This window comes from Hakea prostrata, chromosome 7 (genome assembly GCF_041222555.1).
Source record: "Hakea prostrata isolate BN-2017 chromosome 7, UWA_Hpros_2, whole genome shotgun sequence".
Classification (NCBI taxonomy): Eukaryota; Viridiplantae; Streptophyta; class Magnoliopsida; order Proteales; family Proteaceae; genus Hakea; species Hakea prostrata.
The window spans coordinates 37149116-37221204 of record NC_142606.1 but is presented as its reverse complement, the minus strand read 5'-3'; the positions used below and the strand labels follow the sequence as shown (position 1 = coordinate 37221204).

Below are 72089 nucleotides of genomic sequence, written 5' to 3'. Positions count from 1 at the left end.
GATTTCACAAGATGGCTATAAATTTCATCCATATCTAGAACCTGGGGTGCTTCTTTATAGTTCCAAAATCTGAGGGCACCCTTAGTGGAGATCCCAAATATGGTGTGTAGGATAGGAATTGTGAGACAAATATCTTTCCCTTTGACATAGGAGGTAATGGTCAGATCCTCTTCCTCCCCTTGGTGTCTAAGGTTTGCATAGAAAGCGGTGACAAGCTGGGGGTTAGTAAGGTCATCAACTTTAAGGATAGGACCCCAACCCATATCTCTAAAGAGGGTCTGAATAGGGAATTGGACAAGTGTCACATCCACCTAGCTGGTATCCATTCACTTGAATACTCAGGGGAGTGATCCACAACCCAACAGATCAGGTCTCAAACAATCACCAACCATTCCACACAATAATCCAATCATGAGCAATAATAAATCAATGTCATGAATATTAATAAAGAAGTATTTCAAGTAACAAGGATCTTAGAAGAGTCTCAAAACCAAATCAGAGTGCAGGAGTGATGACATAACTAAAGTAAACAATTGTAAATGGGGGAGAAAAGTGTAACAACCCGCATAATTCTAACCTGGAATCTATATTGCATGTCCAAGTACCTGAAGATCCAGCCGAAATAAGTTGTGGACTATCCGGATTGAAGTCCATAATCCATACTCTAAGCCCATGGATCTAGATTCCGCAGATGAAAAACCTGCCATACTAGGAACCTGAAAGAGATCCAGTAAAAACCCTAATGAACTGGGGAACTGGATCTCTATTCAGAGTTAAGTAGAGATTGAAGATGTCCAGGATTAAGGTAAGAAGACCCCCACATGTTGGCTAGTGTTAGGTTAGTGTTGGGGATCAACCAGATGAGGAAAGCACCCAAGTATTGAAGAATACTAGGGAGCGGTTGCTTAAGGCAGTTGATTGACCCAACCAACCACCCCAAGTGACCGGCCAGGTCTGCTTACGTGAATTAAAACCTATTTTTCTCCGGCCTCTATATGTTATGGATATTTTATAATAGACCTACCCAGGTCGACCAAAGAAGAACCAAACTAATCAAACCGTGGTTGGACCACGAATAAAACAAAGGCACTAAGCAAGGTGTACAATTTGAGTCACATCCAACCTCCTTAAAGATAGGGATAAGGATTCCAATCAAGTCAGGTATTTTGTATTACTCTTAGAGTTCAGGTCGGACTCCACAACTACAATCCAAGTAATATTCTCTTGGCAGATAAGATTCCTCTCTCCAGGAAGTTAGCAACAATAATAGAGTTCTATTCGAACTCCATTACTGCATAGTTAAGGTAACCTCTCATAAGATCTATAAATACCCACATATTCATCATTATGAGATATGCACTCTTAAGTTATTCTAAGAACTTGGAGATTGAGAAGAGGAACTAATTTGTTCGCCGGAGAAGATACTCGACCACACCGGTCGAGCATGTTTTTGCAGGTTCGAGCGATCTAGGAGGGACTAAATTCTGCAACAACACTATAAATAACCAACCACGACTTATTCTCGTATTATTATATTTGTGGAGGTTGTTGTGGACGGTTAGGTGGTAGAGAACACGTGTTCGGAGGTGAAGAACGCTTTATTCGTGGAGAAGCTTTGATCCTAGATCTGTTAGTGAATCGGTTGGAGATAACATGATCTCACACTCTTTCTATCTACTTCTCCTCTTTAGTAGTGTGAATCCTTTCTTCCATAATTCTGTAGATGGTGAATTGTTATGCTTAATATCAAATGATCTCGATTAGATTATACCCAAAAACAGATTCTCATATCTGAATCAAGGGTTGATTTAATTGAAGGAGATGATGTGATTACTAAACCATTAGTCTTCGTGGGTTTTGATTTGTGAATGACTTTTAATCATGTTAAGAACGAATTTGGATGTAGATCACCCCAAAATCGGATTGAAGATGGGTGATCGAAAGTCGAAATTCCGAACTTGAGAATCTGTCTGTATGAGGGGCGGTTGATTGGCCCAACCAATAGTCATAAGTGACCAGTTGGGTCACAGAAGCTCAGTCAGTCTGATTTTTTTCTCTATTTTGACTTATGTTCTTAATGTATATTTATAACCCCATTATAGGTGATCTTTGAGGTTCTCTAGAATTGTTAGTTGTGAGGTTTGATTGCAATTTCAATATCTTTTACGCTTCAACAGGTAAGGTTACATTTCTAAATATATGCATTGACTTGTATTATGATGAGTTGTGTATAAATTCAAATGCATAAGTGATGGTATAACTTGTTGTTACAATTGTTTAGATGATTCATTGATTATAATATAATGTGAATGATGTTTTATTATACCAATTTATTATATAATGTTGGATGACCTATTATGTGATGACGAATGATAGGATGTTGTGACTATGATTGAGGGTATCCTTATTGGGTATCCATGGCTTGGGATATCAAGGACTGTGGTATGGGACACTGCTCTTTGATGTCCTAGCACTATTATGGTTGCTGGAATTACATACCTAAGAGGTCTAGTTGCATGGTTAGAAACCCTTACATGCTATTACCCTTCAGCAGGGGTATTAAAGCCAAATGACCCATGATAACAATGATGTGACTCTGTTTCATCCTATAGCGGTAGTCAATCCGTGCAGAGACTCAGTGGTCCACTGTTATTTATGCATTGGTAGGGTTGCATATGTTAGGGTTGGGCTCATGGGTGTCTAAGGAGTGGTTGGGAGTCGTGAGGAGACATAAGAGCATCCGCCGCAACAATATGTGGATGACCATAAGGTTAGATAATGGAGTCCAATAGAGGTAGCTAGTCCATGAGGATTCTCATTCCTAGGTGGAGAAGGATACTGAACCGAGTTGGTTGGTGCCATAGAGGAAGTATCTGGACCACATGTAGTATGTCACTGTATGACCTTGCATTGGATTAGAATCCCCAACATGTGCCAATACTCATGCCAATGGTTGTGTTGACAGTGTGTGGACCTGAACCCCAGCCATGGTTGTTGACGAGGACTATACCCCTCGCCCACAATCCAACAGAGGTAACTAATCTGTGAGGGATCAGAGTGACAAGACCTACCCAAAGGAGTGCTGGTGTTATATCTTAAAGCATGTATGCCATATTAGAAACTTGCATAGTTAGTTACTAGATGCATTCCATACTTTTGCATATCATCATTTACATATGTTACTTACCATAATATGATGTTGACATGTATATGAGGTATGTTTCCTTACTGAGTTCGCTAGAACTCATTCCTTTTGTGGATTATTGTTAAACTAAGCAGATGGTGATTTCGGACCGGAGAACTTTCGTAAGACTAGGATAACTCCTGTGAAGAAACTTTGGAGACGCCAGTGGGAGGTAGCGATGTATACCACGAAGTCACCTGTGGGTGCTTAGAGTGTGCTTACAGCTTCCACTAATGGCAAGAGGATTCAGGTGACTCACCATTTCGAGAAGTCGATGAAGGAATGTTGGATGACCCCATTCATTGAGAAGCTAAAAGAAAAGACCGCCTTCTATGAAAGAGAATAGAGAAACAATCAAACTTAATATTTATTTGCTTTTGCTAAAACTCTATTTTTGAACACAATTACTTTATTCTTTTCTTTGATTATTCCTCTTGAGACATTGGACTTATGCAATTGCCTTTTCTTTAATTATTTGAATTATTTTTGCTTTTGATTTATTACCATGTGTATTTATTGTCATTGATGGGTAAACCGTAGATCTTGTGATTGTGGATTGCACCCACAGGTTGTCAAGCAAGATCGACATCAGTAGGTGGAGTGTGACTGAAAGTATAATCAAAATTCCTAAGCCTTCTAATGTTTCGCCTTCTTCTCCAATCGTTTGTACACCTACAACTTAGGATCAATATCGAGCTCATAGTTCCATAAGCAAATGAGGCATCTACTATCATTGTTGATCGGAGCCATAATAGTGCTCCATACTGGTACTAGGATCATACCACGAGTTGTTACCAGTTCCCATTGCTTCCTCAGCTATATAATAAATAGGAAATATCTCCAAACCGGAGCTCGGGATCTCATCTTCACCTATATAGTCATCTAAAATAAGAAATTCCTTGAAGGGTAAGCTTAAAAGAACACAGCGAGTAGTTCACAAACAAATTACCAATATCACAGTCTAAATCAATACATTATATAGAGCAACATAACATGAAGTGGAATGCAACAATGCAACTATACTCTAATAGATGCTAGTCTCTGTATGGTAGACAAGCATTAAGATAGAACAGTAGCCTCCTCAAGGTAGGTCTCGTCACTCTGATCTCTCATGGGTTGGTTATCGGTTTTGAGGTCCCGGGTAAGGGGTCAAGGCATCCCTCTCAAAATATCACCATGGCTGGGGTTTAGGTCACCACTCTCTCACCACACCATTGGTATAAGTACTGTCACGTGTTAGGGTCATACCTATCCCAATGCAAGTCAACTACTTAGTCATATCAACCTAGGTTTAGATACCTCCCCTCATGCATCTTACACTCTAAGTTCAGTATCCTCCGCAACTAGAGTCAACGTATCCTATGGCTCCACCCAACTCGGACTATGCCTTCCCTTAACCCTATTGGTCATCCACATATAATGGACGGGAAGCTTTTATGTCCTCTCACAGGTTGGTTGCCGGTCTTGAGTGCCCACCACCCCCACACTACTGCCACAGGTCACTCGGCATCAATGCCCACGTCAATAGGGTGTGATATGACGGGGTACCTAACCAAACTCCTCTAGACTTCCAAGTTATGGCAATTAGTAATTGTGAAAAGTGTTAGGGGCATCAAAGGATGGTGTCTCATACCACCTCCGCTGATGTCCCAAGCCAGAAACACCCAAATAAGAATTCCCCAATCCTCAATCACAGCATAAATCACTTTCCACAAAGTAGTAAAAGGTTCAATCGCATTCCCAATTTTGTAAATCAATTTAAGTCCATAATGTCACATGTTGATCCTTACATCAGTATCAATAACAAACGACTTATATTCTGTAATTTTAGAACCATAAACATCATTCCTAAATCCTAAAATAGCAGCATGTGTAATAATAAACAAGTTTCATATCAACTAAGGAAGTAACAATAGTTATGTGCGAGTGAATATCCTCACCTTGCTTATGATTTGCAACTTGAAAAGTAAGTCAAAGAGTATGTTCATGCTTCCCAAAAAGTTCTATTAACACGTTGGTTCAAAGATAGAAATAACCCTAGAGGTCCTACATCGAAAAGGGAAACAAAAGACCAACATTGCAAAGGGTGGTTGTTGGAGTGGTTGCTTGGGGCAACCAAAGCAAAGCAGGGCTGGTTACCCTAGGTGACCAGGCCAATCAACCAACCTACGAGTATGGACAGAATTGACTCGGGTCATCAAAAGGCTTCCTGATTAGGTTCTAAACTACTCCAAAAATACTTAGAAAATTACGAATAATACTTGAACATAATTTATCATAGTTTAGACATCAAACAAGGCAAAAGGAATGAAAACCTAAAGAATCCTATATTAGGTCTTCTCCGTAATCGATCCGGAAGGTTCAAGGATAAGCTAGAGTGAATGGGAATTCACTCTATAATAAAAAGGGCTTCAAATTTTAAAATTTCCAATTTTGCCCTTTTTCTCTCGGAACCAAGCTGGTCGCCTTCGACAACCAGGCAGTCGACCAACCCCTGGAACTTTTGTTCTAGGAGCAAAATCAAGACCTTGAAAGCTCATGCGCTACCCCAGTTCCTATCTATACTATAGAAGGGGTTATCTAATTTTTAGATTTTTAGGACCTTTTACACGTGTCATCACCATATACTTGATCCATCTACCAAGTCCATCAACATTTGAGTTAGATCTCCTTCAGACTCTGACACAACTCCCAACTCAGCATTATCTTCATCTACTTCCATTGGTTCAGACTCCAACCCAATGGTCTCTACCTAGATGGCCCACAGTTGTTATCTTCCCGCACTCTAGGTTTTTGGACCTACAATAAGGATTTTTGGGTTAGAATCTTAGGGGATTTCACAACAGGGGCAACATGGTCAACGTTCTTATCTTGCCCAATATGCATCTTTACCGTTCAGGGATACAGTTGTTGGGTTTGGTCGTCCCAAAACCATTTATCTCTCCTTGGGGGTGAATCATCTGATGACTCAGCAAGAGGAGGAAGAGCCCTTGATAAAGAGCATGCGAGCTACCACCTCTAACATATGGATTTTTTACTCGAGGACCCATTATAACCTATCAAAACAAAGACCACACAAGATATAAGTAATTTGCAAAATACTTATATCATCTGGATAACCATAATAAAAATGGAACTCCTAATAGAAGATGTTTTAGAACTCTAATAGTAGGAGTGAGTCCTTAAAAGAACATGATACCAGGCCATGTCAAAGATGCAACATGATCATTTGATCATTAGAAAAGGTAAGAACTGATTCAGGCAAAGTCGGCCATGTCAAAGATGCAACATGATCATTCTGATCATTAGAAAAGGTAAGAACTGATTCGGGCAAAGTCTTCCAAGTAGCCAAGATTTTTAACAAAATGAAGTAACAACCAAAAGAAGGAACTATGTTTCCAAACAGAGAAAGGAAGAATGATTCAAGTAAAGGTTGCCCCAAAAGAAAATCAGAAATGGATAGCTAAGTCAAAATTTTGTTAGGTTCTAAAAACCAAGGAAAAATGCAGGTTCTAAATAGAGGTACCAAACTTAGCAGAAATGTCTACAAGATATGCACCAATTGTGCTGATAAGAAGATCCAAAACATAAAATCTTCAAGTATCTAGGGTCTAAAGGTTTTCAAATAAACATGAAAGGATCTTGTTCAAAAAGAAAGCTAACATTTGCAGATTTTAAAGAAAGATCAGAAATAAAATTTTGTTAAGGTTCAGAGCCACTGAAATTTAAAACTCATATGGAGTTCAATCCTATTTCAAATAGTGTGATTTTTTCCCTCAAGATTGACTCAAAAGAGCCAAAAACTAAATTAATTAATTAATTAATTAAAAAATAATAATAACAATAATATCAGGGTTTTGAACCAAAGGAATTTGGAAATAGAAAAGATCAGATTCAGTTGGAGATTTTATCAAATTCCAGAGTTCTGTTGAAACCAAATGCATTTGATGAGTTAAAAAAAAAAAAATTGGATTGCAGAGATATAATGCCTATGATTTTGCCAGAGATTCCATGTCTAGGCTTTAATCGTCAAATGCCCAAAATTGCAGGTTGAATCATGAAGAAAATGAAATTTTGTTTTGAGCAGTGTGCAGAACATTCAAAAAGGAAGAGAATCTTACTATTGCAAACATGTGAAGAGTTGAAACCAAGGAAGAATCTACTGCGATCGTCCACAAATTTGACCACGAACCAAGCGATTGAAGAGGATTTGGGGCGAAAAACACAGAGAGAGAAGAGAGGAGATTGAATGTAATGGAGATTGGGTTTAGTTTCGTTCGAAACTAGGTTTTAAAAACCGAAACGAAGCGCCGTCTAAAAGCAGATGGAGGTCCATCACTTAATTAGACGCACGACCTTTTCAAGTGATTTGCAAGGCATTTCGAAATAATCTTATACACCACCATGCACAGGTTGTAGGTCACAAGTGACCCAGTTCTAAGGGATTTTTTCGCTTTGGGATAAGGGTGAGAACATTCGATTCTAACTTCTTAACATGAACCCATTTTCAAGAAAATGAGCCACACTTTTGACTGTATTTGACAGAACAATATCTTCTATCTTCTGGTAGAATTTAGCATGCATCCCATAAATTTGCCACCCATTGCCTCAGTCACTAAGGTGTGGATGAAGGAGATGAAATCCTCATCTTCAATCAAATTGGAAGAAGAATAGATTGAAGTAGCACCTGATATGGGCGTTCAAGAATTTTTCATCGCCTATCTAGTTACCATCTTGATATCTCAGCCTTAGTGATACGATTAAAGTGTCTACGACAAGCTATACTTATATGGAAAAAATTTATGGTTCCTAGAGCTTTCCGCTCAATACACTTCCTCTAACAAATCTTTAAGCTTGGTCTACAATTCTTGTTTCTCCGGGTCTTTTGATTGAGATCATGCCTGGAGTTGCACCTTTGATAGTTCATCATTTAGCATTTTATCAATCTCCATAATAGAATTCTTGAAGGTCTTCCTGCTCCATCTATGTAGTTGGGAACTACAACGACCTATTTTCAGGTGAAGGACAAACAAGGGGGAACCAAAATTGTTAATATGCCATCCATGCTATACTAAGTCTTCTGATCACTGTCTATGTATATATGCCTTCTGCAGCTACAGTCGGCTCATCATATACAATCGTCACCTTCAGACTAGAAGGGAGATCTTGTGAAGAGAGAAACAAATCAATAATGTGTTGAGAAGAAGAAATGATATGTATATCAAAAGTTGAATTCCAAGAAAGGGCAATGCTGCCCAACCTACCACTCGACTCAACAGAATAACACTCAAAGGGCGGGGAATCCATGGTCGCCCAAAAAAAATGAAAGCATGATTGGCACTGATGAGGAAAGAATAAATAGACCAGAATCAGTTCGGTTTAAACCCAGTTCGGTCGAACAACTAGACCCAGTTCGGTCCTAACTTAGTTCGACTAGATCGGACCAAGTTAGACCGACCAAGTCAAGGTCGGTTGGATAAATATAAAGTTGAATAAAAAGGTAAATCTGAATAAGATTCTAGCCAAATAAACAGTATTCAACCAGGACTCTACTACTTGTGTTCGAGTAGGGCTCAAGGACTAAGAGTATAATCACAACCTAACGAGGGTTTGAGTCTCATTCAAACTCGTACATAGAAAATCTATAAAAAGGTAAAGGGGCACAAGAGAAAGGTACGCTGAATAGAACTATCACTATTCGTATTATTATTGTTCATTACTTTCTTGCCTTCCTTAGTCGGATTTCTAACTAGATCGTCGGAGGTGAAAACTCGACCTCCACGGTCGAGCTCATCTGTGCAGGTTTAACCGGCTGAAGGGACGAACAGGATTGTGCAGCAACAATTGGCGCCGTCTGTGGGAACTTGATCAAAAGGCTATTATGAAGACGAGATCAGGTTTGGTAATCGAAGAGGTGTCTGGTGGAGAAAAGGAGGTCGACCAGGTTGGGATGGAAAAAATTCCCGAACTCCAGATTCAGCAAGATTCTCCAATTCTCCCAGACACACCAGCAAATCCATATGCGACAACACATCAAATTGTCGAAGTTCAAAAGGAACAAGTTGAGATGAGAAAAGAAATCTCATCCTTAGGCGAGTTGATCAGGATGGCCATACAACACATAATTGCTCCAGAAGCAGATTCTCAGAAAAAACAAAAAAGTCTCGAGGGGAGCAGGCGTGACCGACCACCAGTGATCGACCAGATCCCTCAACAATCTCAAAAAGAGCTAGCGAAATCTCGAGCCTCGAAGGAGGATAATCCTCCAGTCGACAACGAAGAGGATCGAAAAAGCAGTACAGATCCAGCAAAGGCCTCAAAGGGCAAAAAAGATCATAATGGTTCAAAGAAGCGAGATGACGAGATGAATAAGCGCATCGCCGACCTTGACGAAACTGTCAAAAAAGCGTTAAAGCTCGGGAAGGAAGAGTTATACGCCGTCTTAAAGGAGGACCCTTTCATAAAAAGCGTCTCGGAGGCGGAGATGCCAATAGGTTTCAAATGTCCGACCTTCAAAGCGTACGATGGATCGAAGTGTCCTAAACACCACATCACCCATTATAAGTCTGTCATGTCTACTCAAAGACACAATGAAGCAGCCATGTGCCGTAGTTTCCCCGCATCATTGACCGGGGCTGCTTTAGATTGGTACCAAGCTCTACCTCGGGGCACAATAAAAAGTTTCGAACATCTAGGTCTGACTTTCTTATTGCGTTTCCAAAGCGGAGTAGAAACCAAAAAGAGAGAAGATACCTTGTTTGCTATAAAACAAGGGCGAACGGAGTCCATTAGAAATTTCCTTGAGAGATTCAATAAACTGACCATGCAGATTGAAAATCTGGATGAAAAGATAGCTTTTCACGCGTTGTACCAAGGGCTCAGCCATGAAGGCCTACTTGAAAGACTTTTGAATGACATGCCAGAAACATATAACGATCTCCGTGAACGATGCCACAAGCAAGCTGAGATATCAGAAACAATTGAATCTCGAAAGAAGGAGCATCCGACCATGGAGACACGAACATATAAAGAAAAATACCAACCTACCAGAAGGTCGACCATAGACCCGATCAGGGATGGTCGACCTGGACAGGAGAGATTACCGACTATGAGAAGATCGGAAATCCTGATGCAGATTAAAGATCGAGGAATTCTCCAACAACCCGAAAAGCTACATTCTCGACCAGGAAGTCGGGACAAAAGCAAATATTGCGATTTCCACAAAGATCACGGGCACTGGACAGATGACTGTCGACAACTGAAAGAGGAAATTGACAGAATCATCGATCAAGGTCGGCTTGTGAAGTACCTCAAACCTACCCAGCCTGATCAAAAGCAAGTAGAAGGGGGTAGGAAGAGGCATAGATCTCCAAGCGGAGAAGGACGCCAAAACAAATCCCGACCACGAGAGGGAGGAAACAATCAAAAACGACCACCAATATTTACTGTGTTCGGTGGCCCAACTGAGGAGTCCAGTAGACAAGCCAAAAGAAAAGCACGATATGTGGGGAATGCTGAGCTTGAGAAACCAGGTGAGAGAATCACTTCAGAACCAATCACCTTCTCAACTAAAGACAAGCAGGGGGTAAACACTCCCCACGACGATGCCCTTGTCATCAAAGTCATTACGCGCAGAACAGAGGTTCATAGAGTCCTGGTAGATACAGGGTCATCAGCAGATATCTTGTCCTTAGAAGCTTTCCACAAATTACAGCTAGACGAGAAGATGCTGATCCCTTGTGGGACACACTTATATGGTTTCACAGGAACCTCAACCCGGGCAGAGGGCACCATCAGATTAGATCTTCGTATAGGTGAACACCCCAGAGACAGGGTCATCCAAACAAATTTCATGGTCGTCCGAGATTCGTCAGCTTATAATATGATCTTGGGACGACCAACCCTTTGTACCCTGGAGGCGGTAGTATCGTCCTTACACATGAAGATGAAATTCCCAACAAAGAAGGGAATAGGAGAATGTTCTGCCGACCAAAAAGGTAGCAGGCAGAGCTACGCCAATTACATGAGAAAGTGAGTAAAAACAAGCTCTACCATGGCGGTTGAGGTCAGAGATGATCGTGATGAAGAAAACATGCAAAGAGCCGAACCAGTAGAAAAATTGGAAAAGATCATGCTAAATTCAAGGGAAGATCAGGGAACTATGATTGGAGCAGAACAACAAGAAGAATTCAAAAATAGCCTAACCAGCTTTTTGCAGAGAAATACAGACGTCTTTGCATGGTCGGCCGAAGACATGCCCGGAATAGACAGAAAAGTAGCCGAGCACAGATTAAATATTGACCCTCAGGCAATTCCAGTCATACAAAAAAGAAGAAATTTTTCTTTAGAAAAGCATGAGGCAATTCGAACAGAGGCTCAGAAGTTAAGACAGTCCGGATTCATTAAACCCATCGACCACCCAACCTGGTTGGCCAATGTGGTGATGGTAAAAAAGGCAACCGGAAAATGGAGAATGTGCACAGACTATACCGACCTCAACAAAGCCTGTCCAAAGGATTGTTATCCTCTACCAAGGATAGACTTGCTTATCGATGCAACAGCCGGGCATGAGATGCTCAGTTTCATGGACGCTTATTCAGGATACAACCAAATCTTGATGAACCCAGACGATCAGAAACACACAGCATTCATGACAGACAGGGATAGTTATTATTACAAAGTAATGCCCTTTGGTCTGAAAAATGCTGGGGCAACCTACCAGCGAGCGGTCAACAAAATTTTCGAACAACAGATAGGCAAGAATATGGAGGTATACGTTGATGACATGCTGATAAAAAGCACATCTCAATCCAACCATTTAAAGGACCTAGCAGAAATCTTTGAGGTACTCCGAGCATACAAGATGAAGCTCAATCCAGAAAAATGCGCTTTTGGAGTATCTTCAGGAAAATTTCTGGGGTTTATGGTATCCCGAAGAGGAATAGAAGCTAATCCAGAGAAGATAAAAGCCATACAAGAGATGAAACCACCAAAAAGCATCAAGGAAATACAAAGTCTCATTGGTCGGGTAGTAGCTTTAAACAGGTTCATAGCCCGGTCAGGAGAAAGATGTTCACCTTTCTTCCAAGCCTTAAAAAACATATCCAAAAAGGGAGTACCAGAATGGAGCGAGGAGTGTCAACAAGCTTTCGAACACCTAAAAGAAAAGCTAACTACTCCACCCCTGCTCGTACGACCGACCACAGGAAAGGAACTGATCGTCTACTTGGCAACTTCACCCCTGGCTGTTAGTGCGGTATTAATGCAAGATGAAGGAAAACAACAAAACCCGGTTTACTATGTGAGCCATGTGCTCCTTGATGCTGAAACAAGATATCCAGAAGTGGACAAGCAAGCTTTGGCCTTGGTCATAGCAGCTAGAAAACTGAGACCATATTTTCAGTCACATCCTATTGTAGTACTGACAAATTTTCCCTTGAAGAAAATACTGCACCGACCAGACTTGGCCGGAAGACTGGTATCCTGGGCAGTCGAGCTAAGTGAGCATCAAATAGAGTTCCGACCAAGACCAGCTATTAAAGCTCAGGTCCTAGCTGATTTCATCCTTGAAACTTCTGGACCAAAGCATGAGCAAGAAGAAGAGGCCACTCCCGAAAACATCAAAAAATGGATACTTTCAGTGGATGGTTCTAGCAGCGCACAGGGGAGTGGAGCGGGATTGCTCCTAATCAGCCCAGGAGGATTCCAAATCCGGTATGCCCTACGTTTCCAATTCAAGGCCTCAAACAATGAAGCAGAATATGAAGCACTGATAGCCGGTCTTCGCATAGCAAAAGCCCTCGACATTCAGAATATTGAAGTTAGAAGCGACTCACAACTAATTGTGAATCAAGTGAACGGGCTATATGAAGCAAAAGAAAAAAGGATGACTAAATATCTAACCATGGTCAACCAATACAGACAATTCTTCAAAAACATCCAAATCCAACAAGTCCCTAGAGCAGAAAATGAACAGGCAGATGCCTTATCTAGGTTGGCTACGGATGAGATGGAAGCAGACCCGGTTGTATATATGGAAGAGCTACAGTTTCCGAGCATCAATCTGACCGACCAGATGCACATTCAGACCGAGCACGGTTGGATGACTCCAATAATTAATTATCTTGAAGGTGATTTACTACCAGAAGATCCAAAAGAAGCTAGAACTGTAAAGTAGACAGCAGTTAGATACACTGTCAGAAATGACAAGTTGTACAAAAAGTCTCTCACCCGACCATTGTTACGATGTGTGGGGGCTCCAGAAGCAGCTGTTGTTTGCAAAATAAAATAACCGCAAGCGCACAGTATCGTGTAGCTAACGGGTCGATCTCAGGGAGATATGCCACCTAGAATTCAACTTCTTAATAGTAATGCGAGAGTGGAATGATTCAATTTTTGTTAACTAATTACTTAAACTAAACCAACGATCCTAATCCATACATCTAATGCAATCGAATTGAAACGAAAAAAATAAAGCAAACATAACTAATGCATAAATAAAAGACAGGGAAAAAAATGCAGATGCAACACCACCCGTCACCAGAAACAGAGGCACGACTGTAGGCTTGCTCCGGTTATGTGGTCTGAAATAATGAATGAACAGGCAGAAAGTAAATAACAAAAAGTAAATAACAAAGCAATAAAAGGAAAAGGAAGCCTTAACCAAAGAGAGGCACGATTGTAGGCATCTCTGATCAAGGATCCAGGGGAAGGGAGAACAGTAAATAATGCTGAAAGTAAATCCTAAATTAAGAATATTGAGGGGTAGATAGAAGCGGGAATGGAGGGGGGAGAGAAGACTATTGAAGAATCTTACTTACTTGCATCTTCTAAACAAAACTTGAATAAACAATTCGAATCTCAACCAACCCTAACAACCAGATCTAGAATAAACTAGATCTGCAATTGCTAGACCCAGAGAGAAAGCGAATCCTCTTGAAACTTGAACTTGAACTTGAACTTGAGATTGCATTGATAAAACTAAAGGAATTACACTTGCATAAAAGAAAAATTACACAACTTCAATCTTCCTAAACATTCAATCTAAAAACTAGAACTAGAGCCCACAAATCAATCAAAGAACTAGAGAAAACTAGAGCAAACTAAAGAGAATAGAAAGTGCAAAACTAAAGTAAAATTAAAGAAAAAGTAAAGTGTAACACTAAAGAGAAAATCAAGTGTGTTAGACCTAAGAGGGAGGTAATATTTATAGAAGAATGAGAATAATTTACAAACAAGGAAAAATAATGATAATAATAATAATAAGAGAAAAATAGAAAGAGAAAAAACAAATAAAGAAGGAGCAAAAAAAATTCGTTAGAAAGAAAGAGAGAAAGAAAGAGAGAGAGAGAGAGAGAGAGAGAGAGAGAGAGAGAGAGAGAGAGAGAGAGAGAGAATAAGTGGAGAAATAAAATAAAATAAAATAAAAACTTGCTTTTGAAGTTCACGTGGAGACAAGGTGGAAGAAAGAAAGAAAAGTGGAAGAAGGAAAGAGAAAGAAAATAAAATAAAACAAAAATATAGGTGGGTTGGTTATTAAGGAAATAAGAATGTAAACAAAATAGAAAGTGGGAAGAAAGAGAAAAAACTAATTAGAGAAATAAATAAAATCTAACAAAATAAAATATTCTAAAAAAAATAGAAAATCCTAGTCTTTGACTACTTGTGGGCCCATACAATTCTCAATTACAATAAACAAAAATAAAATAAAAATCCTAGTCTAATTTTACAAGATATTCTGGAGTTGGCCCATAATTACATCTCTAGCCCATCATGCTCCAAATCAGGCCCACTTTCGCACTTGAGAATTTGAACGGACTTCTTGATGTGTAAAACCGCATGTTTAATACCCAAAACTCCAGATATTCGCTAAAGTCCTAGAAATTCATAAAATCTGCGAAAACAACATAAAACCCAAGGTAGCTCCACTCAAAGTGTTAAAAATGCATGATTTATGCCCTAAGATTTCACACATAAATGTGCTCATCAGCTGTCATCCTAAAAGAAATTCATGAAGGAAACTGCGGAGGTCATATAGGAGCCAGAGCATTAGCAGACAAGGTAATAAGGCAAGGATACTATTAGCCCACACTACAACAAGATTCGAAGGCTCACGTCCGCAAATGTGACAAGTGCCACGCACACGCCAACATACCTCATGCTCCCACAATGCCTCTAACATCAACTCTTTCTCCGATTCCATTCGCTAGATGGGGGATAGACCTGGTAGGAAAACTACCAAAGGCCACAGGAAGCAGAGAGTACTTGGTGGTGGCAGTCGATTACTTTACTAAATGGGTGGAGGCTGAAGCACTGACATCCATCAATACCGATCAGATGAAAAAATTTGTCACGCATAATATCATGTATCGGTATGGTATCCCAAAAATCATAGTCACCGACCACGGTAAACAGTTCGAAAATGCTGAATTCGAACGATTCTGTAAAGAGCAAGGCATAGAGCACCGTTGGTCTTCTGTAGCATATCCACAGAGCAATGGTCAAGTGGAAGTGACTAATAGATCAATGTTGGAAGGATTAAAGAAAAGATTGGACCAGTCTAAAGGCAGATGGGTAGAGGAGCTACCTAAAGTTCTGTGGTCTTACCGAACTACTGCCAGGACGACCATCGGCGAATCTCCATTCCGACTAGCTTATGGAGTCGAAGCTCGGATCCCCGTAGAGGTTAAGGTTGGATCTATCAGAGAAGAAGAATTCAATGAAGAAGCTAACATCGAAGGAATGAGGGCCAACATAGACTTCATTGAGGAAATCAGAGATAAAGCACAATATCGATTGGAGGAATACCATAGACGCATTGCAACACATTACAATGCAAGGGTCAAAATGCGACAGTATCTTCCTGGAGATCTGGTCCTCCGCAAATCATCTGCCTCTGATCCTACAAATCAAGGAAAGCTTGCTCCTAACTGGGAAGGACCGTACATCGTAGTACAACAAGTTGCCCCAGGAGCATACAAGCTGCGCGATCCAGAGACCGGCCAACTCATACCTCGGACCTGGAATTCAAACAACTTGAGGAAGTACTATCAATAGTATAAAAGCCTCAACAAATTTTGGAATTTTCTTTCGGTTTTCGTCTTTAAATTGTTCAGACATTCACAATAGTTTGTGATTCAGACATTTTGAATTTTTTAATAAAGTTTTTGAAATTTCTACATATCATTACAGCTCAAGCTATAATACTTAGCCAAGATGATCATGGGAGTATTAACAAAAACTCATCAACCGACCTACTAAGGTCGGAACACCAAAAGCCCTAAGTCACTTAGGCACAAAAAGCCCTAAGTCACTTAGGCCACCGACCTACTAAGGTCGGAACACAAAAAGCCCTAAGCAACTTAGGCACAAAAAGCCCTAAGTCACTTAGGCACAAAAAGCCATAAGTCACTTAGGCACAAAAAGCCCTAAGTCACTTAGGCACAAAAAGCCCTAAGTCACTTAGGCCACCGACCTACTAAGGTCGGAACACAAAAAGCCCTAAGCAACTTAGGCACAAAAAGCCCTAAGTCACTTAGGCACAAAAAGCCCTAAGTCACTTAGGCACAAAAAGCCCTAAGCAACTTAGGCACAAAAAGCCCTAAGCAACTTAGGCACAAAAAGCCCTAAGTCACTTAGGCACAAAAAGCCCTAAGTCACTTAGGCCACCGACCTACTAAGGTCGGAACACAAAAAGCCCTAAGTCACTTAGGCACAACAAATCCCTAAGTCACTTAGGCACAAAAAGCCCTAAGTCACTTAGGCACAAAAAGCCCTAAGTCACTTAGGCCACCGACCTACTAAGGTCGGAACACAAAAAGCCCTAAGTCACTTAGGCACAACAAGCCCTAAGTCACTTAGGCCACCGACCTACTAAGGTCGGAACATCAAGAGGCCCTAAGCAACTAAGGCACGAAATTCCTAAGATACTTAGGCGACCGACCTACTAAGGTCGATAAGTAAAAGTTCCCCGAGCACAAGAAGATGACAAATCAAGTTTACAGAAAGAAAGGAATAACGATTGACCAAAAACATCTTTGGAGATTAAAATAAAATTTCATTCCATAACAAAAAGTTATCCATACACATTCCTTCAAAAAAAAGCTCAAGGATGATAATAAATCAAGTTTACAGAAAGACTAAGATTTAATATCTGGCTTCTTCAGACCGGACACTTTTTTCGATGTAGAGGTTCCCGAGCTACCAACCTCTGGCAAGGGATCCCAGTTGGAATCCAAAAACTCAGCCACTTCAACCGGTTGCGGCTTAGGAAACCTGCTCGGGAAGCACACCATGAAGGACGGGGGATCTTAAGGTCGTCAAAGATTCCAGGATCGATCAGCTCTTGAAAGCGTTCCAAATCCAAGTCTTTGAAAGCTGTAATGATACCCTGGTAGGCATGACGCCGAGCATAAATATACCCGGGTGCAGCTACTTTGGCCATAAACTTCTTGCAACTAGACGTCCTAACCCACCTCTTGATCACCTCATAGCGAAGCTCGTTGGGGATATCTTCAAAAACATAAGGAGCTTTCTCCTCAACTGCTTTCATCAGCTTTGCCACTTGGTGATCCGAGCTCTCCAACTTAGCTCGGAGGCTAGCAATCTCAGCGTCTTTCCCGACTAAGGAGCCTTGGGTTTCTTCCAGGCTAGTTTGAAGAGAAGTTTTTTCAAGTTCCATAGCCTCATTTCTCCCTTTCAGAGCAGCTACTTCACTTAGAAGGTCGGCCTCCCGAGCAATCAAAGAATCCTTGCTCGTCTTCAAAGATGATGCTTCTTTCTCCAGTTCCTTAACACGTTGCTCGGATTTCTGCAACGCAAAATAATCCTCCTAAGCTGAATGAATACTCTGACCCACGGATTGAGCCATAGCGCAAGCCATCCTATAAACCAAGAAAAAACTGGTTAAAGATACAATTACGAAAGGGACAGAAATTTCAAAAAGGGGCAGGAAGATCACTTACCTAACAGTAATGGCATGAGCTTTGAGATGACCAAAACTCTCCAGATAAGCCATATCGGCAGGGAGAAGCACTCTGGACATCCACTCATTAGCAACTCGGGAAATGACAGAGGAAGTTCCCTCAAATACCGAGGAGCTAGAATCCAACGACCAATCAGGTCGAAGAATATTGGATGACTGTGAAGCTCCAGCCCTCGACTTGGGAGTGTCTTTTAAAGACACCTCATCTCCCAAAAGGGGAGGAAGCTCGGAATCCGAAGACTTATCTGAGCTGGACGGTTTCTTCGAAGGGCGGGGAGGCAGGTCCCCAAGTTTCTCCTTTCGGACCCTGACTGCCTTTCCCTTTGGGGAAGAGGCAGGACCAGTTGAAGCTTTATCCGACTTGGTCGGATGTTTCACCTCCACTTGCTGCATAGTAGCAGCAACCTCCTCAAAGTCATCCTCTCCGAGCATCACTGCATCATTTTCCGAGTAAGTTAACTTGGAACAAAAATGATAAAGAAACAAATAGACAAAAAGAGAAAAACTCTTCTTACCAGTCAAGAACCCCCAGTAATGAAGGATATTCGGATATTCCGGACAATATCCATTCACAGCAAGCAAGTTCCGATCTTCAGTGGGGATCATCCGAATTCGATCCCTTGCTTCCTGTTCGGAATGAGATAAAGGCGGAATGGCATTTGAATCCTCCTTGGGATATTTGGGCCAGGAGGTCGGAAAGCTTGGGAAAGAGGCAGACCGAACAAAGAAGTAACGAGACCTCCAACCCTTAGTATTGGTTGGAAGAGTACCTGATCCTACAAAATTACCCTCCCACCCAGTTTGCAGAGAAGTTCGTTTGGAGAGGTAGAACCAACGACTTTGCTCTTGTTTTTTATACATAAAAAATTGAAGGAATAGAGGTAAGGTCGGAATGACACCGACCTCATTACAGAATCCCCAGAAACAAATTATGTTGCGCCAACTATTTGGCGCCAACATCCCTGGACAAATCCCAAAATGATTGAGCATATCAGAAAAAATGGGGTGCACGGGAAGTCTGAAACCACTGACAAAGGCATCTTCATAAACTGCAAACTCACCAGGAGAAGGTCGGTGAGCCCGATCATGGAAAGAAGGAACCCTCAGTATGAAGCTATCAGGAATGGAGTACCGAGCTCGGATGTCTTTCAAATCATCCTCGGTGAGCTCGGACGGATAAAAACTGGGACCCGAAGTACTGGGGTCGAAATCTATGTGTTCGGAGGTCCTAGGACGACTTCTCTCAAAAGCTAAGGCTGAAGAAGAAAGCTTAAGCAACCAACGTGTCCTGTTCGTACTGAACCGACTACGAATACTTAATGAACTTAGTTAAGCATCACTAAGTAAGTTGGGACGAGTACCAGGAGACAAGGTCGGATCAAGTTCAGTGTCACTCTCTGTGTCACTATACCCAGAAGAAGTAGCTCCACTGTTCCCAGAACGAACAGAAGAGCTCCCAGAAGAGGGGGGGATAGGGGAAGATCTAGAGGGCCTAGAAGCTTTCTTCTTAACACCCATCACAAACAAGGAATCTATACTAAGGCTAGAATTGCAGAAATGAAAGAATTGACAAGCAAAGTTCAAGGAAAATAAAAAGAACAGAAAGGGAAAGGCACGCTCAGAATGCAACCCTAAATGAAGAATAAAGTAGATAGAAATAACCAGAAAAGGCAGACGAACTTACTTGTGGCAAGAATAGAAGGAAGAACTCCTACGAAGGTCGAAAAAAGGCACTTCAGAGAAACTGCAACTTCCGTCTTCTCCACAGGTGCAACAAGGAAAATAGTAAAAAGTGAAAGAAGAAAACGAAGCTCAAACCTATATACTCCCAAACAAATCCAGATCTAACGGATGAAAATGGAGGAAGACAAAAAGTTTTTAATCTACTGACTTTAAAGCTGTCCATATCCAACGACCACGTATAAAGATTCTTCAAGAAGATTCCAATCCAACGCTGTCAATCTGGAACCAGAACGATTCGTCTTCTCAGACTTAAAAATCCCAAAAAGTCATTATGAAGGGTCATCATTTCCAGGCCACGTGTCATTAAAGAGAATACGTGCAGAAGAACGTGCGCAGTCATTTCACATTCTACGACGCAGCACCCTGTCAGATGACGTCAGCCATAAAACCTCCAACGCTAGGCTGTGAATACACACAAGTAACAGAGGTCGGAAGTATGAACGTGCTCGGTCACCAAATCTCTAAAGCCCGAGCAAGATAAAGCTCGGACTCCAGAGACTGGGGGGCTTATGATGAGGAAAGAATAAATAGACCAGAATCAGTTAGGTTTAAACCCAGTTCGGTCAGAACAACTAGACCAGTTCGGTCCTAACTTAGTCCGACCAGATCGGACCAAGTTAGACCGACCAAGTCAAGGTCGGTTGGATAAATATAAAGTTGAATAAAAAGGTAAATCTGAATAAGATTCTAGCCAAAGAAACAGTATTCAACCAGGACTCTACTACTTGTGTTCGAATAGGGCTCAAGGACTAAGAGTCTAATCACAACCTAACGAGGTTTTGAGTCTCATTCAAACTCGTACATAGAAAATCTATAAAAAGGTAAAGGAGCACAAGAGAAAGGTACGTTGAATAGAACTATCACTATTCGTATTATTATTGTTCATTACTTTCTTGCCTTCCTTAGTCGGATTTCTAACTAGATCGTCGGAGGTGAAAACTCGACCTCCACGGTCGAGCTCATCTGTGCAGGTTTAACCGGCTGAAGGGACGAATAGGATTGTGCAGCAACAGGCACAACCAAGGATCGCCCGACAAACGAACCATGATTGGCACGAGCACCAACCTAAGAAGTAATCAGGGCTGATGATCAAAGGTTGAATCATCCAATGGCTAGGAATCATGGTGAGTAGGCATAATCGTCTGAGACTTGCCCAACAGATATAAATGGTTATGTACGAAGCTGAAAAAGGTAAGACATATCATCATCTCACTCACTCACTCTCGTTTTTCTAATCATCCATCTCCCGTTTCATACTCTACAACTCTTGCAGACAGAATTCTCAACCCCATTGACCGTCAGAAGCGGCTCGCCGACCGTCCCAATCGACCCACACCACACCAGTGTTCCTATGTTTTGCAAGCGAGATATTCATCTCTAATCGAAGGATTCTGGTTCAGCACATCAACCAGGTGATTGAACCCTAGTGGAAGATTCAACAACGACAATTATAAAGTTATATAGACATTTTTTTGGCCTTACTCTTGCCTTAGACTCATAAATGTTAGTGCATTCACTTAAAATTTTCTCATTGAAGCTAAGGTGGCCTTGTGCTTCACACTTAGTAAGGTCACTAGTACAGGACATACTCAGTGCCAGAAGCTTCCGCACAAATTAGATTTCAAAAGAATAATTTTTCTGCCCAACTTTACTCAAGTGTTTATTCAATCAATATATAAACATGGAATGCCACTAAATTTGAAGTCAAGTCATGATCAGTCACCTTTATCAAGCTTCACATCTGGATTCTTCTCAAGCCATAAATGTTGTGTCTTCTTGATGTTCAACATTCTTATTATGATGAGAATTTCTCATATTTGCACCCAAAAAGAAAAAAGTATTTTTCATATAAAGAATAAAAAAATATGTATACATTTTCCTGAAACCAGTTACAACTTACAATACAATTTCCCTACTTCCTTGTAATCCCCTGACCACAACTCTACCAGAAAGTAACATTTATATGTTCAAGCAAACTGCAACCTTTCATTATACTAGTTAGTTCATCTCAGATCCGTTTCTCAGTTTCCAGGACCTCTTGGGCTGGGCCCTGAAGACAATCGACCAAGCCAACAAGCCATGTTTGATTTGGCCTTCTCATAAATAGAAGGATATGTTATCAAAGGACTTGCACCTGCAAAATCTTCTGATAATAATCTTGATGACTCAACACCTTCTTGGCTTAAAACAGCAACAAAAACAAGGAAAACCAAAACCAAAGAGGCTCTTCTCCAGAATTCCATCTCGAGGTCTACAGAGTTGTCCGATCAGGTTGGTTTCTGGCTGCAGGAGAACTAATTAAGAAGCAAATCAAGAAGCGTCTGAAGGAAAGAGGATTATCTGCTGCTGCTGCTGTTGAAGATATGTGAATCAATAATCCAGTAGATCGATGTGTGAAGCTCTTGGGGTGGCGGTGGAGCATTTATGGGGGCGGGAGGGGGGGGGGGGGGGGGGGGGGGGCCGGGGGCGCGCCCGGGGGGGGGGGGGGGGTGGGGTGTTTTTTTTTTTTTTGGGGGGGGGGGGGGGGGGGGGGGGGGGCGACCCAACAACACCAACAAAGGGGCGGGGGGGCCGGGCCCGGGTAGGGCGGCACAAAAAAACACAAACCGCCCGCGGGGCGGCGGCGGCACCCCCGCCCCCCCCCCACAACAACCAGGCGGCCGCACCCCACCCCCCACCCACACAAACAACACCGGGCCCGCCCGGCGGGGGGTCCCGGGGGGGGGGCGGGGGGCGTCCGATCTAATCGGACGGCCCGCATTGTTCTTCCATTAAAATAATCTAAATAACCTGTAAAAGCAGTTTTTTGGGAACGGGTCGGTCCAATGACGCTAAACCGGTTCGAGTCGGGCGGTTCGAGTGGTTTATGTAACTGAAGTATTGGTATTTCATACAAGTTTGGTTAATACGTTTTAAAAACACAAAATACCGCCCAGCTTGGTATATACGAATTCAAAAACCAAAAGGAGCGCGGTTCAATTTTGCTTTTCAAAACCCATGGCAATCACCTCGCCCAACTCATTTTACGATTTAGAGCTCTGAAAATCTGGAGAAGAACAGCAAGCCCTCTCGCTCTTGAGAACGAACTCGCTTCCGTTGATCGAAAACAGTTGCTCATCTTAAGAATGAACTCGCTTCGTTGATCGCATCTTGGAGAAGCATCTGTTTCATTTCAAAATCAAAAGCCTGACAACTCTAAACACGAACTTGCAGAGGAGAAATTTTGGACGAACTTGCAGAGGGAGAAGACGAAAACAAAGACGAACTTGGGGCTTGCAGCTTGACGAAGGCGAACTTGCAGAAGGAGAAGGAGAAGACGAAGACGAACTTGGGGGTTGCAGCTTGACGAAGGCGAACTTGCAGAAGGAGAAATTTTGGACGAACTTGCAGAAGGAGAAGACGAAGACGAAGACGAAGACGAACTTGGGGCTTTCAGCTCGACGAAGGCGAACTTGGAGAGGAGAAATTATGGACGAACTTGTAGAAGGAGAAGACGAAGACGAAGACGAAGACGAACTAGGGGCTTTCAGGTCGACGAAGGCGAACTTGGAGAGGAGAAATTATGGACGAACTTGCAGAAGGAGAAGACGAAGACGAAGACGAACTTGGGGCTTTCAGCTCGACGAAGGCGAACTTGGAGAGGAGAAATTATGTACGAACTTGCAGAAGGAGAAGACGAAGATGAAGACGAACTTGGGGCTTTCAGCTCGACGAAGGCGAACTTGCATGTTCATAGTTTTAGAATCTCCAAGCTTCTTCTTGGTTTGAAGATATATGTAAATTTTCACCCATTCCATTGTACCACAAAGCTATTTGTCTGAAAGGATAGAAAAGCAGAAGTCTGAACAGGGATTCTAGATATTTCGTTTGTGATGATTGCAGAGAAGCAGCCGAAGAGGAGGTGTGGAAGACAAAGATGATGAGAAGACGAGAGGAGAGAGATAAAGACGGGCCCTCAAAAGCCTGCAACCGAAATGAGTGGCACTGCACCAGGAGTAATGCTCTGTATCTGCTTGTTTTTATTCTTGTGTGGCTTCGGGCTCTTCTACCTTCTGGCTTTATTAATAAATCCATCATTCTTTGGTCAGGTTCTATGGAGGAAATTACATATTAGTTGGTGGCGCTTATTGATATGAACGAATGTAGCATTGAGTCAAAAATCAAGATGACGTTTGGCATGTCTATGTTCCTATTATATGGTTGCTCTGTTTATCGATGAGTACGTTGGTGTATTTGCTTTCATTTTTCTAGCATTTGATCTTTTTTCTGATTGGTCTTCTCCGTTTCCTTCGAGAGGTGCGTATCATAGAAAAAGCTACGAAGTGAAGAAGCCAGCGAGAAAAGAAGAGGATATCGGGTGTCATCCAAATCAAAGGGAAAGAAGACCGAATCCGTTAAGAAAGTAAAAACCTGAAAGCTCCTAAGCCTAAGCGCCATCCTGGTTTTTATGTATGTCTCTATCCTTTTCCCCGCCCCTTTGTTTTGTCTTATTGATTTTGATGGCTTTTAATAGTATAGTTTGGTTACAGGGATTGCTTAAGAGAATCATTGAAGGAAGAGAACCCAAATGGAAATAAATCGGTAATATTTATCTATTTATTACTTAATTAAAATGTTCGTTTCCTTTTTTTATGTGTTTGTCTTGTGGATTTCTGATTTTAACTTTACTGACATTTGTTGTAAATCAAATAAGAAAGGTTGCAAAAGAAGGTGGAGCTAAATGGAAATCTATGACTGATGATGTGAGTAAATAATCATATCCTCTTTGTCAAAAGTACTATATTTGTTTCTGTTTATATTTTCTTGCTTGTATTCTTCAGTTAACATTTTCATGGTTCATTGGTTCTTAAGGAGAATAAGCCTTACATTGATAGGGCACAAGAGCTGAAGGAAGATTATGAAAAGACTAAGGAAACCTTCAAGGTAGTTTTCCTTGTTGGTTCTGTTTTGTTCTGTTATCATTGTTTCAACCAGTTTTGGGATTTTATTGAGCAAAAGATTTTGAATGTTTCTTTGGTGTCTTGGTTGTTTATTTGATTGCCTGTTACAGGAAGAAGAGAAGCAAGAGGAGCAAGAGGAACAGGGGAATGCGAGTTCGAGCAAGAAGAGTAGAAGATTTTGAGCATAATCCTGGGCACCATATGGATAGGCATCGCTATCCTTTATAAATGCTTATGTAGGTTTGGAGTAGTGAGCTGTGTTTTGTTCATTAGACTTTAAAGTTTCAACAGTTCATGAATTGTGAAATAATCCATTTGTCCTCTACCATGTAAAACTGAAAGTCAATTTTCTGAATCAGCAACTTAGTTTTGGCTGCAATGAGTGATTTAAGATTTCTCTAAGTCAGCATTTACAGGGCCTGGTTCATTTCAAAATCCCATCTGGTATTTTTCTGATGGTGGTTTCTCTTTATTCTTACAGGTTGTCAGGTGTTTATTGATTGAGCCATTTCCAGAATCGGCTTTGAATGCACAGGCTAGCAAGATGTTACTTGAAAATTATGAAGAGTATGCTAGGATTGCCAGGTGAGTGGTTCCAACTTCTTTTGTTTGATGACATGTCATGATGTGTTTGGATTTATTATCTTTCGAATATGAGTTGATACAATATCCTTAATTCTGTGCCCTTGTAGATTATAAGTTGTTATATGTTTGAGGTTTCAATGACTATTTGTTGCCTCTTCAATTTTCAAAGAGAAATTTATGATTTATTTGCTTTCGGGGTGACCTTGACAAATTAGAGATTCTTGGATTAACTCTCACCAATCAATGAAGAGGCTAGACAGTGGGATATCAGCAGAGCTGAAGATTAGACACTGACCAAAGGCATATCTGTCTTCGAGGTCTAGAGCTTTAGGAACAATAAGAACCTGTGCTAACAGAATAGTTTGACAATAAACCACTTGCATTTTGTTTGTGACTTACTTAACAATCTTCACTTACCGCTCCTCGCCCAAGCACCTAGAACAAGACATTCTCGTTGTGTCGGTGGTGTATTTACATCAGTGATAATCATGCAACATGCACAAATGCATTTTGGATGCATTTCTGGTTTTTTCTGTCTTTACACATTAATGTTTGTAGTTATTCTTGTAAATGACTTCTTTTTATAGAATGCATGTTTTATTTATCCATCGGGTGCATCGATGGATCACCATATAATAGGTTTTTTTTCTAATATGGATGGATTTTAGGTGTTTTTGGTTTAGGTATACGGGGGTGGTTGTTCACAGACTTCATTTCATTAAATCAGTACTTTTGACAAATAGCGATGCTTGAGTGATGTTTTCCTTTGCATCAGAGTCTTAAGAACCTTCTTTTTCCTTTAATTTTACATTTATTTCTTGAAACCATATATGGATAATCCCCCTATCAATCGTCATCTCAACTGATCCATCTTTTGTACTTCTGTGTTTATAAAATAGAGATTGGAAGACACAAATAAATGTAAGATTAGAACCTAAATAGGTCTAATCCCATTCAGCATGAAATAAACATCTCCCGGAACAAGACAACGGTTGGTGTGATCTGAAAAATGGTAACCTTTGAAATTCATATGGTTGTATATATATATATATATATATATATATATATATATATATATATATATATATATATATATATATATATATATATATAAAGAACACTCATGGTTTTATGTGTTATAATCTGCATCGTATTCTTCTTTATAATTGTAAACTATCAATTAATATTCATTAAGGAATCATTTAGGATTCCTTTTAAGTTTATTAATGTATTTAAATTTTAGTCTGTGCATGAATATCGACTATATTTCACATGAATTTTGCAGACATTACCCAGAAAGGAGGGAAAGTGGAATTCTGACGTGATGAAGTCTCTTGTGAGACATAATCAATTGAAGCAAACGTTCCAACAATTGGGTCAGTGAAGTCATCGACAAACTGAAACCAAAGTCCATAATCTTCAAAGGCGAATTGTGGATTTCATTCGAGGAACAAGCATTTGTCGGGCTTCAAGTCACGGTGAATAATATTGTCTTTGGTGTAGTGAACATTAAGGTATCAGCAATTTGTTGAACCACAACTTCTATATATGATGCTCTGGACATCCAATTCTTTTATTTGTCATATCAACCTTTCATATGACATTACAGTTTGATGAAACAAATAATTGAAACATGACATTCATATTGAAACATTGTTTATTCCCTTGAAATTTGTATAAAACAATGATAGACCATACACGTTATTGTAATTCTTCGTTTGGAAATTTTAGTGTGCATAACAGTGATTGGTTGGTCAATTATGGGATGTTTTTTAGTTTTTATTTGGGGTTTCCAATACAAAAATTCTTCACGTAAAGAGTTGGTATGTACAGTTGTTATTCTAATTTACCAAAAAATTATGAAGATATGAAGGTTTTGTATGTATGATTGCGATTACATTTAGGCAAACTTGGTAAAATTGAATGGTTCTGTTCTGAACCTATTTTAAAGGGAATGATTCCGTTTCATCAGACTGATCAGATAGTGGAATCGCCCATCACCGTTATGAAGGTACTATCAAGTATATTGCTACTTCTATTGTCTGTTTCTCAAGTCTGGTGTGTCATACCAGAAGTTGGTGGATTTCAGGTTGCCACATTACATTCAGTACTTTACCAAATCGTTTTACAGCTGATGTAGTAGAGAACTTTGTCTCAGTAAACAAATGTTGGTATGATTTAATTATTCTTTTAGAAGCACGTATTTGCTTTTGAAATTATTTATTTTGAGTAGGTTGGATGTTGTTTCTTATATTTTTGGAAGTTTGAATTAGGTTGACGGGCTGGAGGTCTGAGACAGATCAATGCTGCTTGATCTGTGTATAATGGGAATAACCGGGATGACCATATTTTAGTGACAGCATGAGCGCACAAGCAAGCTGATCAGGTTGAACTTGTATGAGAGTCTGGTCAGTAGGTTTGAAACTTTCCTTCACATGATTGTATAATATTCTATATTTTGTACCGTTTGTGAAAAATTCCCATTCCTCGGTACTTTAGGTCATCAGTATAGTTCAATTCATATCAACTTCGGAAATATTAATCAATAGAAGTTGGATTTAATTCAATCATAACCGTTCCGTTCATTCTGTACTTTTGACTCTTTTGGTTCAGTTCAACTGCAAAATTGCTAATCTTCGTCATCAAGTTTTTTATCAATCCTTTAACCTTTCGTATTATTTCCAGAAATCATTAATTTTTGAAACAAGTATTGGAATTCGGATTGTCAAGTTGTCATCAATTTAACCAATTAACGCCGATCTTGCACATAATGCCTCTTGTGGTCAGCCGCCCCAAATGTTTTGTAATCATCCAAATTCTGAGGTCAGCCGTCCCAAATCAAATCACCTCATTAATGCACCTGTCCAGCTTCGTTGACGTTATCTTCTTCTCCGTCGTTTGATCAATAAATATTATTTGCTTCCCATCGCACGATTGTAATGATCTCCTTAATCGTTTTTATTTTATCCACGTGTCTGGTCGCAATGTTTCCAAATCCACCGATAAACCCCAAGCGTCGATTACGAACGGTTATAGCCGTCGATCTGAAGCATCGCATATTTCCCTCCAGTTTTCAAGAGTCTTTTCAGTATGTCACCTCATCTTCATATTGTATTTATTTACTCCCTGTCATCCGCTTCGGCACATAACCCGCAGTTTTGGTCTTCATACTCAAACTGCAAACTGCATTCCTCTGCAACTCCATTATCATAATTCCTGAACCTTCGTTGCTGCATTTCTTGTTCTTCTTCATGGATCCCTCTATGAATTCATCAAGCCCCAGCACCTCCGAACAAGTGAATGCGCCTTCACATGTTAATGTTGATAGCCCTGCTCCGTATGCTGTGGACGAAGAAATAACTCCATATGTTCCGTTGGACACCACCAAAGCAAAGATGGACCCCGGACTTGCTTGGACCAGAATGGTATCCAACTACGGTCAAAGAATCTCACCTTTCGTCTTACCGTCAAGATTTCCATTTTCCTTCTAATGCCAAGTTATGGGTTCCTGAACATTCGTGCATCCATATAATGCTTGCCCCGGCGTTATTGCCGTTTACCTCCATCACCTTGATTCCGGATTTAGAGTTCCCTGTGATTCCGATTGTCCAGTCTTTACTTGACTACTACCGCGTCTGCCCTTCTCAACTTACTCCCAACGGTTGGAAGTTGGTTTATTGTTTCTTTGCCTTCATCCGTCAAATGGCCCGCACCCCATCTATCGAACTTTTTAGAAATTTTCCACGGACTCAAAGTTTCCCGTGAGCGTGGTTATCTCCATTTTGCTCGAAGAAATAGTATTGCTGCTGAGTTGGGTGACACAACCAAAATCTTCACAGAGCACTCTATTCCTCATGACAACAAGAAATGGAGAGAAAGGTATTTTTTTTGTTCCATCCCCATTCCCAATTACCGCTCTCGATGGTGTTTCCATACAAAGGAATCCCTTCGTCCTTTGAACCGGCGTCCTACGCTCGAGTGCATATGATCGGGAAACATGGAGCCTCATCCCGTCTGGAATACCCATTGATGCAACAGAATCGAAGACCGATCTTTGGATTGGCAACTCACAACCTCTTACCAAGTACATAAGATAGGGTTTTTCGTGTTCTTCTTCTAAATTTTTTTTTAATACTATAAATTTTGTTGCAGTTGTTCACAACTGTTTCTTTTACAGGGACTGATGTTTATCAAATCCCTAACATTTATGAACTCCGAAAGGTTGTTTCAGAAGAACAAAAGCGTGATTCCAAACCTGTGAAGTCAGGTAAGAAAAGAAAACATTCTGCTGTTCGTCAACCCACCAAGAGAAAGGTTGGTAAGAAGAGTGCTGACAGAAAATGTCCATCTGGTCAGCAAAAGGTAGAACAGGTACAAGAAGAAATTGTACAAGAAAATGCTGATGAAGAAATGCCCGATATTAAGATTGTGAAAGTGATGTCAAGTAAAAACCCTCCTGTTCGAACAAGAACCTCAAGAACCTCCAGAAGCCTCAGATGTAAAGTGAACTCACCGGGTCCCTCTTCAGGCCACAAGGTATCGGCTTCAAAGAAAAGAAAGGAAGAAAAGTCAACCCCTCCCGTTTGGAAGACCTAACGAGTGTAGGTGAAGAGACTCCTCCTCCCATGTCACCCATCCTACCCGATGATGTTTCTGTTCTCCCAAATGTCCTGGTTGAGAATGAATATCAAGGTAAGGGAAGTACCGATTATTCCATTCAAAATTTGAAGAATATGGCAGAAGAAATTCTTGCTAATGCTGCAGGTGATGTTATTGAAGAAATGGTTGATCTGGTGTTTGATGATAACACTTCTGTTCCCGCTCCTCCCCCTGAATTTGTTTATGAAGAGAATATCCGTAAGGATATTCCTGAAAATGAAAATGTTGTTGCTGATGATGACCATGTTTTAGTTTTTGGTCGCCCTATACATGATCCCCCTTTGTTTTGGCTCCCCCTATACATGATGATGATTTGCTTGCCCCCGTTTTGGCTCCCCCTTTACATGATGATGATTTGCCCGCCCCGTGCCCCCCAACATGACTGATTTGCCGCCCTTCGTTTTTGCTCCCCCTATACATGATCCTGATTTGCCCTTCCGTTTTGCTCCGCCTGTAAATGATCCTGCTTTGCCTGCCCCTGTTTTTCCTCCCCCTATTAATGATCCTGCTTTGCCTGCCCCTCATTTGGCTCCCCCTATACATGATCCTGCTTTGGCTGCCCCTGTTTTTGACAATATTGGTGAAGAGAATGCACAGATTGCTCTGCCAAATGAAGATTTTGTTCATCCTGCTCCCCCTGAATTTGATATGCCGGTTGATCCTCTTAATGGACCTGATGATGAAGATAACATTGCGGCTGAAGTTGTTGACATGCAAGTAGATTCGAATGACGCCGCTGAAGATGTTAATCCTGATTATGTGGTTGAAGATGTGAACCCACACCCAATTGGCCCTGGCCAATTAGAAGAAAATGCCCAAAGTGTTGCTGACTCTGGTGACCATTTTCAGCCTGTTTGGGATTTGAAAGAAAATCATAGTGCCAATTGGAAATGGGAAGTTGCCCGTGAATGGGGGACCAAGGGTAGAATACCCCATGACAAAAAGAGACTGCTGCCATGTCTGTTGATGGGCTTTACACACATGCATGGGGGTAAAAAGTTAACTATTATCGTTATTGTTAAGATAAATTTACTTTCATTATCCATTGTTTGCTAAGTCTTTATCACTTTTTTCTGCAGATGCTTTGGTGCTTGCTTTCAATGCTTTTCTTTGAGGTCTTGGAAAGACAGAAATCTATGTCTTTGGAAAATGACAATTTGATAAAACGTAATTTTGAATTGAATGATCAGGTACGAGAGCTCAAGAATTGTTTCAAATCGTCATAAAGGAAATTTGAGTCTGCTCAGTTGAGAGAGAAAGGATTTATGTTCTGAGATATATATTTTGGAAGATGATTTTAAAATTTCTTCTGATACAACCATTGTTTTTTGCAGGAAGAAGTTTCAGGTTTAAAGGATTCGTTAATGAAATATAAGGAAGACTTCTTGCAGATTGAGATCGTTGAAGAATAATGCATTGGAGAGGGCCAGACTTGCCACTTATGAAAGAGATGAAATTCAGGCTAAGTTGGCAAGGGCAATTGCTTGGTCCCAAGGTTTTGAAAGAGAAACAGCAGAATGGAAAATGAAATTAGAAGAAGTGGAGAAATTGAATTTGAACTTTGAAAGAAGAAATGAATTGTTGCAACAAGCATTTGATTCTCTTTCGAAGGAGAAAGAAGATCTGGAAATCCAGAAAGACAATTTGACTTTGGGTCTGAGTCAGATGTCCTTGGAGAAGGACAATATGAGTACTTCTTACAATGAAGTGTGTATGGAATTAAAAAAATTATCTGTTGCCTGGAAAGAAAGTGTAAAAGAGAGGACTTCCATGGTTGCGAAGTTTGAGGAAGAGAAAAAAGAAGCAGAAGTGCAATTTGAACTTGAGAAGAAAAGAATGAAGGATGATCATGAACTTCTCCTAAGTTCGTTACCTCTGCGAGTTGAAGAAGCAGGAGACAACCCAACTTTCCTGAGGTTCTACAAGACTGTAGTGAAAGTCTGTTCTGATAATATTTTTTCGCAGATACTCAGGATCTGTCCAAACATTGATTTTAAATCGCTTCCTCCAGAGTTTGTTCCCTCTCGTAAGTTCTTTCATCTCAATAATTTGAAGCATCCTGACTCTGAGGATTCTGCAGATGATAATGGAGAAAGTGAAGAACACAATGAAGATAATGATTCTGAAGAGGAAGAAACCGAATGTTCAAGTAAGGATGGTGATTGTAGCGATCAATCAGCATCCAAGAAAGATGATATCCACACTCCTGCGGACCCAAAACTTTGATGTTTAACTTTGAATAGAAACATTGAAAGTCCTTTGTTAAATTTTTTGTTTTAGAAAAAGTCAGTTTCAGTATTTTTCTGATATATTAATATATCTTGCCCCTTAGTTCCTTTTTCTCTATCAATTAATCTATTGTCATTTGTAATATAACATCCTTTTTGTGTTTTAATGGTTGGTTGAGTAGCATCCACCATTATTATGCCCTTCTTAGCTGTTGGCCGACCCAGAGACTGCTTTATATAATGGAATTAAACCGATAATCTTAGATTTAGACCGGAGTGAATCACGTTGAACCGAGGTTGGGGTATTTTATTGACAAAGTTGGCCCCATGCTGATCAGGTTCAACTTATCTGAGAGTATGGTCAGGAGGTTTTTTCTGGAACTATTAGGTAATTCCAGAATGTTGTGCACGTCATCGTCTTTTAAATTTCGTTTTTGTTAAGAAAATATTTTCCCCACATATCAGACTTTTTAATATATCCTCCACCTCGCAGGGTTTTACTTGATCAACGCCCTGTAATTTCCATAATTAATTATATTTTAAATACTGAAACCTCAGACTTAATCGTTTTAATTAAGTCAATTTCCCAAAAAAAACAAAAATAAAAAAAAATCCTTATAATTAAGTCGAAAAATTGGTGATGGGGTGACCCATCACTTATTTGCATTTATGAATATAAACAGTAAATTTATCGGGAGTCGATCCGTGCATCGTAACCCTAACCATAGATTACTGTGCTCAGCCCACAAATCTCTGTAAGATCAGCCAAATCTTAGTATGTCAGACTTTTTGGTTCTCTCTCTTCAATTTTACTTTTTGTCTTCTTTGACGTTTTCCTCCTTTGCGCCCCATTTGATCATAAATTAAAATTTTTGCCAACATGCGGTTATCATATCTCTCTTCTTTCGTTTGATATCATCCACGTGTCCGGAGGTAATGCTTTTAAATCAACTGATTGACTCCACGCGTCGAGTACGAATACATATATCCATTGATCTGAAACGCCTTATACTTCCCTCCAATTTTTCAAGAACCCACCTCCTCTTTCGCCTTACGTCGTCCTTCTATTTATTCATCCGCTGTGATTTGCTCTCGCTCATTTGAAAACAAATTGTAATCATCCGCCATTTTCATTGCTCTTACTGCTTACAGTCTTCGAATCTTTACTCCTCTCTTTTATCATTTGACATGGATTCTGCAAGTAATCCTTCAGCACCCAGTACTTCAAACCGACCTAATACTCCTTCTACTGCCGATCAAACAGAGGAAACCCTAAATATTTTGTCGTCTGATCTAGTCCCCTTAGACTGGAAACCCGCTCTTTATGCTCATTATGAAGATATAGTTCCTTACACACCTGTAGACATGTCTGTAGAGAAGAAAGATCCAAGATATGCTGGTCCGGAGTGGTATCCAAGTAAGCTTAAAAAATCGCACTTGTCTTCGTACTTGGAAGATTATCTCTTTCCCTCCGATGCTAAGGTATGGGTTCCTGAACCCTCTGAACGTCCATATGATGCAGAGCCTGGAGTTATTGCTGTTTACCTTGACCATCTTGAGTCTGGTTTTAGAGTTCCTTTGCTTCCCATAGTTCAGTCACTGCTTGACTACTACCATGTCTGTCCTTGTCAACTGACTCCAAACAGTTGGAGATTGGTTTACAGTTTTTTTGCTTTTATTCGTAGAATGGGGCGTCTCCCTTCTATAGAACTCTTCAGAAACTATCATACTCCGAAAGTTTCCCGTGAGAGAGGTTACATACACTTTGCGAGAAGAACATGTATTGCGAGTGAGTTGGGTCCAGAAACCCGTATTTTTACTGATTCCTCCATCCCTCGTGACAACAAACAATGGAGAGAAAAGTATTTTTTTTCGTGCCATTCCCACTCCTAACTATCGTTCCCGTTGGTGTTTGCACTCTCTCGAGTTCTCTTCTTCCCTTGAATAAGCGTCCTGAACTAAATGAGTATGACCAAGAGACTTGGGGTTTAATTCCTGTGGAGAACCAGGTTGATGCGGCGGATCTAAGAGCGATGCAGTGTCGGCCAGCCATGGGCTTCTTCCGGGTATACAATTAAATTGTTTGAGAAATTGTGGTTTTTTTTAATATAAATTAATATTTGTTTTGCACTTTTACATTTGGTTTTTCATTAGGAACTGATGTATACGAAGTTCCCAATGTTTCTGAACTCCGAAAGGCTGTTTCAGAAGAAAACAAATCTGAAAAGAAACCTCAATCCAAGTCAAGGAAGTCAGGGAAGAAAAGAAAGCAGGATGTTAAGAAAACTTCAAAGAAGAAAAGCAAATTGCCCAAAAAAGATGTTGCTAAAGAGGAAATTCCATCTGATCGGCAGGAGCCGGATCAGGTAGAAAGAAATGAAGATGCTGATAATTCTGATATTGTGTTTGTCAAAGTTGTCCCTACTGAAACTCCGATTCAAATAGCGAGGACCTTGAGAAGTCGACTTCGCTCCATGGGTCCTTCATTTGCTGAAGAGTTACATACTGCCAAAAAAGGCAAGAGAAAAATATCCTCTGTTTCTCCCCCAATTGAAGTATCCCCTGAGACAGTACCCATTGAGAAAGAAAGTTCAATGGAAAAAGTTGTTGAAGAAGCCATTGATCCTGAAAATTCTTCTGCGGATGAGGCGTTTACTGCCCCCATGTCACCTCATCTTCCCCATGATATTACTGTTGCCCCCTCAGAAAATACAGTTGAAGCCGAAAAACCAGGTGAGGACTTTTCTACTTACTTTATTGATCACATGAAGACAATGGCTCACGAAATTGGTACACATGCTGCAGGTAATATCATTGATCAAATGTCTGATCAATTGTTTGGTGACAATAGTTCTGTTCCCCATCATGAAGATGAAAATGAACAAAATATCCCGATGGATGTTCCCGACAATGATACAGAACTTGGTGATCATCCAGGTGTTCCAAATTTAATTTTTACTGTCCCTGTTATTGAAAATGTTATTCCAGATATCAATGTTGTGCCCGATGTTGTTGAAGAGATTGTCCCAAATGTCCCCGATAAAGATTCTGAAGATGCTGCTCCCCCTTTTTTAGTTATGCCAGTTGATCCTCCCAATGGTCAACAGGAGCAGGTAAATATTGCGGCTGAAGTTGTTGACTTACAAGTTCCTTCTAGTGATGCCGTTGTTGATGTTAACCCCCATGAAGTAATTGAACCCGCCAATCCTCTTCCGATTGGTACTGGGCAGTTAGATGATGCCCACACTGATGGTGATTCAGGGGATCACTTTAACCCAGTTTGGAAATTGAAGGAAAATCACCTGCTAATCGGAACTCGGGAAGTAGCACGTGAATGGGGAACAAAAGGCGAGAATTCCTCGAGATAAAAGAGAGACATCGCAAGATGACCGATCCTGTTCGTACTCACATGCCCGGGGGTAAGGAATGAATTTCCATTTCTCTTATTCAGGTTCATTGATTCAAGAGAAAGGGTTTTTTTTTCATCTTTTATTATCTAGTTTTTGTTAATTGTTCATCACTTTGAATGCAGATGTTTTGGTGCTGCCTTTAATGCCTTTTCTGAAGTGTTGGAAAGAGAGAAGGTTCTTTCTTTGGAAAATGACAGTCTCATAAAGCGGCAGTTTGAATTGATTGATGAGGTAGAAGAACTGAGAAAAAGCTTGAAATCATCAGAAAGAAATTTAGAGGCTGCTCATTTCAGAGAAATGGAACTATGTTCCGATATAGATGGTTTACATAGTGATTATGAAATGTGTTCTGATCTATGCACCGATCTCGCAGGAAGAAGTGTCAAATTTAAGGGCATCAGTTCTAAATCATAAGGATGAACTTCTTGATTGAAATGTTGAAGAACGATGGTCCGGAAAGGGCGGACTTGCTACGCTTGAGAGGGATGAACTGAGAGAGAAATTAGCAAGGGCCATTAGTTGGTCTAAATAGTTTGAGAAAGAAAGAAATGAGATTCTGGAAAATTTCCAGAAGATTGATAAATTTAAGTCCGATTTGGAGCAACAACATCAATGTCTGCAGAAAGCCTTTGATTCAGTTTCAAAGGAAAAATCCGATTTAGAGTGTCAGAAAAACCAATTGGGATTGACCCTCTGTGAGACTTCTAAGGAGAAGGATAATCTCAGAGTGTCTTTAGATTTGGTTTCTAAAGAGAAGGAAAATTTGAAATTGGAATTGGATGAGACTGTTAAGGAGAAGACTGTTATGGTTGAAGAAATACAGTCAGAGAGGAAAAATTTTGAATTACAAAAGAAAAGAATTGAATATGAACATGAAGTTGTTCTGAGTACCGTTACATCAGCAATTGAAGAAGCTGGAGATAATCCAGCCTTTCTTGGATTCTCGCAAAAATATGGTGAAGGTTTGTTCCGATCGGATATTCTCTCGAAATTCATAAAATTTGTCCAGCTGTTGACTTCAAGATGCTTCCTTCGGGGATTCTCCCCTCCCGGAAGTTCTTTGACCTTAGAAATCTCAAATATCCTGACTCTGATGAATCTGAAGGGGATAATGAAGAAAGTGAAGAAGAATATGAAGATAAAGATTCTGAAGATGGAGACACGTCAAGTTCAACCAAGGATGACGACTCTCCTGCTGACCCACATATCTGATGTCAATCATGTTTTGGAAAGAATACTTTAAGGAACTCTTATTTTTTGTTTAAGTCACTCTTTTTCTGATGTATTGGTCAATCTATCTCCTTATTTTGAGGATATTTTGAGGAAATGAACATTGAATTTTGTATCTTTTATAAGATTGTCTTCGTGTTTCTTTGATCAAAGCTTTTGTCATTTAGTAATTGGCTGACTAGCTTATCCGCAAATTTATAATCTTCAATCTGCGTAATAACTTTTGTTAATCACATTCGGAAAGCATTATTAGGCATCGGAAGCCTGGCTACTTCAGCCTCACACATGGAATGTCGGGACAACCCACGCGGAACATATGACGCCTGGTCAGCTACGAAAAGCATGACCAGGCCTTGGAAGAGTACGGATCAGCGACCCCGACGGGGTGCACAAAGTGCTCCCCCGACGCTTCCTCACCACAAACATCCCCACGCACGGTGAAAAACAATAATTCGGAAAATATGAAGAAAAAAAAAATTTCACCACTGGGACCACTTGATCCAGACTCGTAATGAAGAAATACATAATGGAACAAAAAGGCGCGAACCCAAAAAGGCGCAAAACCTCGAACTTTTTCGTTCTCTGTCCCTATTCAAGCTCTGATTTCTCTTTGTCTCTTGAATCGATTAAATCTCTAGGTTTTTGGCAATTTTGTTGAGTCTATTTGTGCTTCGTTGACGCAAAACAGTTCGTTGAACCTCTCTCGGTTTCTCATTGTCACTCTCGATTTGGATGAAACTTCGATGCAAATAAGTCTGTGATAAATTTTCGCCTCCGACGCTTCTCCCTTACTATTCTTCAAGTACCCCTGTACAGCCGAATCTGAATATTCCATTTGCCCTCAACATTTGAAGCAGCGCAATAGTGCAACTAAGGTCCTTCAGTTGATATCCATTTGCATTTGGTGAGTCCGATCCCTTATTTTTCCTGCTTTTTCCTCTAACGAGTATCTGCATTGTGAAAACGTTTCTTTTCCGAGGCTGTTCCCTCTTTCGGTTGTTTGTGTTGAAGGTTTGGAAATTTTTTTTCTTCTATATTTTTTTTTTGTAAATTGTTTTGAATCAAATGTTTATAACTCTGTTGCATTCATGTTGTAAACAAGAGTTATAAACATGAGCGACTATACTTCACATTTGACAAGAACAAGATCAACATGAGATTTTGATTTGTTATAGAAAGCAAGAAGGAGATCATTTGAAACACGTATTTCGTATGAGTCGTATAAAAAACCCAGAACTGAGAGATTATATTGGAACAGAAAAGGCTTATTCAGTAGAATGGGACAACTTGTTTCAGTTCTTCTAAGACACGGCTGTCAAAATGTTCAGGCCTATATACTACTAGATCAATGTGTGATCGGATGCCAGGTTCCAACTTATCTCATCGATTTGATTACAAATGTGTCCGATGCGATGGGAAGTTGGTGTTAAATTTTTCACATCTCATAATGTTTGTTGGCTTCATCTTTGAATTTGAATAATGTTAACTGTTTTTCATAACTAAGTTTTGTAAATGTGTCTTTATAGTGAACTGTCAACATTGGTGGACATGGATGCCGATGTGACACCTCAAATAGGCATGGAATTTACATCTTTTGAACAAGCATATGACTGTTATAACAAGTATGCGCGTATGATTGGGTTCAGCATTAGGAAAAATTATTTGCACAGGTGCACTATAGATAAGAGTATCATCGTGCAACGGTGTTACGTGTGTAGTAAAGAAGGACATCGAAGAGAGAAACAAGTAGAAGTCAAAGGACAACGTCCTGAGACTAGAACTGGTTGTTTAGCAAGGTTGATTGTCAAAAGAAATAATGATGGACGATTACTAGTAGATAAATTTTGTGAGGAACACAACCATGCTCTTCAGGTTGAAGAAGTTGCACATTTGTTGCGCTCCCAACGTGCAATATCAACTACCCAAGCCACAGAAATAGAAATGGCAAACAGAACTGGATTGGGGATCAGGTTGACATATAATTTGATGGGTTTGCAAGCAGGGGGCAATGAAAATCTGGGTTTCACAAAGAAAGACTTGCAAAAATTTTTGAATACCAAACGGCAACATGATTTGGCATATGGGGATGCCGGGAGCTTGATGTTATATCTAGACAATCAACGAAATTTAAACCCTGCATTTGTGTATTCTGTATAGATGGACAATGAGGATAAGTTGACAAATGTATTTTGGGCTGATCCACAGATGCAATGTGATTATCAACTTTCTGGTGATGTAGTTGTGTTTGATACTACTTTCTCGCACAAACAAAGAAAATAGACCGTTGGCAGTGTTTGTGGGATTTAATCATCATAGGACTATGGTTATCTTTGGAGCTGCCTTGCTTTATGATGAGACAACTGAGTCATTTCAATGGTTATTTCAAACTTTCTTTGGAGTTAATGGTGACAAGAAGCCAATGACAATTTTCACCGACCAGACGCCGCAATGTCAAGGGCACTAATCGAGGTTGCACCCAATACAGTCCATGCATTGTGCACTTGGCATCTCCGGCAAAATGCAAAGAAACACCATGGATATTTGATGAGTGAGAAGTCACAATTCTCCAGAATTTTGTACAAATGCATCTACAATTATACGAAGTTGAGGAATTTGAATTTGCATGGAGGAATTTAAGAGAAAATCATGGGGTTGTAAACACCGCTTGGCTAGATAGAACATATGAAATAAGGAATAAATGGGCTTGTTGTTACATGAAGGACTGTTTCACACTAGGTGTGAGGAGCACACAATTGGCTGAAAGTTTGAATGCCGATTTGAAACAATGTCTTGGACGCAAACTAGATCTTGTAAGGTTTATGAGACATTTCAACGATGTTGTGGAGGCAAAACGTGCAAATGAAATTAAAAAAGAATTTGATGCACGAAATGAGGTTCTTGGAGGTTGCACATAGGTTTAAACCTATGTTGAATCAAGCTTACCAGTTATATACTCCAACTATATTCAAAAAAATTTTGATCGAGTTTGAATTGGTGGATAGTCACGGTATCAACAGCCGGAATGTGTCAAGTAATTTTGTTGAATATGTGATTTTGAAGGCAGAGATGTGACTGGTTCCTATTCGGGTAAGGCATACACAAGTGTTGCGTAATACTGAGAGAAGAAAGCCTAACATGTAGTTGTAAGAAATTTGAGACTGTTGGGATCCTTTGTGTCCATATCTTAAGGGTGCTCAATTTTCACCAGCTCATGTGCATCCCGAACAAATATTTTTTGATGAGATGGAGAAGATCAGTCCAAGAATTAACACCAGTTGTCAGAACAGGAAGAGAAGGGGAGGCAAGGAATGATGTTGATGGGAAATTAAGTTGCTTACAGCGAAGTAGGCTGATTACGAAAATCATTAACCAAGCCTGTGAAACGGAGGTTGGATATAACATACTATGTAAGCATGTAAATGGGATTCTCAAAGAGCTTGAAGATGTAGACGTTGTGCAACCTACTCAAGCATCCCTCCGAAGAAAATGCTGAAGACTACCGAAATTTACGGAGTTAAAACCAAAAGAGTCTCACAAAAGGGGATCGGGGAAAAAGAATGAAGCCCCGGCATGAAAAAACACAAAAGAAGAGGTCTGTCAAGGCTAGTGGAAGGACAGGGCTCCATTGACATAACCTTGCCAGAGTCTGATTATTTGTCAACGTTTGAGGGTTTTAATACATGGTCAACTCAGGTGAATGCATTTACACACCTTTTTGTATTGTACATCTTTTTTACCTCATTTCACAATTGATCTTAGGCATGTTTGTTGTTAAATTATACAGCATGTACATTCCTCCCAAAATTCAGTACAAAATGGTGTAACTACTAATCAATCCTCAACCAAGGTAAATGAAAGTAGGGATCTCTTTTTGTATCGCTCATTTATTTATATTTCAAAGTTATTCTTACGTATTTGTTGTTGGATTATACAGCATGTACCTTCCTCCCAAAATTCAGTGCATATTGGTCAGGGTGCTGATCATTGATTAACTAAGCTAAATGTATGTACGGATCTCTTTCTGTATTGCTCATATATTTTTATTTAAGAGTGATTCTTACATATTTGTTGTTAGGTTATATAGGAAGTAGGTGGCTTACAAGGCCCACCACTGATGATTGGAATAGAATGTTGTCAGCGTTCCGAGCATGTGCGGTTGGTCAGGAATAGAATGTTGAGCTCATACATGAGGGACTGTACTTCACATTTTTTTAATGGCACATTGAATTTGTATATGGATGGTGGTACTAGTTTGAATAAAACAATGAGGGACATATGTTTCCTTCGTCACAATGAATGTAAGTCTTCATTTTAAAATGTCAGTGAGTATTACAGTGGTTGGTTGCTCAAATTGACTGAGCATATGAGTGAATAGTAAATGTGTACACTATAGGTCTCATGAAAGGATTGCCATCTTCCTAAACTCATCTTCCTCAAACAGTTATCTGTCTATGTCATGGATAATTTTTTCTATTTTAATTCTTTTCTTGTTGGGGGTTATGGGTGGGTTAGGAGTTCCATGGACAGAGCAGGACCACAGGACTTTTCTTGCTGGGGTACTGAAGCATGGTAAAGGTGACTGCAGAGGGATCTCAAAGAATTCTTCTCACCACAAGAAAGCAAAATAACCCAAACACATAACAATACTATATTATGCGATAAGACCTTCCAAGAATGAGATTGCCTAAGCTCCTAAAGTCACCTGAACTACAGCTCACTCTTGCTGTCACAAGGTCGATCGAACAAAATAAATCATCTGCAACCTCACTATCAGTTGGACCCATTAGTGTGATATGATGACTATCATTAGCCATTAGCCTGTATCCTCTCAATGTTCGTAAGCTTCCATACCGTAAGGAACAGCCAAAATAAAGGAATCAACAAACAAGCAGAATGAGCCAAATGACACTAAAATTGGATACACTACTTAACAATAAATATGTAATACTCAACCACTTGACCATTGTCCTCTTGCAATTGGTCCTCTTGTATTGACAAAAAAGTACGGCATTTACATGTTTGCTGAATAAAGTACATAACAAGAAACTAAAAAAACCCAAACACATAAGAACAATACTATATGATACAACATTGTGATTCGGGCCAACACTGTCTGATTGTGCAGTTGATGAGTAGGGGCTCGGCATGCAGCACCCAAATTCAGCTGATTGCCTAGTGGGTCGTCATAAATTATTGGGGATCTCACTTCCTTCTTACTATTCACACTGTCATACGAAGTTGAAGCTCTAGAATGTACGTACTTTGCTGCTGCTTCACTACCACACATCTTATCTACCCAAATAAAAGAATGTGGATGCTTTTCACCATTTGGGCACCTATAAAATCTGCGACCAGGATTTTTTGTTGTGTTTGAAGTCAGCAGCAACATCCTGCCTTGCCCGCAATAGCATAATGGAGTGGGTTGCTCTATTAACATGGAAGACTGCTCTTCACAATTGCATCCGCCCATGATTTAAACAAGGATAACACAACTGCCCCTGAAAGAACAACTCATCAAGCACAACGGTGACTCAAATATGGACATCTACAATACTAACCCCTTTCTTTAACTCAAAGTTTGATGATCAACTATGTCAAAACAAAACAAAACAAATATGATCAAACAATACAAACTGCCAAACATCATCGAAAGTCTTCAACCAATACCCTTAAATCAGTGCAATGATACAGCTAATATAATGCCTCCGTTCCCCACCACAAGTCACAAAATACTAATCCTTACATGCTTATAGGAAATTATATATTTAATTCAAAAATCATTCCCCACCACAAGTCTGTACAAACCATAGAATCAAATTATATATATCATATTGAATGGCCCCTACAACCACATAGGCCCCGACCCACTTTGGATTTAACATAAAGCTCCTATTATTATAACAACATTATCTCCCGATCTGTGCACGAAACCATTTAATTTAAACATGGACGAAATGTTTTAATAAGCCAATGCTAAAACAAGCACCATATTAAATGCAAAAAAACATGTCATAGGAAACCAACAAATTAAAACCGATAAATATTTCAATTATAAAAAGAATGAAGCTTCTGTCAAATAATACTGCACGCATGATAAAGCAAATAGCCACAGCAACACAAGTATTATCCCACTATTCTCCAACATATTTTATCTGAAAGTAGAAATCAAATTCCAATTTCAAAGTACAATGTCAGGCTTATAATCTGAGAGCGCATTTCAACTTTTCATTCACATGACTCGAGCCCTTGGAGCTTACAAAAGACACCAAAAATAATGTAAGGTTTCAAAGAGGGACTGCTCAACCATAGTTTTGAACACTACTACCAAAATATCACACTACTTGGAACTACTTTACTAAAATCCAAATTATAGGATAGAAACAGTAGAACTAGTGGCACAAATAATATTCCATCTACTTGATTCTCTAATCTCTTCCTCAATCGATATCTTCTCAACCTCTCAGCCTCTTCCTCTAACAAAACTTGCATTTCAGATTTTAATACATATCTAGGAGGAAGAGCATGTCCGTAATTACACTCTTTACCACCAAAGTAGGACAAACCTACAACCAACCATATTGTTTCTTGTCCACTACTTCCGTAAAGTTTATACAAACTATGCATATAACCATGACATTGAGAATAGAGATAATGCTTTCTACTTACAACCAACTACTATCACCATTGAAAGAACTACTAATGATGGGGAAAAAATAAAATATCAAAAACCTGAAATGTTGAACAACTATATGGCACTAGGTTAGCATGCTTTAGGAGGCTATAGGCTCAACTAAAAAGAAGGAAACAAGCGAATGATGTATAACATATTAATAAACAAACAATGGTGCTGATTACTCACCTATTATTGTTGTACAATGGAACTGCTTCAAACAAATTTTCTTCTCACTTATGTTTTGGTTGTTTAACAATATCATAGAAATCCAACCGAGACCACAAGTCCGACAAATGAAATCAAAATGGACTATGCCATAGAATTTCAGCAACATACGAAATTCAGATAAGGCAAGCAGGGTTTTCTTTTTTTTTTCTTTCAATCAAGGAGATCATGAAATGCAAAGTTTGTCTTTGAAGATGCATAGGTTTAGGAAAAGTGGAAACGTCATTAATTTCCAAAAATATGAAACATCGTATTCTCTATTAGTAAAATAAAAAAGCCCGAGTGAAGCTATTGTGTTCAACAAAACCAACCTGTACAACAGACTTTGGGAACAAATCCAATCACCTTTGCCAAAAAATCTGTACCCAAGCTAATCAGAAACCGAATGGAAAGCTATAAATTCAACACTTAAGCAAATAATAAAATAATGATTTCAACAGAAATATTATAAATCAGATGTCATTACGGAAAACCCACCGGTAAATCTTACTTTCGAGAGAGTCCAAAAGCAGAAGCTCCCCACTCAGTGAAAACTCAACCGTGTACGGCTCGATTCCAACCTTACTCCCATCGTTGTCTTCCTTTTCTTCTTCACCTGCACAGCGTCTCCTGAAATTAGGGTAAATGACAAAATTATCAAGAAGTGATGTGAATAATGTAAGCCAAGAGCATTTTAGGACAAAATAATTGCACCATTTCGTGTTTCTTCTTTAAGAGCAGAACACTGGAACGAGAACCCAATCTACGGCTTCTTCTTCTTCAACCCACTACTTCAACCTACTTCTTCTTCTGCTGAAGCTTTAAGGTTTGCTTCTTCTTCTTCAAGAACGCTATAACCTATCAAACTGGGAAATGCTCCTCCGCAACATGTTCTTCAACAACGCTGGAACCTCTCGAAACCGGGAAATGCTCCTCTCGCAACTTCTTCTTCAACAAACGTCGTAACCATGAAAATTCGTCTTCATCTTCTAATTCTCCTCTCGCAACATGAAAAATGGAATTGGGGCTTTTGATTCTGAAATGAAACACGAGATGTAGAAAACAAACGCTTTTGTGATTCAAAATATTTTGAAATTCAAAATTTACCCGCGCATTGGTTTGAAATCATTTCGTATCGTATACAAATGTATTTTGTTAAAGGTATAAAACAATTGTATGTACGTTACGTTTTATAAAACGTATTTATAACATATAGTACAACTCAAAAGTGATAACCCAAACCGCCCAACTCGAACCGGTTTAGCGTCATTGAACCGACCCGTTCCCAAAAAGCTGCTTTTATAGGTTGTTTAGATTATTTTAATGGAAGAACAATGCGGGCCCCCCGAAAAAACGGCGGGGGGCCGAAAGCCCCCCACACCAAAAAAAACACCGCCCCCAAAAAAAAAAGTTTAGGGTGGGGAGGAGAAAGGGGGGGGGGGGCCTCTTGGGGGGGTGGTGGGGGGGGTAAGAGGGGGCGGGGGTGGGGGGGGGGGATAGTGGTATATCCATATCTGCATCATATTATATTCAGACGGATTCGGATAATATCCTATCGATTTTCGGACGGATTCTGTCGGATTCGGATGATAATCAGATAGTTATTTTCTTAAGTAGATTCTTCTAAACGGACATGAATATAGATTGAATACAAGTTTTTGACTACTTGTTTACATCTTTATCTTTTTATTTGTGAAGGTTAAGTTTGAAATTTAAGAATTTAACAACTTTGGTAGCTATTTTAGTAGAAAATCTAGAAAAATAGTCACATATCATAGATAAAATTTATAAAAATAAGAATAATAAATCTAAATAAGTAACTTAATCGGATAATTTTATCGGACGGATAATATTCGGTAAGAAAGGAGTATTACCATATCCACATCCTATTAATAATCGGGCGAATTCAGATACCTCTAAATGGATGCGGATGCGAATTCGGAAGCGGGTTTCGATTATCCATTTACACCTCTACTAACCCCTTCAATATGAAAATAATTCCTAAAGATAAAATAATGAGTATAAATGTCATTCCTAATTAAAAAGTAACCCCTCAATCCCTATTTATTTCTCGTGTGTTCTCTCTCCTTTTTTTTTCTTATTTATGTTAAGAAAAATTTAGAAAAAATCTCTCTAAAATTAAGTATTCAAAATACCATTCTTAATTAGAAACTAACTGCTCAATCCCCATTCATTCTCTCATCTCTCCTCTTTTCTTTCTATTTATTCTCTTCTTTTTCTACTAAGTTAAAGAAAATTTGAAAAATATCTTCTCCACAATTGGGTATTATTTATCTTTTTCAATTTATTAATTTTTCTCTTTTCTCTGATTTTTTTTTTTTTGTTATCTTTCTGCTTCTGAGCTAATAGGGGTTCCACTTCCATCAATATACCTTATGCAGAACACCGGCAATAAAATTCAATAATAATATCAAAATATTGGCACAAGAATTTGTTCATTTTTGGGCCGAAATATAACAGTTGACAATCCAGCATTCTATCATAAACTGTCAGCTCTGAAATTAAAAGAATCATTCTCAACTACATTCCCAATCTATCTGTTTGGGTATAGAAGATTTTTCAAGTTATGCAGTAGTAACTGTTGACTATTCCACGAGCCCAAGAGCTCTATTACAGTTTACAAAACTTTTGACACGATATATTACAGTGAAACAGTGAGTCCACAAGCAACACCAAGAATATGAGGGTCACAGAAAACCACATTTTAAACCAGATTTGTTTGACATTCTTAGCCTACCTACCTAATAGAAGTGCCAGAAGTATCCATACTCATAAATAGCAACAGTACAGATGAAAGAGACCTTCGAACTTCAGCCAACCCTGTTCTCTAATCTTGATGCTTCCATAAGATGCCATGCTCCTCTTCATGTAAACAAACACAATTTTCAGTTTTCTCAACTCCACCAGTGAAGTTCATGCAATAAGCATCACGATATTTGAAATAGATTAAACAATCACATCCCCTGAGATCACAAATGAGTAACATGAGAATAACATTAAAGAAGGGATCATGAACTAATAGAGCCAATACTGTAAAATCAAAAAAAATAATTCGTTAAAAGGGTCATTTGTATTAAAAGCAAAAACGTATATGTACAGCAATAATAAAACTCACACGTGGAACCAAATATTCATTCCCGCAACATCAGTTGCCCCCAATACACCCTACCTCACTGGTTCCCACTCACATAAAACAACTAATTCCACAACTTAGAATATGAACCTAGGATGTCTTGAAGCATCTAGATCTAGCTCTGTTATGATTGTTGCTGTCCAAGGGGAATTAGTAGACAAAATCCCCAGACTAACCACAGTGTTCGCTAAGAAGTTCGCTGCCATATTGGTTCCCCCATAGCAATGGGAAATCTTCCATTCTATAGTTGCTAAAAAGAACTGCAGTCCTCTCCAACGTGAAGAATAAACCAGGGGACCCTTCTTTGCTGAATAAGAACCACCATTGCCACTGAGTCACACTCACCCCAAAGCTTTTGCACGTTCAATCGCTTTGCCCAATACGCTCCTGCAAAGTAGCTTTTGATGAAGGATCTATGCATGCATTTCATCCTCCTCTAAATGACAGTCAGGATCTATTTTGTGAATCTCAACCAAGTGAGGGAGATGTTGAACAACCAATGAGTCAGTCTGCTAGTCCTCTGGAAGTTCTTGTATCAATGGCACCCATGAACTTGGAGCTAGATTCTGTTCTTGACATTTCTGATGATGATGATGTTGATGTTGATGAAGATGACCACAAGGAGACCGTTGAACCTTATCCACAGAAACAAGTTGCTGTGTATTCCTTCTCCAAAAGTTGTGTATTCCTTCTCCAAAACGAGATCCTGTTATAAAGGGATTTTTTGATAAGGAAGCTGAAGTGGAAGATGATAGTGACAATGACCTTATGCGATTTAAAGAAAATGAAGAGGATGGGGGAAATGAAGATGAGGAACTCCATGATCTTATAGCAAAAGCATATCAAGAGAATACTGCAAAATCAATCACACAAAGTATTTGAGAGGTATTTGACCTTCTTAAGAGAAAGAGCATTTTTCCCAAGGCCATCTTCGCCTGCATCAAATGCATTCTTCCTGTAACAGGATCGTTTGGATCTCCATATGCCACCACCTTCAACAAAACTCAACGTGTGAGCTACAGACCTTTGACCACGGCTACCATCAATATATGAAACTATATAACTAGGCCCTCCCTAGGAGTGAAGGCAACACAAAAGTTCCAAAGTTCCAGTCAACAAGACAAAATGTAGACATAGATTTTAGAATGGTTGAAGTTTGATATGTGGAGAAATTAATAACCAGTACAACTAGGTAGGACATACTTTCTGCCATTCTACAAAGTATACAAAACATTAGCATCTTATGAAGTATCTAATTTATGCAAACTGAAAACAAAAACACACAAACCTTAATGATAGCAACATAAGGCTTCTGATCCGCATCCTCAGGCTTTAAAGTACCGGATCTTCCTGCATGATAACAACAGCCAAATGGATTCTTTAATGAGAAGTTGACAAAGCTAACAAACAAACAAGTAACTTCACTTTAAGTCAAATGAAATAGGTACCAACGCATTCTTAAGATCTGCCATCCAAAGACCACATAAAGAACTAAAAACCTAAAATCATGCATTCATAGACACCATAACTGCAATTTGAAAGCCTAGAGAAATAGTTAGATGACAGAGAGGAAATCCTTGTTCAGATTTATAATTATTTCCACCTTACATGCTTTTCATTGGAAAGTTCAGTGTTAATCATAAGTTCATATGGTACGTAGCCGGAAGGGTGAAGAAAATGTTTCAATTAGATGAACTTTAAGAATAATTATGACTTTCCTGCATCAAAGATTGCTAACCCTTGTTCAGGTTTATAATTATTTCTACCATACATACTTTTCATTAAAAAGTTCAGTGTTAATCATAAGTTCATATGCTATGTAGCCTAAAGGGTGAAGAAAATGTTTCAATTAGATGAACTTTCAGAATAATTATGACTTTCCTGCATCAAAGATTGCTAACCCCATTAAAGTGGTTGAATCTCAGAATCAAAGGTAATCGACATCCATGTAACAAACTTCCATATGGGCATCTGCTATTCTCCACACAGGATCAGGAAAATTCAAAAGAACGCCTAGAATAGAAGAAAAGAGCAAATATTTACTAATGCCATTAATTCTGCCGTCAGAAGCTCTGCTTAGCCCAACCAAGTTTTGCTGCTGTTCTAAGGAGAAGAAAGTAATGACCCACCACTGGATTTGGACAGGATATCCGATTTCTAAGGGATTTCAAGGTGAGAGGTGCCCAGGTCTTAGGGGCCATAAGAAGAAATGTCGAACGAAGAAAACCAACTCCCACAGAATCCATGGGAATGGCAGTTGGCAAATTGTTGAAGATCGTGGAGCTAAACAATAGTTTGGAAAGTTGAACAATAGTTTGGTAGACATCTTTGCCATTCCAAAACATCAAAATGTCTAATTTCTAATAGTTATATGGTAAGTCTTTGTGAGTGAAAAACTGAACAATATGGACAAATGAAAAACTTCACCAAAAGATGAATGGACAACTTTGCCTAAAACAATTAAATTAGTTGGTTCAAAATAAATATATGAGAAGTCATTGTAAGACAAAATAGGACAATTTTGTTCAATGAAAGATTTGTCATGAATCAAAGTATGTACTTTTATATAATAGTATGATATCTATGTGTATAAACCAACTAAATTATTGTAAAGCAAAGATAGAGCCTAATATTCTAAAAAGATCCAGCTGTGATCCCCAATTTAGAAATACGAGATGATTTTCCCACATTCTCAAAGCATCATATGGTGATATGGACCTTCTAAAAAAGATTGTAATTGGAGTTTGGAATCTCCAAGAAGGATTGAAACTAAGAGTCTTTGTAGCCTGTGTCCTAGCAAAAATGATCAAGCTCAAAGTTCAAAGACAACAAAGAAGTGCTTCTTTTTTTTTGGGGGAACCAGGAACAGAAGACAATACTACAGAAAGAGAGAGGAAATGATCCCAAATATAAAACCTTTATTTATTTATTTATTTATTTATTTATTTATTTATTTATTTTAATATGATCATATAATAGGGAGTAAGGTTATTGCATATGGTTTCCACACACCCTATTCAATCACCCACCCCATCTTTTGGCCACTCAATGAAAAATGAAGAAAACAAAGCAACTATGGAATTTATTTATTTGAACTTATACCCTATGCTAACATGCTACAGCTAAAGTGAGAGATTTTCTACTTATCATTTGACACAGCTCTGCTATTCAGCTCTGGTAGAGATGTTACCACTGAATGGATGGATTGCTTGTGCACTCTGCATATCATCATGGTCAGAGAGAAATAACTCCTTGACACCATGAAGCTGCCTTCTTCCAATTGTCCGCTCTATGCATAAGGAGGAATGTTGTGTCTGGAGATCACATAAGCACACAATCTCCGGCTTTAACAACCTTTTTTGCTCATCTGATGCTTCAGGCAGCCAAGTCTTCTTTAATAGATGCAACGCCAGCTCTGTTCCAAAGATGTCAAATACCTGCAAGAATAAAAAACTTGAATGCATTAAAGGAGACAAAAATGAAAGGTGAAGAACTCCTCAAGGAAAAGTGAAAAACAAAGACAGTAGTTTTAAGATAGATTCAATTCTTATGAGGGTTAATGAGTTTATGTTGGCATGCGAGCTTGAAACTTTCTCAAGCCTCATTAACTCTCTTCTCTCCATCTCTACATTTGAACCATTCTCCACTAATTATAGTGCATATGGGGAAAGTTGTAGAGAAAACGACGAAGATGAGATGATGTTAGACCTTGAACTCTCCCTTGTAATTATATAGTCTCAACAATTGATGAGATAACCTTCTTTTTTTTTTTTTTTTTTTTTTTTTTTTTTTTTTTTTTTTGGGTGTGGGGGGTTGAGATGATGAGATAACATGAAGGAAATATTACCTACAATAACAAAAATCTATTTGTTCTCCATCGCAGTCATACCTATGGCTGAGCTAAGTGTGTTCAAAAAGGTTCAAGAAAACGAAGGTGAGAATGTAGCAGTGGCGAGATGATTCTTAGTTTACATGGAGTCATGGACTGAGAGGAAGGGAGAGATATATGAGCAACACCCCAGTGCCCCCCCCCCTCCCCCCCCCCAAAAAAAAAAAAAAAGGATGACATCCTATGTGGAATCTACCATCCACACCTCCACCCACAACCTCAGGTCCTCTCTTTATGCTGGGGATTTGAAGATTGTTACCTCTCTAGCCGCTGGAAATGTGGAGCATAAAAGTCTACACTACCAGGATTTTGGGTTCAAGTTTCTTGATCCTCTCTTCCCTGCCCCCCCCCCTTATAATAGATATATATCAATCAATCAGTGAAAGAATTTTAAAAAAATATATTTACATAGAAAGAGTGAAACTCATTGTAACTCACCTGGTAAATCATTGATCTGATTGAATAGCTTTTCACATTTTTATTTGTGTTTCTTAACCCTTTGGAGACAGTGAGCCGTCCTCTCTTCTCTAGTAATTCTGCTGCCATAATTTGTATATTCCTGTTCTTCAAATAAAATCCTGAACAAAAACAGACTGAATGAGAACAAAAAGATACTTCTTCATCAAAGTAGTGGGAAAAATGAAAGAACATAATGTACAAATTGTACACCACATTGAAGCAAGATAAATAGCATAAATTTGTTCATTCCTTATAAATAACATCAGGAGATTCATTGCAAGCTCAAGCCGTCAGGCCTGTTTTGTGTAATGGACCATTCATGGATTAAATTCATTCAATTCCAGCAAAAAAAGGTATTCATTCAGACCTTGATATCTGCAAATCTCCAGAGACAAGAGAAGAGAAAAGAAGATCAACTAGACAATCGATTAAATATGAGCAAGGAGGATACTGTCACACACATAGAAAAAAATTCGAGGGAAACTCAAGTTTCGACAGGGTGAAAATGGGAAACCTAGCTAGGAGGAAACTTCGGACCTTTTCGTGCAAGTTTCGACAAGTTTTAAAGAGTATTTTAGGGTGGGACTTTGCACTTAGGCTAATTAGAGTATAAAGAACACATTGGCACATGCATTTTGCTAAAAAAGTCAATGCAGATATGTCATTCAATGGACATAACATCAATGTAGAGTTGTCCAAAAAATACACTATAAGTTAACTACTTAAGTACATACAACAACAACAACAACAACAACAACAACAATAAGCCTTGTCCCAACTAAATGGGGTCGGCTACATGGATTCTAGCCCTCCAATTAGTTCTATTCGAGGCCATGCTAGATTCAAGGCCTAAGCTATACATATCCTTTCTCACCACTTCTCCTAAGGTTATCTTAGGTCTACACCTAGCTCTTCTAGTTCCTTCAATATGGATTATATCACTTCTCCGTACAGGGGCATTTATAGGTCTCCGTTGAACGTGGTCGTGCCACCTCAAACGACTTTCTCGAAACTTATCAATTATGGGAGCAACTCCCAGACCAGCTCTAATATGATCATTTATTATCCTATCCATCCTAGTTTTGCCACTCATCCATCTTAGCATCCTCATTTCTACTAAACTGAGTTTATCCATATGATTCTTTTTAACAGCCCAACACTCTGCACTGTACATCATAGCTGGTCAAACAATGGTCCTATAAAATTTTCCTTTAAGCTTTAATGGAATACGCCGATCACATAAGACCTCGGACGCACCTCTCCACTTCATCCACCCTATTTTAATTCTTTGGGAAACATCATCCTCTAAATCACCTCTTTTACTAAACCTAGGTACCTAAAACAATCACTCTGAGGAATCTCTTTATCGTCAAGCATCACCACCTCATCATCTATCCAATCATGACTAAAGTTACAAACTAGATCTTTTGTCTTCGATCTACTAAGTTTAAAGCCTTTTGATTCCAAAGCTACTCTCCATGATTCTAATTTGGTATTAATCCCCACTTGGGTCTCATCAATCAACACAATATCATCCGCAAAAAGCATACACCAGGGGACCTCATCTTGAATGTCTTTTGGTTAATTCATCCATTACCAGTGCAAATAGATATGGGCTTAAAGTTGACCCTTGATGTAACCCAACTATTATCAAGAATTCATTACTTTGTCCCCCCACTGTTCTAACACTAGTCACCAAACCATCATACATATCCTTAACTATATCTACATATTTACTTGCAACACTTCTTTTCTCTAGTACTTGCCAAATTAATGCTCTACGGACTCTATCATAAGTTTTTTCTAAGTCAATAAATACCATATGAAGGTCTTTCTTACATTCTCTATACCTATCCATAAGTTTCCTAATTAGGTAAATAGCCTCCATTGTAGATCTTCCCGGCATAAACCCAATGCCCCTATAGTTATTACAACTTTGAATATCTCCTTTATCTTTCTTAACTACATAAGATTCAATATATAATATCTAACTTCAAAACATCAAACACAAAGTAACTGACAATAAAAGGAAAGTACAACTCAATGCTAAGACGAGTGCCTCGTTGGATCCATCCTGTGAGCTGAGTAGTATTATACATGTAACATCCTCTCCTCCAATCAACGAGCATAGATATCCCATGACATTTTATGCCTATGGAAAGTAATCAACAACTACAACTTTATAAGTCTAGTCATCAACATGCCTAAGATAATTAGTCTGAAATACACAATTTGGATAGGGAAGTCCTGATGTTGGGGGCATTTGTTGTGGTATTTGGGGAAACATGAAAGAATCAAAAAAATTGAAAATTTGTGGAAGTTTTGAAAACTTGCAAGAAAAAGTCTCAGGTTTCCACGAAATTTCCCAAGTTTTCATGAAATTTCTCAGGTTTTCACGAAATTTTCCATGTTTATCACGAAATTTCCCATGTTTCCTCCGATTTTTTTTTCTCATAAACCAGTTGGGTTGAACCAAGTTTCGACAAGTTTCTAGGTTTCGACAAGTTTCGACGGAATTTCAACCATTTCAATTGAAATTTGGGATTTTTTCTTTTTCGGTCCCCTAGTTTTTTGTTTTGAGGTTTCCAAAATGGAAAATTTTAGTGAAAATTTTGCAAGTTTCGATTGAATTTTGTTCTATGGTCACACACCATGATTTCCATCTCACAACCCTTCCTTTCTGTAATAATCGGCTCCCCATCCCAAAACCCTTCTTTGAAATAAAAGATCCCGCCTTCACAATCCTTGTATGCATAATTGACTCCTTGTAATCCTATTGATAGTTTAAACATCACCCTCTCACAACTCTTCTTTGCCTAATTAACTCCTCTAAACCCACGAATAGAAAGGAAAAACAAAGGGTGGGGGTAGGGGTAGGTGCAACGTCAATGTAGATTAGAAAGGTAAGGATTCAGATTCTCAGAAAAAATCCCATCTATGAGATCAAAGAGAAGGATGGCAGGACCTCTTTCATTCAATACAGAAATCAGATTCAAGAGAACCTTTTTACCCAAGAGATGGACAAGAACCCAAAATCAATTCTTAACCTTGACAGGATTCTTTTTTCATTCAGGTGTTTATGATTTAGTTTACATATACAAGCATTATGTGTGATCAGATTGTAGCACATGGAGCCCAAAAAACAGAGGAGTTCACCAGATTGATTATTGGTTAGATTGCTAATTTGGAGCAATTCAACCACACGTTGCCCCCTACCACGAAGTTATAACTAAAGTGAGTTTGCATTTCATTTCAGATACAAGATCTGAGTAACTCGTAGCTGTTTAAGAGGGCTAGAACAAGTCCGACTTTGGGACGATTTGGATATTAAAACCTTGAGATGCTTCAAAAGCATATACTTTTGCTAACCTAAGCCATGCATATCCTTTCACACCGCTTTTCTTAAGGTTATCTTAGGTCTGCCCCTAGCTCTTTTAATTCCTTCAATCTAGATTATATCACTTCTCCATACAGGAACATTTACTAGCCTTCACCGAATGTGGCCATGCCACCTCAAACAACTTTCTCGTAGTTTGTCACTTATTGGAGCTACTACCAAACCAACTCTAATATGATCATTCATTATCTTATTCTTCCTAGTTTTGTCACTCATCCATCTTAACATCCTCATTTATGCTACATTGAATTTATCCATACGATGCTTTTTACCATACATCATAGCAAAGTCGAACAACGGACCTTAATAGAATTTTCCATCAAACTTTAAAAGAATGTGTTGATCACACAAGACCCTGATACACCTCTCCAAGTCATCCACCCTATCTTAATTCTTTGGGAAACATCATTCAACATCACCTTTTTTATATATGATGACTAAACCATGTTACCTAAAACATCACTTTGAGGAATTTCATTATCATTAAGTTTCACCACCTCATCATACGTCCAATCATGACCAAAGTTACAAACTAGGAATTCTATCTTCACTCTACTTAGTTTAAAAACTTTTGATTCCAAAGTTGCTCTCCATATATCGTTTAGGGGTACTTTGGTCTTTTAATTTGGTTTAAGTCAAGGGGTGTTATGGTATTTGGGTATTTTAACAATGTGAGGACATTGAGGACTAAAATCGACACTTGACAACAAAAGTTAATGGTAGGTATAAGAATCATTGGAATATTAAGAGGAGGTTTAGGTGTCATTCATCCAACTAAGATGGGAGACATCATTTACCCTAAAAATTTCTTCCAACAATATTGCCATACATAATTTAGAAGTGGTAATATTTTAGCCCCGGAATAAACAAGTGGAACATTATAGTTTATTTAAAATTGGTAGTCTTTTTGTATAATAGATACGTTATTTCCCAACTATTATACATTTGTAATAATTAGTTTGTTAACAAAAATCTTTCTCACTAATAAATAAAAGAGAAAATTGCACCGGCACCCCAAAATGGAGGGGCCTTAAAGCACTGGCACCCTAGTTTAAGTTTAAAAAGCACCTAACTCCTGTTCCGTTAGAAATGTTAGTGTCCAAATATAGAAGTACAATTATGCCCATTCTACCTTTCCTCTCTATTTCTCAATCCTACGCTATAGAATTCCCTGGCGAACAGAGATGGAAAGAGAAATCGGAAACCAGAGAAAAGATGAGCAGTTAGAGAAATGAGGAGGAAGAAGATTTAAAGGCTGAATCTTAAATCCCACCTCTTCTCCGGTAATTGTAGCATCACCCAAGCCCAAGACTCAACCCCTGCAACTAGGTCGGCTAGTAAAATTGCTGGAAGGATTGATTTCATTCAGACCAAAGCCATCCAAATGCTTTAAAAAAAACAACAACAGATTAGAGAAGCCAAAGTTAAAAGCTGAATCTGATATAGGACCAACACATGTTGCAGGAGAACCCTATTTTGGATTTCATTACCAACATGTTCTTCAGGAGTTTTTCTTCCCTATGTCTATCTTAGCTTTTTTGTACTAATTGAATCTGGTATTGTTATGAACAATATATGGTTTTCTTCAGTTGATTTTTTTATTTAGTTTTAAAATGAGAAAAGTGAGACTTGAAGAAACCATACCATTGTTGCAAGACCAACCAATAAGGATTCAAGCATCTGAAGAATCACTGCTGCCTAGGGTTAATGGAAGTGGAAAAGCAATTGTTATGAAAACCAGCATCTTTTAGAACTTAAAATATAAGTAGTAGATTGAAGTGAGAAGATGAATTCCATCTTCTTGATTCATCAAGTGAAGGAGGCGGTAATGGTGGTTGTGGTGTCGCTAGCGTTCCCGGAGCCGAAGGTGGAGAGGGTGAAGCAGAGGAGAGCCGAGTGAGGAGAGAGAATAGATTGGGGGATGATGTTGGAAGAATAATGAGCGTAGGATTAGAGTAAAACACGTGTCAAACATCTAATAATCCATTTTTTCCCCTCAAGTTTTGGTAAGGGCATTTTTGGAATTAAAGAAAAATAAACAATGGGTTAATGGTTTCACTAACAAAATGGACTAGTGTGTTTAATGAGCTGGGGTGTTGGTGTTTTTTAAACATATAGTGGGGTGTTAGTGCTTTAAAGCCTCCATTTTGGGGTGCCAATGCAATTTGTAAAACAAGAAAAAATACATTCATATGAATATTTCTATATAAGATATTGAAATAAATCCCTATACTATGTGCATCTTCTTGATTGAACAAAGTCACAATTGTTACTATTCATTGATAAAACATTCTATGATGATAAAACAACAAAATGACAATTCAGTGCAAATGATACTGACACCAAACAACGGAGAAAATAAAAAGTATAGAAAGTGATGAATATTTACCCAAGAAAAGATGGTTACAAGCATTCTTCAATGAAATCCAAATTTCTTATGGATGGTTTATGGAGAAAGAAGGTTTTATTCAGAGAACAAAACTGATGACTCTGTTAAAGATTTAGGAGTAGAGAAACATGTATGGAAACTTAATGTTATCCATAATTGGGAAACAAAAAACAATAATTAGGGGATGCAATAATGAAATTGGAAATGCATGACACATTATCCCCAAAATTTAAGATTTGTTGAACACTAGTATGGAAAATAAATATCGATTCATTCTTTTATGTCAAAAGATAGAAATAGATTTTTAAAAAGATGTAACATTTGAGAAAAGATTATGCTCAATTCCTTCCCGCCAAGAACTTTTGGGGTAAAGCACCTTCTTGAAATGCAAATAGGCATCAAAACTGATAGATTATGGAAACTATCACACCAAATATCATATTTGGTGCAGAGTTGAGGGAAGATCATATTGGATCTTATCCATCAAGATTTGGAGGAAGGAATCTTCATGAAAAGCAGAATGGCCTTAAGAAGATAAATTAGGCCTACTAGTCTACCAAACATAATAGGAGGCATTTTGAGGAAGGAATTGTGAAGGTATGTCCAAAATAGAAAATAAAAATATGAAAGAAAAAGCAGAGCAGCATATGGTGAGACAAAAGAATTTCAACTATTTGACTACAAACCTAACAAATGACCAAGTTTGATGCGTTGACAACTTTAGTTCAGCTAAGTATTAACATACAGAAAAGGATAAGATTAAGACCCACTAGACAAAAAGATCAAGGTTTATTGAAACGTGCCTCTTTTTTTCTAAAATATTTTTTAAATTTAAAGGAGTGAACCAAAGGATGTAACAACTAGTTTACAGAAAGACAACCAGGAAAGACAGAAGCTCCAAACATTTAACAAGAGCCCAACAAGCATACCAGGAAATAAAAGCTGGAATAATCAAAATCTAGGTCTTTGCTGAGCATCCATTCTTAATTTATCATTGACCAAAGTAAGCAAATTAGCTAAGGGCAAAGAAAGTTCAAGCTTTAAAACTAACTTTATAAGGAATTCCACCTCCAAAGCCACTTCTCTATAACAATGTGTGATTTTTCGGTTCATGTCATAGAAGAAAACTTGAAGAACTAATCATTGCTGTTAAATAGACCAAACAACAAGAAGCATAGAAACTGACAAATAACATTAGGGTCGGTATCCCTGCAGATACCTCTAGCACCAGGCCTGTTAGCATAGCCCAAAGAACAGCCATCAACATTAACTTTCACCAAGGATCAGAATCTCAGTTTTGAGGCCAGTTTCGACCAGCTTCAAGACCAAGATATGGTGGTTTTGAACAAAATTTCAGCCAAAACCTGGAACTTTTCCCAACATGTTTCAGCCATTTTTTGAAGGTTTTTTCATCTGATTTCTTGTCTACTTCCTATTTAAAGCATAATGAATACAATGAAGCTAGTACTTTGCTAAAAAAAACAATGAAAAAATATCATTCAAGTATACTAACAAATGAGAAGTTCAAAGAAATACAAACTTTGTAAAATTGAACCACACACGATCATAGATCATAGGTCATAGTCCTAGACTAATCATATATTAATCTCAGTCATACAAGACCATTTAAGCCATCAACAAAAAGAAGAAAGATGGAAAATTTGGAACAAACCTTGCAAAATCTTCCAAAATCCCCAAAGAACAAGAAAATGGTGTGAAAGATTGCAAAGGAGTGACTGAAACTGAGTGAAAAAATGTGTTGAAAGCACAAAAAATCAGCAAAAAGAGGTTGGCGGGGTCAAAACCAGTCAAAACCTATGAAATCTCTCATGTTTTGATTCACCACAGGTTTCATTTCTAAAGAATGGAGATGCCAATAAAAATTTGCACCATGGTTTCACCCATTGTGGTGACAAGAACATGTGAATACTTGCATTAAAAACTACTGAGAAAAGAAATGAGCTGAAATATTCAATATTCAAGAATAGCATATATCTGCTAGAAAGCTCACATGCCCCTAGCTCCACTAGGATCATAGGAAGGAGTTCAAAAGAATTTCTGCAATAAGGTAAAATCTTCTAGATATTCAAACCAAGCGAAGTGGGGGATGAGCATGAGACCTGTTGACCACACATCCTTAAAACCTAACCACCATCCTTTTAAGAAACATCATGCCTTAAAATGCTTCAAGTGTCCATGGTTATTGAGATTAGATTATTAAAAATACCCAAAAAAAAATTTGAAAGCTGACCTTAAGGAATCAATGGAAGTACAACAATCCACAAACTAGCGTAGAAAGCTCTCCATATGGTTACGGAATATATAACATCAGGAAGGCAAAGTAATACCTCCACTTGACCTTGTCATCATCAGAATGCTTGTCATGAAACAACTTTCAACCAAAACTTAGCTAGGTGAGGTACAAAATGCATACCCAAGCAAGTTTGGATGAGCTAGCCTACTTTAGGGATAGAAAATTGTTAAGTCTCTTAAGCAGGTTTAATGGAGAATTTGCAAAGAGACTGATAATAGACCTCCACATCAGGATCACTAGGGTACCAACCTCAGTCAATTGAAAATGAAGCTCGAAAGTTCAGAGGTCACCAGAAAGTTCCACATCCCATTAACAAAAAATTCTAAGACCAAAGCACCCCAAAAAAAAATTCTAAGACTGCAGAACAAGACACCAAAAAGGGGGGTAGATAACCAGTATTGTGCTATCACTGAAGAAGGGCCATACTGTTATCATGCAAAAAAACTCATGACCTATTTTACCCAACCCCTGGCATGCATGACTGTGTCATCGCATCCCCTTAAAGGAGTCTTGTCCACAAGATCAATATCTGGACTGCTTTATCATATCAGATAAAAATTCCCAAGTGGCTTCTACAAGAGATTGCCATTCCGATGAACCAGCACTTGCCTCTTCCCTTCGTGAACTTGTTTTATAACAAAGCTTGTAGTCATGGCAATAAACAATGGTCTTCATCAGATGTTCAAATTAGTTGAACTTGGATAGAACTATAGAAGCACCCAATTTCTTTTTTAATCTATATATAACTACGGTCCCACCCTCCGGATTATCTTGAAAGGGCCATAAAATTGTGGAGATAATTTGAGATTCTTTTGCATTGCCACAGTTGACTGGCGATAAGGTTGGAGTCTCAAATACACCCAATCAACAATGTCGAGGTGCCGCTCTTGGTGGTGATGATCACAGATTCTCTTCATCCTTTCTTGTGACTGTTGGAGAGTATTGTGCAAGTCTTTGACCTTTAGACCACGACCCAACAGTTGCATAGCCACCAATTCAGCTGGTGTTGTTCCTAGATATATGTAAGAAAAGATGGTGACGATCAACCATAAACAGCATCAGGTGTGGTTTTGATAATATAGTCCCAACTTGTGTTGTAGCAGTATCCGCCAAAGAAAACCATCTCCCACTCCTAAGTATTTGAACAAGTAAATTTCGTATGCCCAGTTCACTACTTCAATTTGACCATCACTTTGAGGATGATATGTTGAACTGAAGTTGAAGTTAGTTCCATTAAGTCAAAACAACTGAACAAGTTAGCCCAAAAGTTATAAGTAAAGGTAGGATCCTCCCTATCACAAACAATTGTCCTTGTCCATGTAATTTGAAATCATGGTCAGAGAAGGTTTTTGCTCAATGCACAGCACTGTAAAGGATGAGAGTTGAATAAAGTGGGCATCCTTGGATAACCTATCACTACAACCAAAATGACTAATTTTCCTTTAGATAGTGATAAACCCTTGATGAGATCCATAAACACATCCTCCCATATGGTATTGTGAAATAAGTAATGGTTGTAAGAGGCTGGCTAGAGAAGACTATTTAACTTTGTGATGTGGACAAATGTCACATTCAGCGATAAACTTCTTCAGTAACAACAAACCCTGGTGCCAAAGGCTTCCACACAAGCAAAGTCCAAGGAGGCAGTTTTCCTACACAGTCTTACCCCCAACAAATTTTCCTGGGAGGCTGTTTCATTGTCTTGACCCTGGGGCTACAACTATGGTCCACTAATTGTTGCGCCAAGGCTTGCCCATGCTAAACTTCTTCAGTTTATCTCACATATGAGGCTAAAAGAAACTTTGTCCATATTCTTTGGAGAGTTTTATCAAACCCTTCATGTGGGCAACCTTGGATTTGATATATGTGGACAATTAACAAAGAGTCCTTGTGAAGGTAAACTTTATCTTTAAAGAATATTAGCCCATCCTTGAATTTTCAAGATTCAAGTTCTGCTCCACCTCTACTTTGACAGCCATGACCTAGTCAACAATGAGACCCAAGATGGCTTTTTTTTCCCATTTGAAGCTGCATCATCCTTTCCAACTTCTTCATGTCGAGATAAAGAATTGGCCACAATATTTTCTTTGCCCTTTTTGTATTCAATAACGAAATCATAAGCCATCAACTCATACAGCCAGCAATATCGTGCAAGCAATGCAATTTTTTGAACCCATAAATTTTGCAAGCTTCTCTGATCTGTGCATACAATGAACTGTCATTTCAGGAGAAAAGAATGCCACTTTTGTACTGCTAGGACTAAAGCCAACATCTACTCTCATAGATAGACACACTAATAAATTCTTTCCTTGCAGAGCTTGGCTAGAGTGCAATTCGGTGATCTTGAAGGGAACAACTCAAATCCCTAATCAACAAGCATCACACTAACATAACTAGTTTTGTGAAGTTGCGTAGGGCAAGCACTGGTGCATTGGTCATTGCTTCTTTTAATTTTTGGAATGCATCCATGGCTTTTTGAATACATGTGAAGGAGTCTTTCTTGGTCATGCTGATTAGAGGTCCAGCAATTTTTATGAAATTCTTAAAGAATCCCCGATAATACCTATGAGCCGGAAAAAAAAAAGCATAGCCTCAGGAGGTTGTAGCCTAGCATAGCCTCAGGAGTTTGTAGCAGAGGCCAACTCATCATAGAAGAAATTTTATTAGAATTGACTTCAACACCTTCACAAGATATGGTATGGCTTTGGTCTTTCATTTTGTCTTGACCAAATTGCCATTTGCTTTTCTTAACAAATAACTATGGGCTCTCAAAATTGATAGGGTAATGTGTAAATGCTTTTGATGCTCTTCCAACTACGAATTGTACACCAAGATATTGTCAAAGAAAGCCAATATGAATTTCCATAAGTAATTCAAAGATACTTGGTTCATCAATGATTGAAAAGTTGATGGTGCACTGGTCAAGCAAAATAGCATCACTAGAAATTCGTAGGGACCATGATGAGTACAAAAGGTTGATCTTTCAATATCATCCGATATTATACGAATTTTATGATAACATGAACGAAGGTCCAATTTTGAAAATATGTTGTGCACCATGAAGTTCATCTAATAATTCACTGATGACTAGGATAATCTACACATGTGGCAAGATCCATCATGTTTCTTAACCAAGATTACTGGAGAAGAATATGAGTAGCAACTGGGTCGTATGACACCAGTCTGGAGCATATCAGCTACAATGCTTTCAGTTTCCTTTTTTTGGTGATGTGGATACTGATAAGCTTTAGCATAAATGGGTCGGCTACCAAGTCCCAATCAAATACTATGATCATGCCATCGTGGTGGAGGAAGTCCGGTTGGCTCTTCAGAAATATCTGAAAAGCTCCTCAGAATTTGCTGGAGTTGTGGTTGAGAAGATTGACCCATATCTGCTGAATTATATGGCTAAACAGCATACAGCTGCACCATGGCACCTTCTTGTTGTTTCCTTAATTGCCAATTGAATTAATGATTCATTAACTTATCTTCAGCCTTGGCAATGCACTGCATCATCAGGTCCTCTTCGCCCACCTTGAGTACCATGGTTAGTTTTGAAAATCTCATAAAGTAGGACCTAATGATCTTAATGAACAGGCTCCAAAACTGGCCTCAAAACTGAGATGGCACCAAAATTTCAGAAATCTCGATCTAGACCTGGGAATTTTCCCAGGTAGCTTTGGCACTAGGTTTTGGGGAGCTTCTAGAGTTGTTGTTAAAAAATAATAATAACAAAAAATCAACCACTGGATAGTTATTCCTCAGTGTTAGGATACATGAGAGGTTTCCAGAGATACAAACTTTATAAAATTGAAGAAATTGTGTTGCATACATTAAATTTAGATAGAATACAAATACAATAACCAAAAAGAAACTCACAGTCTTCAATTCCAAGTTAAGTCCCTGGGTGGATCCATCCCATAAGACACATACTCTGGATAAAGTTATAGAGCATTGCACATCCAACAACTCCACCATATACTCCATATGGACTATAACCATGGAGCAAGAAGCAAATGAGGTGAAGGAAGACAAAGTAGCAATGATTTTTTTAATGAAAAAGAGGTTAAAAGAGGGGAAAAGGCAATAAAAGGGGGAAAGCCTGGAAATTTTAACCAGCGGCACCTACAAGTTCTGCAAATTTTGCAAATTTCAACCGAGATTTCAGACTTTTGAATAAGGTTTTGCAAATTGGTTTTGACCCATCTTGGTTAAAATTTCGACTATGATGGGTTGGAGCATGGGAATAAAGTTTCTTGCCCATAGGATTTTCGTCTCAATTTTGTTGAAAGCCAAGATTATATAAAAAATTTGGTCGTTTTGGTCAAAATTAGAATTATGCTTTCAACCATTCTTCTCGTGCTGATGGCCAATAGAAACCATTCCTATTTAACCCATATAAAAAATAGTCGGACCATTTTACAATCACCATAATGTATATAGTGAAAGACATAAAAACACATACTAAAAATAAAAATAATAGATCTTATTCTCAAGGAGATGTTCAAATGGTCAAGAAATGTTTATTTTGGTACTTTGGGTTTTGTTTTAAATATGGTAGAAAAAAAGAGAGTAGTGTCTTGACTATCCTACTACAACAAATTACTCTAGCAAGGCAATCTTCGAAGAAAATCTTAAGTACATATTAGGATCTAATACATGGTCATGAAAATTTATGGAGTCTTACAAAATTTAGTGTCCATAAGGAAATATATATGGTTTACCTCTACAAAGGTATATCTAAATTATCCACAATAACACACATCATATATAATCCAGAATTGATTTACTCTCATCTTAAAAAGGAATACATAATCTAAATATCTAGAGATCCAAAGTATATAAACATGCATGCCCTCAAAAGGAAGAAAAGTGATTCAACCACTAAAGCATGGGGTATACCTCGTATTACAATCTAAAACTATGCTAGCTTTTTAAGAAGAATGTTATAAGTAACAGGGAAAACTTACTAGCTTAATGGATCTAAATACAATTACCTTATTAAATCATAACTAAATACATAACAAGATAGACAAATAGGAATATAAAATGGCATGAAAATTTTCCATTTTAAAAAACAACTTCTAGGTCATTATGTGTTCATCTAATGCACAAATTAAATGAATCAAGTAACTCTGATCAAAGGCTATTGGTCACATGCCTCACCACATGGTTTGTTAAGAAATTCACTGAAACCAATCCCCCTGGCCCAACCCCAATTTTCATTGCCATAGTAGCATTATGCCCTCTAGACAGCATCTGTTGAGCATCCCACTGTAGCAAGAGAGCAAATAATAAAAGGGAGATCTCCATTCCTATTGAGACAGGTTGAGCTTTATAGCATTAATTCACCACACCATTCCTTTCAATTCCATAATTAAGATAATAACAGTTATTTAGTTCCCTACGCATCATTTATATTGCAACTGTGAATTTCACGTTACGCTAATAACAAAATCATGATACAATCACATCAAAAGATGCATTCACTTTCCATAATGAGTAAAATGTAAAATCATATATATCTGAAGTGATTAAATTCAAAACATATATTTCATAAAGAAAACAATATTTATACTAACCTGGAGATGTCAAAAGGATAATAAATCCCCTCCACTATTGACAAATAAAATCCCAAATGTGTGTCCTACAAAATTAATCCGTAATTAGGATATTAAATTCTGGATTTGTAAAACCACTAGATCTATTTCTCCTTTCTTATATGCAACTAATGTTCAATTCTTGTTCTCAATGTAGTTCATCGATGACAAAAAAAATCAGCATAAAGACTGTTATAGAAAGGTCTCTAAAATATATATAGCTATACGTCTTCCAGAGTGTGGCTGGACTAAATCCTACATGGGCTTAATGTAAAGTATATGTATATCCTAACCAAAGGACACAAAAAAATTTATATATATATATATATATATTTTTATATATATATAATATATATATATATTATATTATTTATATATATATATATATATATATATATATATATATTAAAAAAGAAAAAAAGGAATAGCAAAATTAACTCAAAACTGAATGGGCAAACTCTATCTACAAATTATGCCATCAACAATACTGAATCAAATTGTATTTTGGAAAGCTCGCCACTGAAACAAATATGGGAAGGGAAACAACACCTATGAACGTGATGTCATGATTGTATCCAGCACTCAAATTCATAATCCATCACATCATAATAAGTAGTATATGTTTCTTTTAAAAATTCCCAGCCACATACGACAGTCCTTTAAATCATAATGCTAAAAAATGGCTACTAGTCCCATTCCTTCAAGAATCAAAACAACGAACACATTGTAACATCATGATATAATTAACTCCATTCTTCCATAACATAGCATGATCTGATCTTTACATGCATGGATCCCATTCTGCAGAATTCTTTAACATGCTTATCATTCAAACTCAAAAAACTAACGCATGAGCTCTAACAAGGTATAATCGTTCTAACATACCTGGAATTGGAAACCCTAGGATAAATCATTATAGGATGAAAAACCTATCTCAGATTTTAGAGATTTGAAGAAAAAGAACTTAAATAGGAAAGAAATGCTTACCACCTGAAGGAAATCTCGTATTGGATCTTTCTCCCGAAGCGTCAACCAAATTCCTCTCCTCCCACTCTCTAGTTATCTTTCAGATCTCACAAGAACAGTCACCCTCTCCTGTACATCGTTTTCTCCACTCCCATTTTCAAAGTGCGAAGAGAGGTTATACTTCTAAGTTCTAACTTCTCTTTTGCTTAATTGAATTCCCGATATGCCCCTTGACACATTCCTTTTTAACCAATCCCCTCTCATGCAATCCGATTAACTGGATAAATTAACCTCTCCCTTAACGAATTTACGATGTTAGCCTTACATTAATTTGTTTATTTCCATGCAACCAGTAAGTTGAGCAAAGTAAATTTACCCATACGCCCTTCCACTACGCTCTTTTACCATACAGACCAACTCATTTTTCACCTCCGGTTTGCAATGAGTTGGAATCCACCATGGCAGAGGATTGTGCTACTTTCGGAGTCCGAATCACCTTTCCGTTGAGAGAACACATACTGCTCACAGCTCACCTAACACCGAATCATACGATAGAAGCGGGCTCATGTGGGCAAGGTTTAAAGTATCGGTATCGAGTACCGTATCGGTTAGGTGATTTTAAGAGACATATCGTCCTGTATCGATTATTGTATCACTCTGGCTAATGTATTTTAATGTAATTCAATGGAGAAATGTATCGAGATGTATCATATCAGTTGGGTCAAATATGAATACGTATCGGCTAGAATCGTATGGTATCGTGGGATACTTTAAACCTTGCATGTGGGACTATCAGGATCCTACCATTTTATCAACATTCAGATGTGGGGCCCATCCTTGTTGTGCGCAATAGAAACATCAAGGGGCGGTATGTGCTCCCCGGACAGGGAGGTGATTCATACTCCTTACCTCACATTTCTTTACTACATATTTAAGTAGATCATAAATGTTCAACAGTGACCCTCTGACTTAAATGTTTGGATAGTAAAAATGTGTGAGGAGAACACGATCATTGTTTGTAATCATCCTATCATAAGGCAGCCCTAATTCTTTATAAGACACCTCAATCTATCATATCCTCCATGATATTTGTCTTATCCCTATCTCCTACAATGGCATGCGTCATCCATAGTTTTAAGTGGGATCTCCTATACATACCACATATCCTTATCATATTTGATGGAGTATTGAATTACATATAATCAACCTTGAATTTGCAATCAATTACATGTCAATTCGTACAACGACAATGTCATTTACAACATCAGTTGGGAGACTCAAATTTGTTGCAAGCAAAAGTATTGTTTCCCACAAAGTGCTCTTTGGTGGTACAGAAAATGCTAAATCCTTGAATATAGCCGGCCAATGTTTAATGTATGAAAAACATGGTGTACAATTTCAGGGGAAGATACAGTGCGATTGCCAATCAGATGGGTTATGGCCCAATGAAACGGGTCAGCCCAACCTCATCCAAGAGATCCATGTGAATCAGATGTAAATTATGCAAAAGTTAAAAACTAGATGTCAATTTAACAGATAACCCATTTCTTCCTGCATCTCTCGATCCCAAAACCGATTAACAAAAAAAACACTCTTGAAATGATTTCCTTATCTAAATGCATGGTGTGGGTTCTTATTAGATCTTTGTAAGAAGTTGTTTTTTTTTTTTTGGGATAAAATTCTTCACAAGAACACCATCTACAGGAGAAAATTCCTTCTTTTGCACCACAAAAATAACCATATATTGGCAATGAATAACTTAATCAATGAAGACAATAACAAAAATTGTTTACAATTTAACTATGTATAATCTTCAACTAATGGCTCGTAGTCTTTCTTGCACATAGAGCAACTTAAGTGTATGAGAAAAACATGTAGACTCTAGAGGGTAGTCCAACAATGCGTTTTTCCATGACGCTCGTCATATTTGCGTTCCTCATTAACGAATGTCATTAATTTGCAGAAAAAACTGAAGAGACGCTAGCCATACGTAACCTTGTTTTAAATTCATATCTTGCAGAACACGAACTAGTGTCCATCACCAGGAGGACTTGGCCCTGATGACAATTGCCCAAGCCAACAACCCATGCTTGATTTAACCTTCTCATAAATTGAAGGATAATTCATCAAAGGATTTGTACTTGCAAAATCATTGACTAATGCTCTCGTCGCCTCAACAGTACTATCTTGACCAAGTATGGTAACAAAGACAAGAAGAACCAAAGCAAAGATAGCTCTCTGCCGGAAACCCATCTCAGAGATTATTCAAGTTGATTGCAGCAGCTGCCAGAATAACTAAGAATTAAGATGACAAGAACAGCTTCGAAGGAAACAAGAATGCCCAGAAGATCTCTGAATGATATTGAGTAGTTTGTGTTGTTGTAAGTATTTATAGGAAGGGCTTATGGAATTTGTCCAAGTCTCTGTTTATGACTATTTCATTCAATTCGATAAGTAATATTGCTGACTTTTATTATTGTTTGAAATGGTCGTAGTTCTGCAATTGCGTAGAAGTATAAAAATACTAAAATTACCAGAAAGCGTATGCGTGTAAAGTGTAGATTGCCTAGATCGGCAATTTAGAAGGGTCATTGTGGTCATTGTGATTGTCGTTTTCAGCTTGGTCTACAAGTTATGTTGAAAATCATATGGGGGTTTGAAGTTTCACCTGAAAAGCCTAAGATTCAAACATGCCTTTTGACTATTACCAAAAAAAAAAAACATGTCATTTGACCTTTCGATCCTCCCAGGTTTTTCTTCGGGAAGAGAATGGTTTAAATTCCTCGAGCTTACGTAAGCAGGCAAATTAGAGAAATCCGAATTTCAAACGTTTACTAGAATTCGTAATTTCTTGCTAGGAGCTACGTATGGTAGACTCCAATAGTCAAATAAGGTGTGGGGCCCACCGTGGATGGCCTAGCATCTTATTTTTCTCACCTCCAAATGGTATCAAATAAATTATTTCATTATTATATATGTACGTTATGGTTATTTTTAACTTACATTCTAATTTTCTCTGATTCCTTCGGAAAAAACTTTTCCATTTCGAAGATGCATAGTATCAATATCTGAATTTTTCTGATTCCCTTAAAATGACTTAGATTAGAGATGATAAACATGACTTACCTATCAAATTGGCAAATCTTTCCAGATTTCTTCAAAACTGGAACAAGTCTATTTTTGGGAATGTTGATAATCCGTTTAACCAACTCTCTTATGAAATTGACACCTTACAGGCTACCAATCACCCAAATTCGGATATAATTTTGGAAAAAATCAGTACAATCCAGTGGACTTTGAGGGATGAGGAACAATTCTAATTTCAAAAATTCAAAGAGAAATACATCTCAGATGGGAACAAAAATACTGAGAACTATCACTTGGTTTTTAAAATCCACTGTCATCAAAGGAGAATTTTGACTCTCAAATACGAGGGAAGGGTCCTAAGAAATACGGTGGATATAGCAATTGTCTTTGCTAAATTCATGAAAAACCACTTCATCACCTCAAATCCTCTTGACCTGGACTTTGTGGAAAGCATTTTCCCTCCTCTTGATCCCAATCTAATCCCACACAACATATCATTCCCGCCATCTCTTGAGGAAATTAAAGATGTCCTGCTCTCTATAGGTCCTTACAAAGCACCAGGGATTGATAGATTCAATGTTTACTTCTATCAAAAAAATTGGGACTTACTATTTAATGAGATCCATTCTTTCGTCAATAAGTTCTTCACACACGTCACCCTCCCATTTGGAACAAATCACACATTACTTTGTTTTATTCCAGAAAGGGACAACCCTGAGGAGGTTTCGGACTTCAAACCCATTAGCCTTTGTAATGTGAACTATAAGATTCTTGCAAAAATAATGGCTAAAATTCTCCCCTTATTGCAAACTATGGTCTTGAGAAAAATTGGAGATGGAAGGAATACCTACTTCTAGCTTGATCCATGGAATCAAACTTCAACGGATCATATGATAGCTGATTAAAATTTCAACCTCTAAAAAAGGCAATCCACATTACATGAAGAATATAATTCTCATCATCAGAGAACTAGGAAGTTACACAATCCGATTCTTGATATCTCTATCCCAACATCTTTATCCCACTCAATCCAATCAATCAATCAATCTATCACAAGCACCGGATTCATGGTTATCTCTTTTATCGACAACAGACGAATTTACAGCTAAGTTAACCGAGAAAGCTTTGTCAAAATTAAATAACCATGAATCATCAAACCTCACTTTAGATGGTGGAAATTCTTATGGAAACTACCCATTCTTCCAAAATTTAAGATTTTTTTCTAGCGCCTTGTGAATGTAGGATTGCAGACGAAAGCTATAGCCTCTAAATGGATAGGAGCATATTCAACCTATGAATTTTGCAATAACAATGAGGAATCTCTATGGTACAATTTTTATCATGCAGTTGGACGAAGAGAATTTGGACAGTAGGGCCATTGGGACTGTGAACATAATTCATACACAATAATTCTCTCATTAACCTATGCAATTTATTTCTAGCCCGTCATGACCTTGACAAAGACACTAAACTCTAAAGTACATAATAATAAAAACCCAAACCCACGAAAGGTACTTGCTAGTATCAATAGATGGATTGGAGAATTAAAGCTTAACCCTTAAAATAGGACCAATAACGAGGAAGAAACACAACTAACACCACCCTTTAAATGCTTCAAAACATTAAATAATTTTGGGCACTTACCAATCCTTATGTGTGCAGATTTATCTAATGAACCAAAAGGAGACAAGTGGAGTGTGGAACTGCTATGGGAAGGAAAGATTCAAAAACTTTTCAATGGAAGAGCTCTCAAAGGACGACTCTTGGAAAATCAACTATAAGCTATTTGAAAAGCAACATTGTAACAACCCTTGTATTTCTAACCCGGAATCCATATTGCAGGTCCAAGAACCCGAAGGTCTAGTTGGGTTGATTTGTGGAGTGTTCGGATAGAAGTCTTTGATCCATATCTAGAACCCATGGATCTGGAATCTCCTGATGAAGAACCTGCCTTACTTGGAAGTTTGATCTCTGGTAGAAGGCAAGTGGTGTCTAGAGATGTCCGGAATGAAGGTAAGACTTCCCCCATGTGTTGTTTAGGGTTAGGTTATGTTTGGGTTCCAACCCCTTGAGCAAAGCACCCTTGTATAGCAATATACTAGGGGGCGGTTGCTTGAGGCGGTTGATTGAACCAAGCGACTGCCTGGTTCTTCTTGCAAGAAAATACCCTAATTTTCCCCCAGACTTCTATAAATAGCAACCCTCGCCCAATTAATGAATATTATATTCGAGATTGCTACTTTTGGTGGTTAGGCGACAGTGGTGACGTGCTGGAAGGTGGGCAAAGTGCTGTTGGTGATCTGGAATCTTTTCTCTCCTATTCTTGCTGATCTGGTTAAGGTAAGTGAATCCCCATTCACTCAATCTCTTTCTTCAGCTATTGAATAGTGTATTGTAGTTCTCTCTTTGGTTGTTCATGATCCTCTTATTGTGGTATCCCCTTTTTAATGTTCTTGATGAGATCATGTCCGAAAACGAAACCCTGCTTTCGTGAAAATGATAGATCTAATCAAGGGGAGGATTTTGGGTGATAGATTTGTGTTAATTTTAGGGTTTTGTTTTACCACTTGATTATAGATGTGTTTAGTTCGAAATTCGGATTAAGATCACCCCAAAATCGGATGATCAAAAGCCTGAGTTTCAAATTGAAGACACACTGTTTTGGGGCGGTTGATCAAGGCAAGCCAAGCGACTGGATGGATCACAGTGAGTATGTGGCTTTTGGTTTTGATCCGACTTGACTCATTTGACTTATATAATCTTGTAACCCTGTTTATAGGTGTTCTTTGTTTCTACTCTTATAATTGTTTGTGGATTACATCTTAAAGGACTTTTACGTATTTACAAGTAAGGATATACACTCTTATCTTTATGCAATGATTTGAACATGCTAGATCAGTGTCTTTCTTTACTATTCTTTAATTGTATATCTTGTTGTAATTGCATAAAGCATGTTGATCTTATTATATACTTGCTGTTTGTAATATTCTTGTAT

The 72089-nt window shown here is 38.5% G+C and overlaps 2 protein-coding genes across 5 annotated transcripts; one reads left to right on the top strand and one right to left on the bottom strand.

The window, feature by feature from the left end:
- Nucleotides 1-38474: 38474 nt before the first annotated feature.
- On the top strand, nt 38475-41132 carry LOC149011024 (protein FAR1-RELATED SEQUENCE 5-like). The gene is made up of 2 exons (XM_089162547.1): nt 38475-38952; nt 41038-41132. Exons 1-2 carry the CDS (start codon nt 38475-38477, stop codon nt 41130-41132), a joined length of 573 nt encoding a protein of 190 aa, XP_089018673.1.
- A 5159-nt stretch (nt 41133-46291) lies between these two features.
- Nucleotides 46292-66166, bottom strand: LOC149011023 (uncharacterized). Of its 4 annotated transcripts, none has more exons than XM_089163480.1 (7): nt 66029-66166; nt 65024-65088; nt 51321-51460; nt 50184-50430; nt 48282-48343; nt 47888-47985; nt 46292-47699 (listed from the first exon to the last, which is right to left on the bottom strand). In XM_089163480.1, the coding sequence occupies exons 3-7, from the start codon at nt 51426-51428 to the stop codon at nt 47630-47632; spliced, it is 585 nt and encodes a 194-aa protein (XP_089019606.1). In that variant the 5' UTR covers nt 51429-51460; nt 65024-65088; nt 66029-66166; the 3' UTR covers nt 46292-47629. The 4 variants fall into 4 exon arrangements, with proteins under 4 accessions (XP_089019606.1, XP_089019607.1, XP_089019610.1 ...); XM_089163481.1 differs by having other exon boundaries at nt 66032-66166; XM_089163484.1 differs by lacking the exon at nt 65024-65088.
- Nucleotides 66167-72089: the final 5923 nt, after the last annotated feature.

Coding starts and splice junctions, on each gene's coding strand:
- LOC149011024 (XM_089162547.1), top strand. CDS start 38,475: ATGTGTCTTTATAGTGAACTGTCAACATTGGTGGACATGGATGCCGAT. Junction 38,953..41,037: donor GTTGACATATAATTTGATGG/GTTTGCAAGCAG, acceptor ATTTGTTGTTAG/GTTATATAGGAAGTAGGTGG.
- LOC149011023 (XM_089163480.1), bottom strand. CDS start 51,428: ATGGCAGCAGAATTACTAGAGAAGAGAGGACGGCTCACTGTCTCCAAA. Junction 50,431..51,320: donor TCAGATCAATGATTTACCAG/GTGAGTTACAAT, acceptor TTATTCTTGCAG/GTATTTGACATCTTTGGAAC. Junction 47,700..47,887: donor ATGCTCTTTCTCTTAAGAAG/GTCAAATACCTC, acceptor CCTTTATAACAG/GATCTCGTTTTGGAGAAGGA.